Source organism: Rissa tridactyla, unplaced genomic scaffold (genome assembly GCF_028500815.1).
Source record: "Rissa tridactyla isolate bRisTri1 unplaced genomic scaffold, bRisTri1.patW.cur.20221130 scaffold_29, whole genome shotgun sequence".
Classification (NCBI taxonomy): domain Eukaryota; kingdom Metazoa; phylum Chordata; class Aves; order Charadriiformes; family Laridae; genus Rissa; species Rissa tridactyla.
In genome coordinates this window covers 1,442,953-1,512,738 of record NW_026529507.1, presented here as the reverse complement: position 1 = coordinate 1,512,738, position 69,786 = coordinate 1,442,953, and the positions used below count along the sequence as shown (strand labels likewise).

Below are 69,786 nucleotides of genomic sequence, written 5' to 3'. Positions count from 1 at the left end.
CTCACATGTAGACCTGAAAAGACACCAGGCGCTGCTGAGAGCAGAGAAACCCACTGCCGAGAGCTCAGCGTCTCACCTTTTCTCAAGGTCTCAGCACCCCACTTCTCGCCAAGGACACACATGGCTCGTTTCGCAAACCCAGCAGCCTTTCCTTGGTCGTAGCGTCTCTGCGCTTCTCCACTGGGCATTCAGGTAACACCAGGATGCTCCAGGACAGACTGGCATCCTGGAGGGCAGCGCAGTGCTTGGAAGGACACCCCAAGGAGACACCCAAGTGTCCTAGTGATGGTATCTCAGAAGGGGAGAGTCAGCTCATTCCCCAGCCACATAGACTACTTTGCCCACAGCCCCACGGGTTAGAGGAGAGCTTGGACACTTCATTCCCATGGAGACACTTGCTCAGGGGAAGGGGTCTGCATTGGAGGGGATCATACAGAGTTTTCTGAATCCTTCCTCCCACAGCATTTCTGGTTTCTCTTTCCTCTCATTCCCTGATCATAGCTCTGCTGCCGGGAGATTTTCCTCCTGGGAGGTGTTTCCCTGTCCCATGTCTTTTCCCTGCCAGCTCTCACAGACCCCATCCCAACCCCTGTGCGCTCCCCTTGGCCCCACAGAAACCTGCCTGTTTGCCGGGCACTGGCCGGGTTCACGTTCCTGTTTGCAGGTGGAAAAGGGCAGGTCAGAACAACCCCGATGGGTCCAGCAGAGCTGATGCTGGTGCTGCCCATGGGCAGAGGAGTGGCTGAAGGCACTCCAGGAGGTTCCTGGCAGACCTACTGATCACTCAAAGCTACAGCTCAGGAGTCTCACTGACTTCTTCCCACTTGAGAGCTCCCTATACATGTATCCCTTGTTCTACCTCCCCACCCTCTCACTAGGAAAATAAAAACACAAACGCAGGAAAGCTCCTTATCTGTAACGTAATTCCTGCCTTGAGCTTTCCCTCAAACAATCCCCTGGGAAATGTCCTGGGGGTGAACTGCAGCTGAGAGCAGCCCTGCCCCACGCAGCACCCCCTTGACAGCAGGACACTCTCCTGCCAGGAGTTGCCTCTTCCCCCCACAGCTTCTCCCCGCACTGCTGTTGGGAGCTCCTCAGGTAAACGGAGAGCTGATCCTGACAGGAGATAAGTCCCTGCCACGGCACAAAGCACCCTTGGGTGAAGGGACCCTGCTCTGAAGGACAGCCCTGGGCACCCCTGGCTGCACACCCACCTTCACACTGCAGCCATCCCCGGGTGAAGGCAGCTGATGTGCCCTGTCCCTTTGACAGAGCCACAGGGAAGCCCTGCTCCAAAGCAAGTCCTTTTCCTCTACGCTGGAGAAACTGTGAGAGACCTCCTGATAGATCCCAGAGGCTGTGGGATGTGCCAGCTTTGGGAGATCATTCCAGGAACCGCAGCTGCATTGCCCTGCAGCCAGAGACTTACCCTGTTCAGGGCTGTGAAGATCTTTCTCCAAGCGAGCTCTCCTCTCTCCTCCCACCCCAGACTGCCTTTACACTCTCTGCCTCCCTCCTCTGCCCTCGCTGCCTGCAGGCAGTGCCCTCAGCCCTGCTGCGCTTGGCAGAGGAGCTGCTCCTGGGCAGAGCTGTCTCTCTGCAGCGCTGCCCGCTTGCCACGAGCTCCCTCCATGCCAGGAGCCCAGCCCAGCTCAGCAGCAGAGGACCAGCCCAAGGCAGCCCTTTCTCTGCCCCCTCGGGGCTCCCTCCAGGTGTCCCTGGGGCTCCAGGGGAACCTGCTGGGAAACAGGATGAAGTCACCACTGATGTCCCCTCCCTCAGCTGGGCAGAGACACTTCTTTCCAGAACTTTTAATTCTCCTCTCAAAGTTACATCGAAATATCACCTTTTTTGCTCTTATTATTAGATAACCGCAAGCTCTGCTGGAGCCGTTCATAGAGACAGGGCATCGTCTCAGGGATCCTGAATGAGCCTGGTGGGAAAGCCCTTTGGCCAAGCGAAATGGCAGCATCCTCCAGATCCAGCAGTGGTGCATATCAAAACTCAACTGAAACTCAAATAGGAATTCCAGGGCACCGAGATGAGCTTTAGGTAATTCAGGAACAGTTAAACGAAGAAAAGGGAATAATGTAGGACCGCTGTCGAATTCAGTAGGAGTAGGACTAGACCTGAGATATTCAATGTCCTCTTTGCCTCAGTTACCAGCAGCGAGGTCTCCCAGGCCTTGGTGCTTTGAGGCAGGACTCTGGAAGAGAACAACCAGCAGTGGATGGGGATCAAGTCAAGGGTTACTGGAGCAAACTACACCCTTACCAGTCCACGGGTCCAGAGGTTTGCATCCAGGGGTGCTGAGAGAGTGATTTTTCACTAGGAAGTGTTGGTCTGTTATGATCCCAGTAAGAAAGGCACTCCGACTTCATAATGTATGTTTTGAAACGCTGTTCATGTGGTCTAGCACTGTACGGAGAGTATCCCAGGGGCAATCCTATGTCTTTTTAGATGGTGGGAACTCCAGGATGTGTGCATTAAATGGGCCTTTGAACTAAGACCCCACACAGGTCACGTGCACGAGGTCCCGAACCCCACCTTGGCAGACCTCCACTCAGCACTCTCTAGTTCATCACTACTTCTCAGAAATGGGGAGCGACACACTGGGACACAGCCACATGTGTGGGGCCACACCGGTGCTGAGTTGAGGGGGATGAGAACTCAGGTTCTCTGGGTGGCCCACGCTCCTCCTAATGCAGCCCCATATGCAGCTGGCCTTGTTCATAGTGTCCCTACTCTACGGGCTCGTAGGGCATCCCTCGTAGTGCCCAGGCCCTTCTCCTCAGAGTCTCTGCTCAGCCCGTCAGGTCCCAGCCTGTGCTGATGTATGGGCTTATTCTCCCCCTTCGCCCCTGGCACCCACCAAGGCAGGACTGACCACTTCTCCCTGTAAAACTTCAAGTGACTTCCACTGTCCGAATCCCAGAGTTTCTCAAGGTCCCGGTGGACTGAAGCACCATTTACTCAGCTTTTAATGTTTGCACGCAGCTGGCTCATCTTGACTGGGGTGTCTCTCACAAGAGAACAGCATGAGGAGTTGCAGGGCACTACAAATACTCCTTCCTAGAGAAACTGTGGGTCTGGTACTGGTCAAGCCATAGGTCTGGACCCAGAGGGGAAGTTGCCCTTTCTGGGAGAGAGCAGCAGGAACACGTGGGGCTCTGCCTGGGGGGAGGTGATGAGTCAACTGAGAGCTGAAGGGCCAGCACGAGAGGGCAGGACATGGGCACCGCTGTGGTGGGTGGATGTCTGCTATGGATCCCCTGACCAGGAAGAGGAAGCAGATGAGGCCTTCTTCAGACACCTGGAAGAAACCTCATGTTTGCAGGCCCTGGTCCTCATGGCCGACCTAAACTATCCCAGCATTTGCTGAAGGGGCAAGAGAGTGAGGTGCAAACCACCCAGGAGGGGTTTGGAGCTCATTGGGGATGTCTTCCTTACAAGGGTGACTGTGATGCCATGAGGTGAAGTGCCCTGTGGGACTTCCTCCTTACAAACAGGGAAGAGCTGGTCAGGGCTGTAACAGTCAGGGACGGGAAGGTAAAGGTGAGGCTCCTGAAAGAAGCAAGCCCATAGCTTTTCCCTTTTGGTCCTTCCCCTCTTTTGTGTTGCTTCTTAAATCTTCTTTTGTTTTTCCCCCTCACAGCCAGAATGATTTACCAAAACTGGTTTTCAGCGAGAAAGTGGTCAGTGACTGAGGACCTTTCCCTCCTCCCTGTCTTGCTTACCTTTACTTCCCACGTCTCCTCATTTGTCACTCTCTCCATGCCACTTTCTCCACTTTCTGAGGTGTTTTCTCTTCCAATAGAATTCCTTTTAGCGTATCCTAAATGATGTATTTAAATAAGACTAGAGGAAGAACTAGAGGAAAAAGACTAGCTTGAGAAACACCAATTGTGGTCTCCATTTACTGTAAAGAGACTCTTGGGTAAAGAGCGCATGTGCAATAACTTACCTACTGTTTCTAGTGAAGTCCTACTCTCACTCCCTTAATAACTTTGTTCTTTGTACATCAAAGGATGTCTTCTTGCTTTCAGATGATTCTCCTCTCCATTCTGTTTTCCTTCCAGCCTGTGCCCGAATGTCCCCATGAACCTCTTTTCTCGTCCTTCTACACTCTTTCGCTCTGTCTCATCTTCTTTTAACCTCCTGAAGCATTGTTTCCTCCACTGACCATCTGCCCTTGAACACTGCAGCTTGGATGCAAACTATTGAACCATACCAGTGTCACAGAGTTCCTTCTTTTGGGCTTCCCCTCCCTCCACCATCAGGAGGTGCCTAATGGCAATAACTCTCTGGGCTTCGGACCTGGTTATCTTAGTTTGCCCTTTTGAGAGGCCTGGTTGACAGAGTCCCCTGGGAGGCAGTCCTGAAGGGCAAAAGAAGTCCAGGAAGGCAGGACGTTTTTCAAGAAGGAACTTTTAAAGGCGCAGGATCAGGCCATCCCCATGTGCCTAAACACAAGCTGGTGGGGAAGAAGACTGGCCTGGCCGAACAGAGAGCTTTGTCTCAAACTCAGGGGAAAAAAGGAGATTATGACATTTTGAAGAAGGGGGAGGCAACTCAGGAGGAGTACAAGGATGTTGTGAGGTTATGCAGGGAAAAAATTAGAAAGGCCAATGCCCAACTAGGTCTTTACCTGGCTAATGTCATAACAGACACTAAAACATGTTTCTATGATTACATTAGAAACACAAAGAGAGCTAAGGAGAATCCCCATCCTTTATTGGATATGGCGGAAAACATAGTGAAAATGGATGAGGAAGAGGCTGAGGTACTTCATACCTTCTTTGCCTCCGTCTTTAGTAGTAAGACCAGCAGTTCTCTGGGTACTCAGCCCCTGAGCGGGAAGACAGGGATGGGGAGCAGCATGAAGCCCCCATAATCCAAAGGGAATAGTGAGGGACCTGCTACAGCACTTAGACATACACAAATCTATGGGGCCAGATGGGTTCCACCCACAGGTAGTGAGGGAGCTGTCGGAGATGCTCACCAAGCCGCTTTCCATCATTTTTCAGCAGTCCTGGCAAAGCGGGGAGGTGCCAGTTAAGTGGAGGTTAGTAAAGGTGACACCCATCAACATAAACGGCCAGAAGGAGGATCCTGGGAACTACCGCCCTGTCAGTCTGACCTCGGTGTGGGGAAGATCATGGAACAGATCATCCTGAGTGCCATCATGTGGCACATGAGGACAACCAGGTGATCAGGCCCAGTCAGCATGGGTTCATGAAAGTCAGGTCCTGCTTGACAAACCTGATCTCCTTCTATGAGAAGGTGACCCACTTAGTGGATGAGGGAAAGGCTGTGGATGTTCTTTACCTGGACTTTAGAAACGCCTTTGACAGCATTTCCCAAAGCATTCTCCCTGAGAAACTGGCTGCCCGTGGCTTGGACGGGAGTACTCTATGCCAGGTGAAAACCTGGCTGGATGGCTGAGCCAAAGAGTGGCCAAAGTGGTGGTGAACAAAGTTTAATGCAGGTGGCAGCTGGTCACAAGTGGTTTTCCCCAGGGCCTACAACTGGGGCCAGTTCCTTTTAATGTCTTTATCAATGATCTGGATGAGGGGATCGAGTGCACCCTCAATAAGGTTGCAGACGACGCCAAGTTGGTTGGCAGTGTCGACCTGCTTGAGGGTAGAAAGGCTTTGCAGAGGGATCTGGACAGGCTGGATCGATGGGCAGAGGCCAGTGGCCTGAGGTTCAACACAGCCAAGTGCCGGGTCCTACACTTGGGTCACGAAAAACCAATGCAGCACTACAGGCTTGGAAGTGGCGAGGTGGCTGTTGGTGTCTTCTCCCAAGTAACGAGTTACATGACAAGAGGAAATGGCCAGGAGTTGTGCCAGGGAAGATTTAGATTGGATAGTAGGAAAAACATTTCTTCACTGAAAGGTTTGTCAAGCACTGGAATACTTTTATTTTCAGCCAAATCAAAGGGATTTGGTTGGTATCAGACAGCCAAGTTTAAACGCATGGGGGATGCAGGGCCCTGGGGACAGCCCAGTCCAAAAATCCAACCCCAACAAATCTAGCCCAAAAAGAAAAACCCAACCCAAACACCCCCAACCCAAAAAAACCCAACCAAAACCACCCCAAAATCCACTCCAAACAACTAAAAATCCCAGGGTTCAAAAAGCCCAACCCCAAAAATCGAGTCCCCAAAACCCAAAATCTAATCAAAAAACCATAAACCGAACCCCCAAAAACCCAATCCCAAAAAACCCAAACAAAAAAACCCAACCCAAAATTCAACCCAAACAACCCGAAAAATCCAACCCGAAAAATCCAACCTGAAAAACCAAACCCCAAAAATCCAACCCCAAAAATCCAACCTGAAAAACCCAAAATGCAACCCAAAATATCACTCAAAAAACATAAAATCCACCCCAAAAAATCCAAGCCCAAAAAATCCAAGCCAAAAAAGGTAGAGCCCAAAAATTCCAAAATCCAAGCCAAAATCCAACCATTAAAAAAAACCCCACTCCAACTTCAAACCCAACCGACCCAAAATCCCAGTGCTCAAGGCCAGCTTGGATGGCATTGGAGGAACCTGACCTGCTTGAACATGTCCCTTCTGATGGCAGCCCCACCACTGCGGGCAGCACATCAGTGGTTGCCATGCCACCACCGCCAGACAATCAGCGCTGGCCCTGTCACTGTCATGTCACAATGGCTGCCTGACACGCCCACGCAAAGGCAAAAATCAAGGCCAAAAACTAAATCCAAAAAAACCAACCCAAAATCCAACCCCAAAAACTGAACCCAAAAAAATCCAAAAGCCAACTCCAAAAAACCCAATCCCAAAATATCCGACCCAAAATTCAACCCAACCAAACCGAAACACCCAACCCCAACAAACCCAACCTCAAAAAACCCAACCCAAAATTCAACGCAATAACACAAAAAATCTAACTTTATAAATCCAATGCGAAAAACCCAAAATCTGATCCAAAATCCAACCAAAAAAAAAAAAAAACCTACAAAAAATCCAATCCAAACAATCCAATCCCAGAAATACAACCCCAAAAAGCCCAAAAACACAACCGAAAAACTCAGCCAAAAAATCCAAACCCAGAAAATCCAACCCTAAAAAAGCAACTAAAACCAACCCAAATCCAACCCAACCGACCCAAAATCCCAGGGCTCAAGGCCAGCTTGGATGGCATTGGAGGAACCTGACCTGCTTGAACATGTCCCTGCCGATGGCAGCCCCACCACTGCGGGCAGCACATCAGCGGTTGCCATGCCACCACCGCCAGACACTCAGCGCTGGCCTGCCGCCCTCATGTCACAATGGCTGCCTGACACGCCCGTGCAGGGGTAAAAATCAAACCCCAAAATTCCAACCGACCAACCCATAATTAAACCCAAAATCCAACCCCAAAACGTGAACCCCAAAAAACAACTTAAATAAATAAAAAAAACAACCCCAAAAATCCAACAGGAAATGTCCAACAAAAAGAATCCAGTCCAGGAAACTCAACATCCAATCCAAAAGCCAAATCAAAAAACCCCAAATCCACCCCAAACTCCAACCCAACAAACCCAGAATCCCGGGACGCAAGGCCAGGTTGGACTAACAGCGTTCTGACCTGTATCAGGAACAGTGTGGCCAGCAGGACTAGAGAAGTGACCGTCCCCCTGTACTGGGCACTGGTGAGGCCCCACCTCGAGTGCTGTGTCCAGTTTTGCGCCCCTCACCACAACAAAGACACTGAGGGGCTGGAGCAGGTCCAGAGAAGAGCAATGAAGCTGGTGAGGAGTCTGGAGAACAAGTCTGATGAGGAGCAGCTGAGGGAGCTGGGGCTGTTTAGCCTGGAGAAAAGGAGGCTGAGGGGAGACCTTCTCGCTCTCTGCAACTCCCTGAAAGGAGGGTGTACAGAGGTGGGGGTCGGTCTGGGGGCCGCCTCCGCTGTGCGCTAGTGCCTTGGTACCCGGGCCTTGGGAGAGGGTGCTGCCACACACACAGATGCAGCTCCTCGGGGCTTGTGAGCCGTGCTTGGTTGCTGAGGAAGTGGTGCCTGGCTGGTGTGTGTCCTGTTGTCGTTTGAAGGTGGCTGTCAGAGACCAAGAAGTGGGCGCTTTCCTTCCCGTGTATCTCGGGCAGGAGGCACTAGCCCCTTCTGACACAAAAGTGTGCCTGGGCACTCTCAGTGGCCACTTCTGCGCGTGGACTCGCACATTTAGCACGAACCTGTGAGCTGCACTAAATGGCCGCATGGTTCATGGTGCTGGTTTCGCGTCTGGTTGAAAACCTCTGGTTTTCATCCAAAGACTTCTGCATCCAAAGATGCAGCGTCCCTGAACCTGACAGTGCCGGTGCTTGGCCATTCGTGGGTTGGTTTTCTCTTCAAGGCGGTCTTTGATTAGCCCAGTTCTCATTAGCAGGGGGCCCATTAAATGCTGCCGGCCTTCCATCCCCTGCAACAACCTGCAACATTCTAGTCTCCAAAGTGTGCCGAAGAAGAAGACCGAAGAAGAGGTGCCTAAAAGCATCCAGCCTACGCTGCTGCAGGCTACGCTGGACGAAGACCAGGAGGTTAAAGAGAAGGCCAAGACCATGGTCGAGGAAGTGCTGGAGCAGGTGAAGGCGCTGGACCAGTCCGTCCACGTCTTAAGGAGGGCTCCCGATGAGGTCAGCGGAAGCTCGGTTGCCAGTGCCAGAGGGGCAGATCCTTTGGACACTTCTTCTTCTTGGGCAAAGCTGCTCATCTTGCAGCCACTGCAAAAGGCTGTTGATATCTCCCGAGTGAGTCGTGAGACTGCCAAGGAGAGCACGCAAAAAGCCATCTCCAGAATTCAGCAGCTGGGTGCAGAATCGGTCGGGTATGCCAAAACCATTGACCCTGAAGTTGTGGAAACCTTGAAGAAGAAGTCAGAGGAAGAAAGGATGTCAGAGCAGAATTCAGAGAAGCTTCAACCAAGGAAGGTCTTGCTACCTCTCAGCCTCCCTCCAACAGTCCCACCTGCAGAGGAAGCAGGAGAAATCAAAGAGCAGATCTCACAGACTCTCCTCCCAGCCCTCCCCTGAGGCGCTGAGCGAGATGCTCGCTGGCCAACAGAAGGCCTTCAGCAGTCCCGGCATTACACCTCTGGAGTCACAGAAGCAACTAACTACTTTAATAAAATATGAATAATAAAATAAAAAGAAACTATTGAAATCTATACGATATGCACAAAACTGTATCAGACTCCCAGGATGACGATCACGTCACCGGCAGGCACTGGGAAAGTCCCAGACTGGACTCAGTGATGGACGGGAGCTGGATTCCCGATCTGGGTTTGGGAATGCACGGTTCAGGATTAAAGTCAGGTGAACTGACAGAGTCCTCCTGGGACGTCGGCCGTCGAAAGAAGAGACTGCCCCATGTGATCCCTCAGCTTTTATACTGAGCGTGGGGCAGGTGGGATGGAATGCCCCGTGGGTCAGTTTGGGATCCCCCGTCCTGTCCCCTCCTCCCCGCAGGTTCCGCCTCTCTACGCTTCTCCGCTTCCCCCCCTCCAACGGGGCAAATAACACAGTGAGCTGAGCTTGGCTGTGACAGCAATAAGGATGAGCAGGAGCCTCTCTGCACACCGTTCCTTGGCATAAATTAGAAACAACCAGGTCTTATCACTCTGGGAGCGAACAGCGTCTGGACAATACGCTGTTAATGTCAGAGAGTTCAGTTGGTTCGAAGAGGCTTAGCTGCAGAGTAAAATTACTGAACACAAAATTGTTTCTGCTTTACCTCAAACCAGGACGCTCCCAAGGGCTTGCCTGTACCTACAGGAGTCACGCCAGGCCACACCGTGTCTGGGCATTTTCCCTGCAACGTTTTCCCTCGTCTTCCTCCCTCCTACAGCCCTGGTCAGGCTAAGACCCAGTTTTACAGGGAATGTGAAGTAGGGAAGAGAAAAGCAGCCAAGGTTTTAGCCTTGTGTAGGAAGCTTTGCGGCTGGGCTCTCTGAGGGGCTGGTCCAGCCCTGCAAAGCTCTACTCATGCCGTAGGCGAGTCCCATCTGCAGGTGCTGCTGAAGGCTGCGCCTTCTTCTGTGCCTTTATCCTCTGGTCCCCTCAAGAGCCCTGATGGGCCTTTGGGTTCCCACCCAGGGCCCTCGCTGGGCCTTTTGGTGTCCTGCCAATGGATGGGCTTCAGCTTGTTGTCTTTGCCACGGGACCCCTCCTCTTGTCTTCTCAAGGCCTGTTTCCTTCCCCTGTCCCCCCGGGACCAGTGTGTGGGCCTTTCGGGGCAGCTGAGGGGCCACCAAATGGCCTTTGGCTGCCTCCCAAGGACCTCCATTTCTCTTTGCGTGCTTCCTAAGGCCCTCTGCTTGCCCCTTGGTGCGGCCCTGGGCTCTAGATGTGCCCTTTGCTGCAGCCCAGAGCCCTCTGGCTGCCTCTCGATGCCCACCCCGAGCCCTTGGCGTGCCTCTGGGTACCCACCATGGCCGTGAGCCCTTGGGTGCCACCCAGAGCCCTCCCGCTGCCTTTCTCTATGCCCGGGGAACTCCTTTTATCCTCTTGTCCCCTCCAGCCTGGCTGGAGCCCTGCCAGAGCAAAAGGAGCAGGGGAGAGGGTTTAGGCTCCAAAGCTACACTTACAGTGTCCAAAGCCTCATTTTTGTTTTCCAAAGTCTTCGTTTGGGCTTCCAAAGCCTCATGGTAGGCTCTAAAGCACCATTTTCATGGTCCAAAGGCTCCGTTTCAGTTTGCAAAAGCTCCTTTTCAGAGTCCAAAGCTGCATCTTAAGTGTCCAAAGCCTCATTTTCAGGCTCCAAAGCATGGTCTTGACGATCCAGCCAGTCGTTTTTAGGGTCCAGGTTGCACTGTAAGTGTCTAAACCCTCATCTTTATGGGCCACAACCCTCCCTTAAAGATCAAAGCCACACTTTTTAGGCTCAAAAGCCTCATTTTTAGAGTCCAACACCTTCATTCTAGGCCTGAAAGGTTCCTTTTTTGGGTCCAAACCCTCCCTTTTAGGGTCCAAGACCTCATTTATACTTTCCAAGCCCCACTTTTAGGTCCAATGACTCATATGAAGGGCCGAGAGCACCATTTTTAAGGCTCAAAGTCTGATTTTGGAGGGCCAAAGCCTCATTTTCAGAATCCAAATTTCATTTCCAGGACCAAATCCTCATTTTTAGCTTCCAATACCTCATTTTCAGGGAGGAAAGCTCCCTTTTTAGGATTCAGTCCACAATTTGGAAGGCCGAAAACCTCATTATGAGCCTCCCAAGCCCCATTTTTAGGGTGTAAAGCCTCAGGTTTTGGTAGAAAAACGTCATTTGAGGGCACAAAACCTGATTTCAGGGTTCAAAGCTTCCATTTCATTTCCAACGCCCCATGTTTAAGGCTGAAATCCTCAGTTTTGGGACTCAAAACCATCTTTTCCGACACAGAACATTTCGTCAGGGCCCACAGTTCCAACCTGAAGGTCTGAACCCAAAGGCGCAGCTTGTCGCCTGGCAACGTCCGCCCTCCCCTCTGTGTCCCGCCTATCTGCCCCAAAGAGCCAATCGCCTTTGAGGAGGCGGGAGCAAGGCACAAGATTGATGTGTAAACAACCAATCAATCTTCAAGGCGTGCAGGGAAGGTGGCAGGAGTCAAAAACAACCCTTGGCACCATGTGGGGGCGGGGCATGTGGGCTCCACCAATCACAGCTGGAGTTCGAGCAGCACACAGATGATTGATAAGCGTCTGACCCATCAGTTGATGGGAGGAGCAAGGCAGAAGTAGAGCCAATGAAAGAAAAGATCCTGGGCAGAGTGACAGCCCAGACAGCCAATCAGAGAGCACATCACCTCAGGTGACCTGCGCCTGGGCAGCCTGACCACCTGGGAGCCAATCAGGAGCCGCCTCCAGGCAGGGCAGGCCCCAACCCAGGGCAGAGTGACAGCCGAGGGGACCAATCGGAGGCAGCATCACCTCAGGGGAAGGGCGGGTGCTGCTGCTGTGCAGCCTGAGCACCCAGGAGGAGGGCGGTGGGCTGGGCCGGGATGGGGGAGGGGGATGCTGGCTGTGGGGCCGCCCGCCATCACCTCACCCACTCCCCTCCCGCCAGCCTAAGCGACACCTCAGTAGCCTGAAGGCTTGTGAGGAGGGGGGGACACGTCCCCGAGACGGTGCGTTGAGCAGGGGGAGATGGCGGTGCTGGGCCCTCCCCCTCAAAGCCGGGGGTGCCCAGGGTTGATGCTCTCCGCCCCCCTCTCCCCACAGCTGCTGCTCATCATCTCCTTCCTGACGCTGCCCGACCTGCTGAGCCTGGACCCGACGTGCCGCTGCCTCCCCTCCGCACCCCTCTCCCCAGCCAGTGCCTGGCCCTGCAAGAGGGCCGCCATCCTCAACTGGGAGTCGGCCGTTGCCACGGGGGCGTGGGGGTGGTGGCCCTTTGTCCCACAGCCAGTAACAACGTCCCGGCGTCCCCCCCCTCCAGACACCAAGGGGCCGTACCTGCAGAGCCTGGGCCGCGGCTGGCAGCGAGCACTGATGGCCTCCATCCTGTCTCCCCCCTCTCATGGCTACCACAAGCTGGCGCTTGCCCAGCAGCACCTCTTCCTCCTGGGTTACAGCAGGACCCACCTCTTGCTCCGTGACTCTGGCCGTCACGCCTGCTCCTGCCAGGCCCTCTCCCACGGCGTCAGGGATGTATGCCGACCCCTCACTCCCCCTTCCCCCCCTGCCACCGCCATGCTGGGTGACCGTCCCCTCCTCCCCACAGTGACAGTGGATCCCCGTGGGGAGCCCCCCCACGCCTGCATGCTGACGGAGCAGAAGCAGAGCGACACCCTGGAGGTGTTCGACCCAGCCGACGTCCAGCACATCTTCTGCATCAGCTTCCCCTCCTCCATCCGCGTCAAACAGGCGGTCGTCACCAGCACGGAGGTGACGTGGACCCTTCTGCTGCTCACAGGTTTGGGGGGGACACTGAGGAGATGGGGAGAGCACCTTGGGGTGTGGGGACACTGCGGGGAGGGGGACACACATGCCAGATTCAGCCCCCTGACTTCCCCGTGTGGGAGCGCAGAGGAGGGGCAGGTGTACAACCTGCAGCTGACCCTATCCCTGACCCCAGTGTCATCCCTGTAGGTGCCATGTCCCCATCGCTGTCCCCACAGGTGTCCTGGCCACACCACTGTCCCCAGCCCTGTCTCTGTCCCTCCAGGTCTCTTGTCCCCCTCCCTGTCCCCACAGGTGCCCTATGCCCAGGGCTGTGGGGACAGCGGCCGCCTGCTGGGCTGGTTCCATGGCAGCATCAGTTTTGTCCACCTCCGTGTCACAGTGAGACCAGGGGACACTAGCAATCCCACTGGGGGCTGGAGAGGGGCCCCCAGGCTCAGTTGTGTTTTGTAAAGTCTCCTTTCAAGAGCACAAAAACGCATTTTTTGTTTCCAAAGCTTCTATTTCAGGCTCCAAAAAGGCATTTTTAAGATTAAGCCAGTCAGTTTTAGGGTCCAAGATGCATCTTGGATGTCAAAACCCTAATTTTTATGGTCAAAATCCCTCTTTTAGGGACCAAATCATCATGCATTTGAACCCAAAGCTTCATTTTTAGGTACAAACCCTCATTTACAAGTTCCAAAGCCCATTTTAAGATTCAAAGACCCATTGTCAAGCTCTAAACAAGCATTTTTAGGATCCAGCCAGTCATTTTTAGAGTCCAAGCCACATCTTGACTGTCCAAAGCGAGAGCGAGTGGCCCACACGCGTGTCCAGATGGGCCTCCAGGTGGGCCCCGGGGTGTCTGGGCAGCAGCCGGGCAGCGGCGTGGCAACATGACGATGTGCAGTGCGGTGTCGTGGCAACGTGACGATGCAACAATGTGCGTCTGCTCTCTAGAGCCGCTTGCTGGGAGACTGGCTGTGGTGGCCGCAGCTGGGTGCCTCTGGAGCGAGAGGTGCCATCACTCTGTCTACCCGTCTTTTAATTACCTCCAGGGATGGTGCCTCAGCCACTTCCCTGTGCAGCCTGTTCCAATGCTTGAAAAACCTTTCAGGGGAAAGATTGTTCCTAATATCCAGTCTAAACCTCTGCTGGGGCAACTGGCGGCCGTTTCCTCTTCTCCTGTTGCTTGTTTCTTGGGAGAAGAGACCGACCCCCACCTCTGTACACCCTCCTTTCAGGGAGTTGTAGAGAGCGAGAAGGTCTCCCCTCAGCCTCCTTTTCTCCAGGCTAAACAGCCCCAGCTCCCTCAGCTGCTCCTCATCAGACTTGTTCTCCAGACTCCTCACCAGCTTCATTGCTCTTCTCTGGACCTGCTCCAGCCCCTCAGTGTCTTTTTTGTGGTGAGGGGCGCAAAACTGGACACAGCACTCGAGGTGGGGCCTCACCAGTGCCCAGTACAGGGGGACGGTCACTTCTCTAGTCCTGCTGGCCACACTGTTCCTGAGACAGGTCAGAACGCTGTTAGTCCAACCTGGCCTTGCGTCCCGGGATTCTGGGTTTGTTGGGTTGGAGTTTGGGGTGGATTTTGGGTTTTTTGATTTGGCTTTTGGATTGGATGTTGAGTTTCCTGGACTGGATTCTTTTTGTTGGACATTTCCTGTTGGGTTTTTGGGGTTGTTTTTTTTATTTATTTAAGTTGTTTTTTGGGGTTCACGTTTTGGGGTTGGATTTTGGGTTTAATTATGGGTTGGTCGGTTGGAATTTTGGGGTTTGATTTTTACCCCTGCACGGGCGTGTCAGGCAGCCATTGTGACATGAGGGCGGCAGGGCCAGCGCTGAGTGTCTGGCGGTGGTGGCATGGCAACCGCTGATGTGCTGCCCGCAGTGGTGGGGCTGCCATCGGCAGGGACATGTTCAAGCAGGTCAGGTTCCTCCAATGCCATCCAAGCTGGCCTTGAGCCCTGGGATTTTGGGTCGTTTAGGTTGGATTTGGCGTTTTTTGCGGTTTTTTTTAGGGTTGGATTTTTTATGTTGGATTTTTTGGTTGAGTTTTCCATTGAGTATTTGGGTCTTTTGGGGTTGGATTTTTTAGATTGGATTTTGTATGGTTTTTTTGTTGTTGTTGTTGTATTTGGGGTTGGATTTGGGGTTTTTCGGGTTGGATTTTTAAGGTTAGATTTTTTCTGTTAACCGAGCTGAATTTCGGGTTGGATTTTGGGTTGGGTTTTTAATTTTTTTCGGGTTGGATTTTTCGGGTTAGAAATTTTGGGTTGGATTTTTTCGGATTGGATTTTTTGGGGTGGATTGTTGTTTTTTTTCAGTTAGATGTTGGGTCATATTTTGGGTTTTTTGGGTTTGATTTTTCGGGTTAGAAATTTCAAGTGGGTTGGGTTGAATTTCATGTTGGGTTTTTTGGGGTTGGATTTTTCTGGGTTCAGGTTTTGGATTTTTTTGGGTTTGAATTTTTGCGTTGGATTTTGGGTTGGATTTTTGGGGTTAGATTTTCACCCCTGCACGGGCGTGTCAGGCAGCCATTGTGACACGAGGGCGGCAGGGCCAGTGCTGAGTGTCTGGCGGTGGTGGCATGGCAACCGCTGATGTGCTGCCCGCAGTGGTGGGGCTGCCATCGGCAGGGACATGTTCAACCAGGTCAGGTTCCTCCAACGCCGTCCAAGCTGGCCTTGAGCCCTGGGATTTTGGGTGGGTTGGGTTGGATGTTGGGGTGGATTTTGTTTTGTTGGGTTGGATTTTGGATTGGATTTTGGATTTTTTTGGGTTGGATGTTTGGGCTTGGGTTTTTTGGGCTTGGATTTTTTGGGGTGGATTTGGGGTATTTTTCAGTTAGATTTTGGGTTGGATTTTGGGTTTAGGGGTTGGATTTTTGGGGTTGGACTTTTTGGATTGGATTTTTGCAGTTGGTTGGGTTGAATTTTGGGTTGGGTTTTTTGGGGATTGGGTTGTTTGGAGTTGGGTTTTGGACTTTTTTGGGTTTGATTTTTTGGGTTGGATTTTGGGGTTGGGTTTTTTGGGTTTGATTTTTACCCCTGCATGGGTGTGTCAGGCAGCCATTGTGACATGACAGTGACAGGGCCAGCGCTGATTGTCTGGCGGGGGTGGCATGGCAACCGCTGATGTGCTGCCCGCAGTGGTGGGTCTGCCATCAGAAGGGACATGTTCAAGCAGGTCAGGTTCCTCCAACGCCGTCCAAGCTGGCCTTGAGCCCTGGGATTTTGGGTCGGTTGGGTTGGATTTGGGTTGGTTTTAGTTGCTTTTTTAGGGTTGGATTTTTTGGGTTTGGATTTTTTGGCTGAGTTTTTCGGTTGTGTTTTTGGGCTTTTTGGGGTTGTATTTCTGGGATTGGATTGTTTGGATTGGATTTTTTGTAGGTTTTTTTTTTTTTTTTGGTTGGATTTTGGATCAGATTTTGGGTTTTTCGCATTGGATTTATAAAGTTAGATTTTTTGTGTTGATTGGGTTGAATTTTGGGTTGGGTTTTTTGAGGTTGGGTTTGTTGGGGTTGGGTGTTTCGGTTTGGTTGGGTTGAATTTTGGGTCGGATATTTTGGGATTGGGTTTTTTGGAGTTGGCTATTGGATTTTTTTGGGTTCAGTTTTTGGGGTTCGATTTTGTGGTGGTTTTTTTGGATTTAGTTCTTGGCCTTGATTTTTGCCTTTGCGTGGGCGTGTCAGGCAGCCATTGTGACATGACAGTGACAGGGCCAGCGCTGATTGTCTGGCGGTGGTGGCATGGCAACCGCTGATGTGCTGCCCGCAGTGGTGGGGCTGCCATCAGAAGGGACATGTTCAAGCAGGTCAGGTTCCTCCAACGCCGTCCAAGCTGGCCTTGAGCCCTGGGATTTTGGGTCGGTTGGGTTTGAAGTTGGAGTGGGGTTTTTTTTAATGGTTGGATTTTGGCTTGGATTTTGGAATTTTTGGGCTTTACCTTTTTTCGCTTGGATTTTTTGGGCTTGGATTTTTTGGGGTGGATTTCATGTTTTTTGAGTGATATTTTGGGTTGCATTTTGGGTTTTTCAGGTTGGATTTTTGGGGTTGGATTTTGGGGTTTGGTTTTTCAGGTTGGATTTTTCGGGTTGGATTTTTCAGGTTGTTTGGGTTGAATTTTGGGTTGGGTTTTTTTGTTTGGGTTTTTTGGGATTGGGTTTTTGGGGGTTCGGTTTATGGTTTTTTGATTAGATTTTGGGTTTTGGGGACTCGATTTTTGGGGTTGGGCTTTTTGAACCCTGGGATTTTTAGTTGTTTGGAGTGGATTTTGGGGTGGGTTTGGTTGGGTTTTTTTGGGGTGGGGGTGTTTGGGTTGGGTTTTTCTTTTTGGGCTAGATTTGTTGGGGTTGGATTTTTGGACTGGGCTGTCCCCAGGGCCCTCCATCCCCCATGCGTTTAAACTTGGCTGTCTGATACCAACCAAATCCCTTTGATTTGGCTGAAAATAAAAGTATTCCAGTGCTTGACAAACCTTTCAGTGAAGAAATGTTTTTCCTACTATCCAATCTAAATCTTCCCTGGCACAACTCCTGGCCATTTCCTCTTGTCATGTAACTCGTTACTTGGGAGAAGACACCAGCAGCCACCTCGCCACTTCCAAGCCTGTAGTGCTGCATTGGGTTTTCGTGACCCAAGTGTAGGACCCGGCACTTGGCTGTGTTGAACCTCAGGCCACTGGCCTCTGCCCATCGATCCAGCCTGTCCAGATCCCTCTGCAAAGCCTTTCTACCCTCAAGCAGGTCGACACTGCCAACCAACTTGGTGTCGTCTGCAACCTTATTGAGGGTGCACTCGATCCCCTCATCCAGATCATTGATAAAGACATTAAAAGGAACTGGCCCCAGTTGTAGGCCCTGGGGAAAACCACTTGTGACCAGCTGCCACCTGCATTAAACTTTGTTCACCACCACTTTGGCCACTCTTTGGCTCAGCCATCCAGCCAGGTTTTCACCTGGCATAGAGTACTCCCGTCCAAGCCACGGGCAGCCAGTTTCTCAGGGAGAATGCTTTGGGAAATGCTGTCAAAGGCGTTTCTAAAGTCCAGGTAAAGAACATCCACAGCCTTTCCCTCATCCACTAAGTGGGTCACCGTCTCATAGAAGGAGATCAGGTTTGTCAAGCAGGACCTGACTTTCATGAACCCATGCTGACTGGGCCTGATCACCTGGTTGCCCTCATGTGCCACATGATGGCACTCAGGATGATCTGTTCCATGATCTTCCCCACACCGAGGTCAGACTGACAGGGCGGTAGTTCCCAGGATCCTCCTTCTGGCCGTTTATGTTGATGGGTGTCACCTTTACTAACCTCCACTTAACTGGCACCTCCCCGCTTTGCCAGGACTGCTGAAAAATGATGGAAAGCGGCTTGGTGAGCATCTCCGACAGCTCCCTCAGTACCTGTGGGTGGAACCCATCTGGCCCCATAGATTTGTGTATGTCTAAGTGCTGTAGCAGGTCCCTCACTATTCCCTTTGGATTATGGGGGCTTCATGCTGCTCCCCATCCCTGTCTTCCCGCTCAGGGGCTGAGTACCCAGAGAACTGCTGGTCTTACTACTAAAGACGGAGGCAAAGAAGGTATTAAGTACCTCAGCCTCTTCCTCATCCATTTTCACTATGTTTTCCGCCATATCCAATAAAGGATGGGGATTCTCCTTAGCTCTCTTTGTGTTTCTAATGTAATCATAGAAACATGTTTTAGTGTCTGTTATGACATTAGCCAGGTAAAGACCTAGCTGGGCATTGGCCTTTCTAATTTTTTCCCTGCATAACCTCACAACATCCTTGTACTCCTCCTGAGTTGCCTCCCCCTTCTTCAAAATGTCATAATCTCCTTTTTTCCCCTGAGTTTGAGACAAAGCTCTCTGTTTGACCAGGCCAGTCTTCTTCCCCAGCTTGGTTTTAGGCACATGGGGATGGCCTGATCCTGCGCCTTTTAAAATTCCTTCTTGAAAAACGTCCTGCCTTCCTGGACTTCTTTTGCCCTTCAGGACTGCCTCCCAGGGGACTCTGTCAACCAGGCCTCTCAAAAGGGCAAACTAAGATAACCAGGTCCGAAGCCCAGAGAGTTATTGCCATTAGGCACCTCCTGATGGTGGAGGGAGGGGAAGCCCAAAAGAAGGAACTCCGTGACACTGGTATGGTTCAATAGTTTGCATCCAAGCTGCAGTGTTCAAGGGCAGATGGTCAGTGGAGGAAACAATGCTTCAGGAGGTTAAAAGAAGATGAGACAGAGCGAAAGAACGTAGAAGGACGAGAAAAGAGGTTCATGGGGACATTCGGGCACAGGCTGGAAGGAAAACAGAATGGAGAGGAGAATCATCTGAGAGCAAGAAGACATCCTTTGATCTACAAAGAACAAAGTTATTAGGGGAGTGAGAGTAGGACTTCACTAGAAACAGTAGGTAAGTTATTGCACATGCGCTCTTTACCCAAGAGTCTCTTTACAGTAAATGGAGACCACAATTGGTGTTTCTCAAGCTAGTCTTTTTCCTCTAGTTCTTCCTCTAGTCTTATTTAAATACATCATTTAGGATACGCTAAAAGGAATTCTATTGGAAGAGAAAACACCTCAGAAAGTGGAGAAAGTGGCATGGAGAGAGTGACAAATGAGGAGATGTGGGAAGTAAAGGTAAGCAAGACAGGGAGGAGGGAAAGGTCCTCAGTCACTGACCACTTTCTCGCTGAAAACCAGTTTTGGTAAATCATTCTGGCTGTGAGGGGGAAAAACAAAAGAAGATTTAAAAAGCAACACAAAAGAGGGGAAGGACCAAAAGGGAAAAGCTATGGGCTTGCTTCTTTCAGGAGCGTCACCTTTACCTTCCCGTCCCTGACTGTTACAGCCCTGACCAGCTCTTCCCTGTTTGTAAGGAGGAAGTCCCACAGGGCACTTCACCTCATGGCATCACAGTCACCCTTGTAAGGAAGACATCCCCAATGAGCTCCAAACCCCTCCTGGGTGGTTTGCACCTCACTCTCTTGCCCCTTCAGCAAATGCTGGGATAGTTTAGGTCGGCCATGAGGACCAGGGCCTGCAAACATGAGGTTTCTTCCAGGTGTCTGAAGAAGGCCTCATCTGCTTCCTCTTCCTGGTCAGGGGATCCATAGCAGACATCCACCCACCACAGCGGTGCCCATGTCCTGCCCTCTCGTGCTGGCCCTTCAGCTCTCAGTTGACTCATCACCTCCCCCCAGGCAGAGCCCCACGTGTTCCTGCTGCTCTCTCCCAGAAAGGGCAACTTCCCCTCTGGGTCCAGACCTATGGCTTGACCAGTACCAGACCCACAGTTTCTCTAGGAAGGAGTATTTGTAGTGCCCTGCAACTCCTCATGCTGTTCTCTTGTGAGAGACACCCCAGTCAAGATGAGCCAGCTGCGTGCAAACATTAAAAGCTGAGTAAATGGTGCTTCAGTCCACCGGGACCTTGAGAAACTCTGGGATTCGGACAGTGGAAGTCACTTGAAGTTTTACAGGGAGAAGTGGTCAGTCCTGCCTTGGTGGGTGCTGGGGGGGAAGGGGGAGAATAAGCCCATACATCAGCACAGGCTGGGACCTGACGGGCTGAGCAGAGACTCTGAGGAGAAGGGCCTGGGCACTACGAGGGATGCCCTACGAGCCCGTAGAGTAGGGACACTATGAACAAGGCCAGCTGCATATGGGGCTGCATTAGGAGGAGCGTGGGCCACCCAGAGAACCTGAGTTCTCATCCCCCTCAACTCAGCACCGGTGTGGCCCCACACACATGGCTGTGTCCCAGTGTGTCGCTCCCCATTTCTGAGAAGTAGTGATGAACTAGAGAGTGCTGAGTGGAGGTCTGCCAAGGTGGGGTTCGGGACCTCGTGCACGTGACCTGTGTGGGGTGGCTGAGGGATGTGCAGTTCCTTGGCCCAGCACTGTGGGGGCTCCAGGCAGTATTGCAGTAACCTGAGAGCGCTTGAAGGCTGCTTTCAGAGATGATGGGCCTTTCCTTTCTCGTAAGGTACAGCATGAGAAAGAAATAACGATGCAACGTGCAGCTGGGGAGGTCCAGACTGCACATGAGGAAGAAGAAATGTCACTCCAAGGGCAGTGCTGTGGTGTAACAAGTCACCCAGAGGGAGACGGGATCAGCCCATGGCTTTGTGTTTCAAGGAACAGCCAGGGAGGACGGAGAGACATCAGTAAAGGAAGGAAGATGCTGAGGTGAGAGCAAGGTGTGGTGGCAGGGTGGAGGTCTACAGCCTGCAGAGAAAGAGGTGCAGGTGTGGGACACTGTAGGACAGCCTGTGGTGGAGCTGATAGAGGGATGAAGAAAGCCTGAAACGCACCAACAGGGATGAGCTCTTTCTGCCCTCGGCTATGGCTGTTGTCTCTGCCACCGATGCCTGTGAGGAAGCACTTTATCCTGACAGCATTAGTGTCTCATTGCCTCCCCTTCCCCACCCAAGAGCCTGGGAGCTGTTGTTGCATAGTCCTACCGTTGAGCATCCCCACATCTCACTGCCCCAGGAAGAGCCCTGAGTTACTTTTGAGGGACAGGATCTCCCTTTCCAAGGGCTGGGGGTCACGGCTTCACCCTTTGGCTGAATGGAACCCATCCAGGTTTACTCCGAATGTGTTCCACCTGGACATTCCCTTTGCCTATCTGTCATCTCTGCCTCCAGTTGACTGCTCTAACCAGCCACTGGGGAGGCTTTGTCAGTAATGGTCCTCAGTGGGACCCATTGACGCTCCAGGGAACTTTGGGTTTTGAATCTGACATTAAAAGGCCTTTGGCTGGTCCTCTGCGTCTGAGCTGGGCTGGGCTCCTGGCATGGAGGGAGCTGATGGCAAGCGGGCAGCGCTGCAGAGAGACAGCTCTGCCCAGGAGCAGCTCCTCTGCCAAGCGCAGCAGGGCTGAGGGCACTGCCTGCAGGCAGCGAGGGCAGAGGAGGGAGGCAGAAAAAGGTTTAAAGGCAGTCAGGAGTGGGAGGATGCTGAGTGCTCAAGAGAGGAGAAATCTTTGCGGTCCTTGACACAGTAAGTCTCTGGGTGCAGGGCAATGCAGCTGCAGTTCGTGAAGGGATCTCCTAAAGCTGGCATAACCCACAGCCTGTGGGCTCTCTCTCTTCTACAGAGGAGGAGGACGTGCTCCAGAGCAGGGCTTCCCTGCTGCACCATCAGAGGGACAGGGCAGGACAGGGACAGGGGCGGCTGCAGGGGTGTGAAGGTGGGTGTGCAGCCAGGGGTGGCCACGGTTGTCCCTCAGAGCAGGGTCCCTGTGCTGCAGGGATCTGTTTGCCGGGGCAGGGACTCTGCCGCCTGCCAGGGTCAGCTCTCAGCCTGCCTGGGGAGCTCCCCATGGCACTGCGGGGAGAAGCTGTGGGTAAGAGGAGTGACCTCTGCCAGGGCAGGGTCCTTCTTTTGTGAGAAGGTGCTGCATGGGCCAGGGCAGCTCACAGCTCCACATCACACCAGGACATTGGCAGAGGCAGCATTTCAAGAGCAATGGTCAAGGCAGTGCCTATCCTAGAGCTGAAGATCTTTCCAGGATTTGTGATCTCAGCTTGCTTCTAAGGGAAAGGAGAAAGGGGCTCTAAAGGTTAAGACTGAGCCTCCTGACCTGTTGCACTGAGGGATCAGCAGATCTGCCAAAAGCCTCGTAAGTGCCTTCCCCCACTCCTCTACCTACAGACAGCACCGGCATCACCTTTGCTTGCGGCATCAGTGCTTATCTGAACTACTCCTTAGGACCTGCTGACAGGGAGGTGCCTCTGAGCAGTGCCCTTCTGCCAGGAGGTGCCTGCAGGGCAGAGCTGAGCACAGAGCGGGTGGGATGGGGTCTGTGAGCACTGGCAGGGAGGAGACTTGGAGACAGAGAAACAGCTCCCAGCAGGGACAACTCCAGGCAGCAGAGAGCCAGGCCACCCCTCTGCATCACTCTCTGCTCAGCTGCACAGGGAGAGAGGGAAGAGTTTGGAGAAATGGACTTTGAAACTGGACTCTTCTGAGCTCAGGAAAATCCCGTTTCTTCTTCAAGAAGGTTTCTAGTGAGAACATCCTCTAACAGAGAGACGTGTAAGCAGAGGGCACCTGTGTGGTGACCAGCAGGTCACTCATGGGCAGACCGGCTCTCCTGACTCTGCATTAGGGCACAGGGAGCCCATTTGTCGCTCAGGGCTCACCAGTGGTCAGGCTGAGAGCAATGGGAAAGATGAGGATTTCTGTCCCTTCAGAGCAAGTGCCCTCACTCAGCAGCAAAAACCTGAGCTCACAAAAAAGATGAGTGGAGCTCCCTCAAAGAGAAGTAATTCTGAGGGGGTGTTGGGGGAACTAGCTTAGGATTGACTCAAGAAGTCAGCTGTAACTTGTCAATGTCTTCTCCTCTTTCAATGGTCAGCCATGCCCAGAGGCACCAAATGTCCAACAGCAGCTCCATCACCCAGTTCTTCCTCCTGGCATTTGCAGACACATGGGAGTTGCAGCTCTTGCACTTCAGGCTCTTCCTGGGCATCTACCTGGCTGCCCTCCTGGCCAACGGCCTCATCATCACCACCATCGCCTGTGACCACCGCCTCCACACCCCCATGTACTTCTTCCTCTTCAACCTCGCCCTCCTCGACCTGGGCTCCATCTCCACCACTGTACCCAAAGCCATGGCCAATTCTCTCTCGGACACCAGGGCCATCTCCTATGCTGGATGTGCTGCACAGGTTTTTCTCTTGCCTTTTCTGATGGTAGCAGAGTATTGTCTTCTCACCATTATGGCCTACGACCGCTACGTTGCCATCTGCAAACCCCTGCACTACGGGACCCTCCTGGGCAGCAGAGCTTGTGTCCACATGGCAGCAGCTGCCTGGGGCAGTGGGTTTCTCTATGCTCTCCTGCACACGGCCAATACATTTTCCCTGCCCCTCTGCCAGGGCAATGCCCTGGACCAGTTCTTCTGTGAAATCCCCCAGATCCTCAAGCTCTCCTGCTCACACTCCTACCTCAGGGAAGCTGGGCTTCTTGTGGTCAGTGCCTGTTTAGGCTTCGGGTGCTTTGTTTTCATCGTGCTGTCCTACGTGCAGATCTTCAGGGCCGTGCTGAGGATCCCCTCTGAGCAGGGACGGCACAAAGCCTTTTCCACGTGCCTCCCTCACCTGGCCGTCGTCTCCCTGCTTGTCAGCACTGCAGTGTTTGCCCACCTGAAGCCCCCCTCCATCTCCTCCCCAGTTCTCGACCTGGTGGTGGCTGAGCTGTACTCAGTGTTGCCTCCAGCACTGAACCCCCTCATCTACAGCATGAGGAACCAGGAGCTCAAGGAGGCCATTAGGTATCTGATTTCATGGATTTTTTTCAAGAGGGAGAAATGTTCCACCTCTCTCCACAAATGACTCCCGCACTATTTGATTCCATCTGCTTTTTTGTGTGTTTTGTTATTGGCTTTGTGTTTTTAATGATTACATTTCTCATCATTGCTGTTGATATTGTCATTTATGGTTTTTATGCTCCTACACAAAGGTTTCACTTGTGTCACTACACCTGAGACATTTACGTCTTAGTTTCACCTGGTTCCCTTCTAAAAATGTATTTCACAGTGGCTCAGAGCTGGCCTCTTTCACAGAGTCTCTGTTAACAAAGCAAGATCTCCCTGGTGCAGTGCTTTAATGCTGGGGTCTTTCTCCAAACATGCCTGAGGAAATTCACCCCTGAAGGTCTTCTTCCTCCTCCATGTGTCCAGGAATAAAAAGCTGACTGTCCGTTTGTAACATTTTAGAGATATTGGACTGGATTTAGGAGTCACCAGTCGGTGTCTGGTGAGAGGTAAGATCGTGGGTTTAACTGAGGGACGTACCCCAGCCCTTCACACAGATGACATAAAGGCCACCCATCCTGTGGGAGGGGAATCTGGAGCTGTCTGGAGAGGCTGGTGTTTCTCCAGGGACAGCATGTTCCTGGGGTTGTGCTGGGATGGCAGAGGTCAGAAGGATGGGGTCTGGGGCCTCAAGCAGAGGCCATGTGCAGACCTCCTCTGGGCACTCTCCCGTTCCTCCCCACCTGTCTACAGCAGGAATTCCCACAGAGGGACAGACACGTCCAGGTGTGGCCACACCACGGCTCACTGAAAGGGCATGAAAAGTCAAGCTGTCTGGGTAGCCCTCTCCTCCTAATCCATCCCTGTGTGCAGCTGGCCTCGTTCATGGTCAGCATGCGCCACTGCCTCATGTGGTGTCCCTCATAATGCGTGGGCCCTTCTCCTCAAGGTCACTGCTCATCCTGTCACGTCCCACCTGGCACTGTAATACGGTGTTTTTCTTCCCCCTGATGCAGGACTGGCCACTTCTCTTTGTAAAACTTCAGCAGTTTCTTCTGGCTGACTCCCAGAATTTCCCAAGGTCCCCCTGGACTGAAGATCCATTTTGTTCGTTCTTCATGTTTGCGTGCAGACAGCTCACCATGGTTGTGGTGATGCATCAGCACAAGATAACAGCACGAGGAGTTGCAGGGCACTACAGGGAATTAAAGACATTCCTAATTTTGTACTGTCCAGCAGAGGAATTGTCACAACAGCTATGTCAGAAACATCTTTGTGCCCCGTAGAGAGGGCACAAAGCAAGCAAATGTAGGGCCTGTGGGGAAAGAGAAGCTGGGCTGTTTGTAGAGGAATCTACGACAATGGTTAAAGAAAAGAACTTGGGAAGGGGAAAGAGGAAAAAGGAAAACCAAAAGTTCAACTCCAGCACAGAACCACGGAACCCTGGAGGCTGGAAGGCAGCCAGCTTCCACCTTCTCTGTGCTTCCTCTTCAGGCTTGATGTTACTCAGAGCTCTTTTCTCATGCATGCCAGCCTCCTGCCACCTTGGCATGACTTCCTGCATGTTGGCATGGACCATTCTGGATGACGAAGAGGTGATCCTTGACCACCAAAAAGCTCTCTGCAGGACCCACCTGGCCACAGACATCCTCTGATCCAAGGGTATCAAAATCTACCTCCCTAACTGTTATGCCCATCAGTCTTTATCGTATGAGAATGAATTAACTTTCTTAAGATATATAGCTAGCTAGCTCCCATTGTGTACTGATTTATCGTTCTTGGGTAAGTGAGTTAAAGGAGGTCAGCTCATCACAAGGAGCAGAAGAACAGCCCTGCCCTCAAAATAAGGACTTCTCAGAATCATTCAGCTGTCCATGAAGGATAAAAGATACCCCTGGAGAACCGAGATAATGCCAGTATCCTCGTCCCTCTTACACACCTTTGAAACTCTCCCAGTGTCCAGCATCACAGACAAGTAATTAGCAATAGACCAACTCCGGGGACGTCTGGATCAATAGACAAGCCGCGAGAAGGCTGATGGCTGATGGAGCTGCAGAGATATAGCTACTTTGTGCAGTTTTACTGTGATTAGGAATTGGTACTCCGTGTGTGTGTTAGTTAGCCATTAGTCAAATAATAAGGTACCTGAATGCTTGAATGGCATAAGAACCCTGTGTTTAACCACATTTGAGGTACCCCAATTGAGCTCGGACACCTCATGCGCATGACTAAATATTTACACTTGCACCTCTGTACTTTGTGTCCTAGCCTCTCTGCTCGGTCAGCACGGGCCACTTGCAAATTTTCATAACACAAGTGACTGATTGCCACTGCAGTGGGGCAAGGTCTCTCCCTTCTCCATGCAGTAGATGTGAGGCAGTTTAGAACACAAGACACGTCACACCAGGGTCTCCACTCATGTGTTGCACTCTCAAACTGCTGTTTTTTCTCTTGCCCAACATTTACTCGCCCTCTTCATAATACAGTCAAGGAACAGGCCAAAAAATCTCGTGGGAGACCTGTCAGCAGCACCTTGTCATTCATGGAGATCACCTTCACCTTTGTCAAAGGCCCTTGAGGGCTGCAGAGACACCACTGACAAAAACCCTCTTTCTTGCCAGGGCCACCCTTCCCAGCCCTGTTTCTCTCTGTTCTTGCAGACAGCAGGCTTTGCTCACCATCAACATCCAATTTCAGCTTTAAGCTTCCAGGTGCCGTCCACTTGACCGTGTCTCTGCCGTGAAGCAAAGCCTTTGCACACAGAAGGTCTTCAATGCTTGGTACCAGGTTTCCTTTAAGAGACGTCCGAGCTTGGCCTGGAGCTACACCTGAGGTGCCACAGCCCAGATGTGCACCAAAACTCTCAGCCAGGGGAAGAGACAAGTTGAGAGAGCCTGTGCTTTTTGACTTTGACAGAGGAACTGCCAAGGCGTGGTGGGACAAGTCACACAGCTTGGGGTGCTGCAATGGATGGCTACAGGCTTTTCAGGAGAGACAGGCTGGAAGGATCAGGAGTGGGGTTTCCTGAAAGTGAAGCCGTTAACTGGATGTATGGCACAACTCCTTGGGGCAGGTGAAGAGTTTGGTGAGCCTTTGTGGGGGACGGTGAGAGGAGAGGCCAGTAGAAGTGTCCTGTCATGGTGGGAGATAAGGAACCCACAGTCAGGATGAGGAAGAGGGTATAGTCTTTCTGAAGGATCCCAGGGAAGCGTCTGGCTGTACGAGCCTGGGTCTCGCTGGGGACTGCCATGATACTGGCAGCTTCTGAAAGAGGAGCACAGCAGCATGTACAGTCCAGGTGGTTTCTGGAGTGTCTTAGGACAACGTCTTAGCACAGCTGCCAGATGGGCCAACAAAAATAATGCCAACCTTGATGTGATACCTGCAATGCAGGAAGAGCTGGTCAGAGACGTGAAGACTGGCTGTCGTGACCCTGAAGTAGTGGGGTCCCAGCACTCCAGGGCAGTGAGGAAGCAGAACAGAAGACTGCAGACGCTGGACCTCAGAGGTCCTTTTGCCTTTGGCCTACGCTGAGGAGTTTTCGTGGGGATCCAATGGTCAGGAGCACTGAAGGTGGCGCAAAGCTCTGTACAGCTGGTTTTCAAGGACAGCATCCTCCAAGGAGAACATTGGCCTGTATCAAAACTCAGTTTGAAACCTGAAAGTAAATTCAGGGGAATCATAACGAGATTTCCGACTTCAGGAATTCTTACAGAAGAAAACAAAGATATTAGTTGGACACGGCTGTATTGAGTTAGAGTAGGGAGAGAGAGTTCCGAGATACTCTATGCCTTTTTTGCCTCAGACTTCCCCAGCAAGGTCTCTCAGGGCTTTGTGCCTCGAGGCAAGACTCTGGACAAGAACAGCCAATGGCGGATAGGAATGAAATCAGGATCTACTGGAGCAAACTCAACCACTACCAGTACATGGGAATGGACGGGGTACATCCAGAGGTGCTGGAAAGTAAGAGAATGTCACAGTGAGACCACTCTCCATCATCTTGGAAAGGTCCTGGAGGCTGGCGGGACTCCCTGACATCTGGCAAAAAGTAAATGCTGCATGCATCTTTCAAAAGGGGCCAGAGAAGGAGGTGGGGAGCTAAAGGCTGCTTAGCTTCCCTTTAGATGAGGAACATGTCCCAAAGCATGTTCTCTCGCACTGCATTTCTGGGTGCCTGAAGGAGACGGTGCCTGGATGAACTCAGGGAACATGTACACCGGTTACGGTTTGGCACTTGGAGGGCCATGGTGTTATGCCATTGTACGCCCCATAAAGATTTGGCCATCTCAAAAAAAGGGACGATAGGAGGGAAGTGCTAGCAGGTGGGACCATTGCTTGACTGCAAAGAGATAAAGGCAGGATCTATCCAACGTATCCAACCTTCATTGCGCCCAGCCTCTTTTAGATAGGAGATATAGATGTGAAATATATTAAAATAAACATGTCCTCGGAACACAGTCTGGGATCTGTGCTTGACAGGAAAATGTGTTTTCTATTGATCTACGGCCATCCAGAATGGAAAGTGAACTTCAGGGCAGGGAATGGGGACGTGACATACAGCTGAGGAATGTCTTCTCTGTATTGAACTCTGCCTGCCTTTGATTTCCTTTGTTGGCAATTAGGAAACACCATTCTGTGTCAGCTCGTTTTCAAGGTAAAGCAGGTGGGAACCGGTGCCAAGGAGTGGAAACACGCAGCTACGGACTGGAGTGGAGAAAGCTCAGGTTTGAACAGGCTGCTGTAAGTCCTGGTTGCCAGGTGAGAGACATGGTGAGATTGAGACAAAGCCTGTCCACAGAGTGTTTGCAATAAAGGGTCTTGCCTTAAAGGGTCTTGAGGCTCCATTAGCAGAAATTCAGGACCAATATGAACTGGAGACTGCTGGCATCATTTCATGTGTAAGAAGAAAAAATAAAGAAAAAAATAAGAAGGAAGCAATCCTTTCTTATGGTTGTTTAGTATTGAAATGTATTCATCTGAGAACTCTCTAATTAAGCACAGAAGAACTGAGGAATCCAGGAAGACTATGCACAGAGACTTGGCTGGTTATGGCATTTTGTATGGAAATGAGTCCTCTCTGGCCAAGATCCTGTAGACCCTCAAACACTGGGCAAGCCTCTAGAGAAGTAAAACTCAGCAGCAAACCCCAAGATGGTGAGGGTGTTACCAGGCCCCACTGATGCCCATCACTGGAGACACCATGGAGGGAACGACCGGACAAGATTCCTGTCCCTGGGGACCGGTGAAGCAGAAAGTCAGAAGCACTGGTTATAGGTGGAAAATCAAATGTGGAGGTAGCTCTGAAAACCTTTGATGCATTTCATCAATGGAGATAGCTACGCCCTGTCCCCTGTCCCTTGGGGATTTGCCAGAGCCTGTGAGATTCCAACAGTTCACCCACCTTCTTCCAAAGTCCTGATAATGTTCCCCTCGCACAGAAGATGCCTTAGCCCCCTGACTTGCTTGAACCTTCTGGTGGAAGTTCCAATATGAACTGGTGCCAAAGGCAGCCAAGTGGTGTGCTACATCTGACATTGCCAATGCATTCTTCTTTTTCAATCCCTTTGGCAGCAGGGTGCAGGCCACAGTTTGCTTTCACGTGGTGTCCAATGCACCTGGAATGCCCCCAGTGACAGGACAAGAGGTACTTGAACATAAGAAGTTCCATCCAAACATGAGGAGGAACTTCTTGACTTTGAGGGTGGCAGAGCACTGGAACAGGCTGCCCAGAGACGTGGTGGACTCTCCTTCTCTGGAGACTTTCAAAACCCGCCTGGACGCATTCCTGTGCAACGTGCTCTAGATGAACCTGCTCCGGCAGGGGGGTTGAACTACGTGATCTCCAGAGGTCCCTTCCAACCCCTACCATTCTGTGATTCTGTAATCGACTATCCTACAGTTTGCCATGGACTAATCCAAACTGCACTGGAACAGCGTGATAGCCCTGAACATGTACAATACATCCATGATCTCATCATGTGGGGCAACAAAGCAGAAGTGTTTGAAAAGGGGAAAAGAGCAATTGAGATTCTTCTGAAAGCTGGTTTTGCCATAAAAGAAGCAAGGTCAAGGGACTTGCAGAGAAGATTCAGTTCTTGGGAATAAAACGGCAGGATGGATGCCGTCATGTCCCTATGGATGCGGTCAACAAGATTGCAACTATGTCTCCACCAGCTAAGAAGAAGGAAGCACAAGCTTTCTTAGGCCTTGTGGGATGCTGGAGAATGCATATTCCAGGTTGTAATCAGCTTGTGAGCCCTCTCTATGGAGTAACCTGAAAGAAGATCTATTCTGAGTGCGGCCTTGAGCAACAGCAACCCTTTGAGCACATCAAACAGGAGATAGCTCGTGTGGTAGCTCTTGGGTCTGTCCAGACAGGACCAGCCGTGCGTAATGGTCTCTACAGTGCAGCTGGGGCACGTGGTCTCACCTGGAGCCTCTGGCAGAAATCATCGGGAGAAACCTGAGGTCAACCTCTAGGCTTTGGAGATGAGGGTATTGAGGATCGGAAGCCCTCAGCACCCCAACCGAAAAAGAGATCCTGACAGCGTATGAGGGGGTTTGAGCCACTTCAGAAGTTGTTGATGGGCAAGCACGGCTCCTCCTGGCACAGCAGTTGCCTGTGCTACACTGGATATCCCCTCCACACATCACGCGACTGACGCTACATGGACTAAGCGGGTAGTGCTGATCACACAGTGAGCTCGACCAGGGAAACCAAACCTCCAGGAACCCTTGAAGAGATTACGGACTTTCCAGAGGTCATAGATTTTGGAGCAACTCATGAGGAGGTGGCTCATGCCCCGGTGGCACCCTCATACAATGAGTTGTCATCTAGTGATGAAAGGTGTGAAAGGCAGGGCCAGAAGGCTGGATGCCTCTCCCAAAGCTGGTATCAGGAGCACACCCAAGGAACTGTTCCATGAAAAGTCCTCATGGTGTTCTGGGGTTCTCCACAGACTCAGGGGGACAGGGTCAGAGTTGCAGGGGGATCTGTTAGGGACCAAGGGCTGGACGAAGAGAGTTCCCTTCTTGGTGGCACATGTCCAAGCAGAGTGCACATGGTCTTCGATTATTCTTCCTGGTACTGTCCCGCTTGTGGTATGGGTGATGGCCACTGCTATCCTGGAGAGGAACTTGGAGTTGCCAGGAGAGCTCATGGGATCTCCCGGAAAAGTATGTGAGTCTGGGTGAGCAGTGAGTGGCACCTCATCAAATGAGTGACCATCCAAGGTGGAGTGTCCTTGAAGGAAAGGTGAACCTAAAGAGCCCATGGGCTAACAAGGCCCCTGCAATGCCAGGAGCCAGCAGGCCAAAGGGACAAAAGACTAGACAATGGTTCAGCCCACTGTCCTGGAGACCCTGTGGGACCGATCTAGGGCAGCCCTTCCCTGCCCTTTGTGACACTAAAGACACCCCATTGTCCTGCCAAGCCCTGTCCTTGTCTACTGAGCAATCAGGGAAGATGGAAGGGGACTCAGCAGCGGTGATCCCTTTCTGGCTGGGGCTGCTCCCCACCTTGACCAGCATGGCGAGTGCAGGGTCACCCCATGGCCCCAGGGCACCGCAGCCCCCTCCCTCTGCAGAGCAGCACCGCCAGCTCAGGTCCCTGCAGGAAGCATGGGGTGGGAACCAGGAATGTCCAGCCAGGCCAGCCTGGACACACTCACCTGGGGAAAGGCTTTCTGGGGAGAAAGGGTGACCAGGGAGAAGAGCAAGGGAGCATTTCTGTGCCTGCAGGGAGGAATCCATGAGAAGGAGAAACCTCTTCCTGCAGGCCCCCACTCTGGGCAGGCTGCTCTGTGCCTGGAGCAGGACTCTTGTGCTGGCCTGGGGAGAGGGGCTGGCACTGAGGGGACACAGACCATCTGTGGCCCAGGCACTGGGGGAGGCCACCAAAACAGGAGGGCTGAGGGGGACAGAGCCCTTAGGGCTGCTGGGGTACTTTGCCAGGGAGATGTCTCCCCACCCTTGAGCACACCTGTCCCATGCGGTTCCAGCACGGTGGGGCCATTGGACCGTTAATGGGGCAGCAGGGCCCGCCTTCCCATTGCTCTCCAGTTTCCCATCCCCTTACTCCTCGCTCAGTCACATCCCTCTAAACTCCCCAGGTGCTGCTTTGAGCTTCAGGCAGTTGGAAGAATGCCCTGGTCTTTCAGCAGGCTGATAATCTCTTCAGCCAAATCCTTCCATGTGTTTATATCTGTCATATCCCATCCATCTCTCTCCCATACTTGGAGTGAGGTTATTCCTTTTGGTTGGTGACCCTCGCTGGAGGAGGTTCACCAGGTTGAAGAAGCCCATGTCCCTCATCGTCCCCACACAGGGCTTATGCGCTAAGCCCCAATCCTCAAAACTAAGAAATTCCAACTGAACTCAAGAAAACAGGTTTTGGCATCAAGAACACACAACCCTGGCCCAGGCTGCCCTGAGAGGCTGTGGAGTGTCCTGTCGTGGAGATACTAAAACCCAGCCTGGACATCTTCTTAAGTGACCTGCTCTGGCTGACTCCCTCTAGGGCAGCAGGAATGAACTAGACGATCTCCAAAGATCCCTTTCAATCTACATGATTCTGTGAGGACATGGCAGTCCAGCAACATCTAGGGTAGATGCTTGTGAGGTCCCTTCTGCCTGAGAACCCAACAGGCCAGCAGCAGGCCAAGGCCTGGCGTGTTGATTGTGAGGTCACCGCTGCTATAACGGCAGGAACCTGGTGGCAGGCCAACCCCCGGCTCAAGGCTGGGTTCGGTGCCTACGAGGTCATTTCTCCATGAGTACCTCACAGGCCAGCAGCAGGCACGTGGTGTGGATGTTGGTTATGAGGTCAGTGCTGCCACAATCTCTGATAGGCCAGAAGCAGGCAGATATTGATTTGGAGGTCACTTCTGCCTGAGTCCTTGATAGCCCCGCAGCAGGCAAATGGCCTGAATGCCAGTTGTGAGGCTGCTGCTGCCTGAGGACCTGAGAGACCATGAGCAAGCTCATGGGTGTTTGAAGCCCTGTGTTCCAGAGCACCCCTTAGGCCAGCAGGTTGAAGACCAGGCTTGGTTCTTGTGAGGCCCCAAGTATGGGACATGCCAGCAGCATGCGTATGAATGCAACACACAGTATGGGACACGCCAGCATGTATGGAACACACCAGCAGCTAGAGGTCGCTTGTGGGATCACTGCTGCTTGGGCACATGATTATCCAGCAGCAGGCTCATGACTGGGGTCTGTGTTTGTGAAGTCATTTCCTTCTGAATACCTTTGTAGGCCAAAATGAGGCTTGTGGCTGTGTTTGGAGCCTGTGTGGTCTCTTCATCTTGGAAACTTTCTGGACTCTAACATAGGTGGTGGGACATCCACACTAATGGTCCCAAGGCTTCTTCCAGCTTTTACTTTCTGAGCAGTGAAATGTCTTGGGATTTCTCTTCCATGGGTTGAGGTTTCTGGGCTCACTGGTAGGGCGTCCAACAAAGCTAAGATGCCTGGGCATGAAGAGTGAAATATTTATTAATATACAAACAGTGATTTAACAAAATTAGTAGTGAACGCGACAGTGTTTTATGGGATGTGATGACAAGGTACACTTGATTCTTTATTGCATAGAGGACAGGGTCGGACAAGCTGTCAGGGAGACCCTCCCGTTGAGTCATGAGGCTCAACTGGCTTTCTAAACTCCTTCTCGGAGAGGAGTCTGCCTGAGGCTGGATCCAATGCTAGTCCCAGCCTTGGTTAACGGTTTATGTCTAAAGGATTATATATGCGCAATCAATCCTTTCTATCACTTAGCTAAGATTTCACAGTTTAACGTTCTATTAATCACCTACCGAGAATCTGTTGTGGCAAGGAATCTCTCGACGTCTAGGAGGAGAACCTTAAGCGAGCATCCCTGCTCAAGGGGAGATCCTGGCGTGCAGCCCACCGCCGTGCAGGAGAGCTCCAAGCACTCTTGGGCTGTCCACTATTTATAGAGTAAGAGAATTGACCTACAGTCATATTCGCATGGGAACAAAATATCTAGGCCCCCACTCCAGACAGTGTGTTGGCTGTGTTGCCAGCCATCCCCCAAAGTCCAGGTGACACTCATCACACCTCCCACTGATGGTTATGGCTTGAGCAGGAGCTGGGGAGGGGCAGAAGCGGGAGAGCGCAGCGCCACAAGATGCGGCACACAGGGACGTGGTTTAGTGGTGGACCTGGCAGGGTTGGGTTTACAGTTGGACACAATGATGTTAAAGATCCTTTCCAACATAGATGATTCCATGAGTCTGTGATTGTTTTGAGCCTCAGGACTCTGTTTCCTCCTCGCCCCTTCTCTGGGAGGCCAGGAGGTGTCACAGAATTTTCCTGCACTTGGCATTGCTCCCCCTCACATCCCTCTGCCCCAGGAAGAGCCCTGGGCCACAAGTGAGGGACAGGATCTGCCTTGCCAGGGCCTGGGGCTGAGGGCTTGGCCTTTCTGCTGCATCAAACCAACCAAGGGTTTCTTCAGCATTACAGCCACCTGCACTCTGCCTTTGCCCACCTGCAATCACAGCCTCCAATTATCTGCTCTAACGAGTCCCTGGGGAGGCTTTGTCAGGAATGGCCCTCAGTGGGGCTCATTAATGCTTCCAGGTACTTGGAGTTTGACTTCTGATTTCTTGAGCACTCTGTTCAACCTTCTCTCAGTATCTGAGGTCTGTGGACTCAGCAGCAAATACCCCATGGGGCTCATTAAAAGACAGAAAGCCTTAACAAGCTTCTCTTTTTGTAATTTTCTTCAAGACTTGTACAGCTAATTGGAGAGGTTTCATAGTGTAATGAAGTAGGAAGATTTCAAAATGCATCTGATAAAAATGATCTTTTCTGTTAAAGGATATATTTTATTACTTTTCACTTTGCAGAAGAGGTGATAGAAGCATTCTCTGATTGATATTGGTGCAGAGTGTTTCCTCAGGAAGTCTGGACACCTAGGTAAAGCAGTCCCTTGATGTCCATCGCTGGATGGACAGCCTTGCTCCTCACCTCCCCAACCTCACCATTTCTGACATTGCCCACCTGGGACTTGCATCACTGCTCCTTGCATCAGACTTCTCCACTGGTCTCTGCAGCTGCAGGTTACAGCTCCATTGCTCCATCTCCCACCTGAGCCCCTTAGAGACCTGGCTGCACCCAGGCACAGGAGAATTTTCCCCATTCTTCAGAAAAGAAAAGTAAAGCACAATCAGTTTTCATAAACAATAAATGATATTCTGTAATCATATGCTAAGTACAAGCTACCACTAATGAGGTTGATTTCTACAAGGGATAAACTTAGGTAGTTAGATAAAAAACGATAGATATAAACATAATTAAAGAGCTGGCTAAGGAGGCAATTAGACTGTTGAGAGGCAGTCAGGCTGTTCAGTCCCTGAAGGTGAAAACAGCAGCGTGGGCGAGAGGTACCTGGATGAACAAAGAGTAAATGGAGAAGAAAAATGAAGAATTACGGAAAGGGCCTTTGCCTAGACAGTCTGGATCTGAAAAGGTGACTTTAGAAATGGTCACTGTATCAGGACAAGTAGACAAAAAATTAGAGAAGCTAACTGCACTGTGTAACAGGGAGAATAGTTGTAATGGCGTCACAGGGAAGATCAATATTTCTTTGGAATATCCTTTCTGAGAGGTTATGGGATTGGCAGAGGTCTCTTGTGAGAGAGGACAAGCAAGTGGTGCACCCATCTTTGGAAGAATCCAACACTGCACCCCAGGGAACCAGAGGCTGCACAGGCTCACATCGGTGAGGAGCGGGCCATCAGCTGGAGTCCTCTTGGGTGACATTTGTGGGCACCAACAGCAGAACGTGTCCAAAACCCATCAGCATGGACTTACCAAGGGTCAATCATGCCTCGCCAACCTGACTGCCTTCACGATGTAGTAACTGCATTTGTGCATGAGGGCACTCTTGCCACGTTTGTCAATAGCAATAAACTCGGAGGATCATTTGTTTACCAATTAATTTACCAATTACTGCCATGGGCAAAACAGACCCAACTTGGGAAAATTCATTAAATGTATTTCCAATTGATTGTAACAGAATAGGACAGTGAGAAATAAAACACAATTCAAAACACCTTCCCCCCTCCCTCCCTCCCTTCTTCCCAGGCTCAACTTCATTCCTAACTCTTCTACCTTTGCCCCGAGTGGCACAGGGGGCTTGTGGAATGGGAGTTGCCGTCAGTTCATAACACTTCGTTTCTGACCTTGCCCAAATGTGGGTCCTTCCCACTGACTGCAGTTCTCCACAAACTGCTCCAGCGTGGATCCTTTCCACAGGGTAGAGTCCTTCAGGCGTGGACTGCTGCAGTGTGGGTCCCCCACAGGCCACAGGTCCTGCTGCAAAACCTGCTCCAGCATGGGCTCCTCTCCTTGGGCAGCAGGTCCTGCCAGGAGCCTGCTCCACTGGGGTCCTCCATGGGCTGCTGGTCTAACTCTCCTAAAGGAAAAAGGCCAGCCCAGCACGGCTTCTCTTCTGGACCAGACCACAAGAAGTCCCGGAGGATGGTTGTTTCCTATGCCCGTGGGACTTGAGAAAACTCAGAAGACTCCAGTGTTTTGGGTATTGCTGAACAGAGTTTGCATGGTGTCAAGGTCTTCTCTGTTTCTTTGTTCTGCTCCCTCCAGTGAGTAGGTGGGAGGTGAGAAAGAAGTTGAGAGGGGACCCAGCCAGGACCGCTGATCCAAACTGACCAGAGGCATATTCCACACCATATGACTTCATGCTCAGGAATAAAAGCTTGAGGCACAGGAGGAAGATGGTGGGGTTTTTTATTGTTTAAGGAGTCTGCTGCTTGGAGACTGGCTGGGCATTAGTCTGCTTGTGGGAGGTGTTGAGTGATGGTCTCCGTTTCACTTGTTGAGGTTTTTTTAATCTCTTCTCTTCACCAGTTAAATTGTTATGTTGACCCCAAACTTTTCACACTTTATTTCTTCCTTGTCCCACTTGTGAAGGGGGAAGAAAGTGTGAGCGACTGTGTGGCTGCTGGGCTATTGGCTATTGGCCATGGTCAACACATCACAGCAAGGAAGATTGTGATAGCTGGGAGCGAGTTCAGCGGTTGGCCACCAAGATGCTTAGGGGCTGAAGGGGAAGGGCCTTCTTTAGCCTGGAGAAGGGAAGGTCTTGGGAAGCTCATAGCAGCCTGTGTGTCCCTATGGGGACATTTTCAGGGCCATGGAGCCAGGCTTGTGACAGTGGTGCTTGGCAGGAGGTTAATAGACAATGGTCAGATGTTGAAATAAGGAAGGTTCAGGACAAAGAAAATGAAAATCTTTTTCTCTGTGGGGGCATCCAAGCATTGCAGGAGGTTTCCCAGTGACATTGTGCCATCTCTGTCCTTGGATGTTTTCCATCTCCTACGGGATAAAGCCTTGAGCAACATTTGACCAGCATTGGTCATGCCTTGAGGCATTTGACCAGCTTCCTGAACAAAGCTATCAGTATGCCATGCCTCCTGAGATTCCTGGGAGCAGCCACTTTCTTGTCTTTCTTGTTCTTCTACAAACTTCTCCACATCTCCAGACCAAGTGGTGATTTAGGCTGTAAAGAGAATGGAAACAAAGCCTCTGGCTTGGTTACTATCAACTTAATTGCTAAAAGAGAGTGAGATGGAGGGATCTCAGAGCTTCCAGATTCCTGTGGAAGGTTGAAGGAATCCAAAAAAGGAGTTGAAAATAAGAGTGTTGAACTAGCCTAGCCTTTACATCACTTCACATGGGATGCTTCTGCTTCCCACTTTCAGTCATTGGCACCCAGAAACCTCACATGCTTTTCTTCCTCTCCTCCCCAAACCTGACCAAGTGACATGAAGAAAGAAAGCAGAAGGGCCCTAGGCCCCTGTGAATCAGCTGGGGTCTGGCACTTGGAGGGCCGCTCAGTGAATGGCAGTTCTTTCGTGGTCCACCCGATAAAGAATCAAGCTGGGAAGTCAGCCTGCAAGAGCAAACCAACAAGGTCCATGGACAGGCAAGGCTGCGTCTGGAGAACCTTTACACCTACAGCGTAGATCAAGCTGGGGCTGAACCTCAGGCCTGGGCTTAAAGGGGATCCTGAGCTGAGGGACAGAGGGGTGGGAGGAGGCCCCAGGTGAAGCTGCTCAGGGCCATGAAGGCCTGTGGATGTTTTCAGGGCCCTGACATGGTTTCCATGGGAGCCCACCTGCCAGTGCCCTCAGTAGGCCTCCTTCCCTACTGTCCAGGGTCTGTGCTCTGCTCCTCTCCTTCCCTGTTCCCCTGGAGATCTGGGAGACCACCATTTGATGGTCACTACAGCCAAGGCTGAGACTGGTCTTCACATCTCTGACCAGCTCTGCCTCTTGGCAGTACCAGCTCCACTTGTGCATCAGTGTGGCCCATTTGGCAGCTGTGCTAAGAACCATCAGCATGGACTTACCATGGGTAAATCAAAGAAAAAGGAAGCCTACAGAAGGTGGAAGCAAGGACAGGTAGCCTGGGAGGAATACAGAGAAATTGTCCAAGCAGCCATGGATCATGTTAGGAGAGCTAAAGCCCAGAGAGAGTCAAATCTGGCCAGAGGCATCAAGGGCAACAAGAAAGCCGAATAAAGAACACGGACTTCACAGTATCCAAGTGCTGTTGTGTAGAGTTCTTTGTTTCAACACTAAGCTGTGTGAAGCAGTTGACAAGCTGGAGGGATGGGATGCGATCCAGAAGGACCTGGACAGGCTTGAGAGATGGGCCTGTGTGGACCTCATGAAGTTCAACCAGGCCAGGTGCAAGGTCCTGCACGTGGGTCGGGGCAATCCCAGGCACAAATACAGGCTGGGTGGAGAATGGCTTGAGAGCAGCCCTGAGGAGAGGGACTTGGGTGTGCTGGTGGATGAGAAGCTCAACGTGAGCCAGCAATGTGCACTCGCAGCCTGCTCCGGTGTGGGTCCCCCACAGGCCACACTTCCTGCCAGAAACCCTGCAGAGGCATGCTGGAGTGGATGGCAGGTGGACACAAAACGATGGATGAGATTCCCACAACGAGAGTAAAAGCTGCAGTCCCCAAGGCCAGAGAGAAACAGGCCTTGGCTGCGCAGCCCTGGCAGGAGAGGGGTTTGCTGTCCCAGGTTACTCTGAAGCACTGTGGGACCTATGGCAGAGGTGGAGCTGATCTGCAGGAAGGACAAGCTGCTGCTGAGAAAGTCCCTGGGGGAGGACACCTTGTGATCTAGGCACACTGTGGGCATCATGCTGGGGGCTGACTGGCTAGATAGTGGCTCTGCAGAGAAGGACCTTGGGGTCCTGGAGGACAAACAGCTGAGCATGAGCCAGCAATGCACCACCATGACAAAGGCCAACAGCCTCCTGGGCTGCATCAGGAAAAGCATTGCTGGCAGATGGAGGGAGGTGACCTTCCCCTCTCCTTGGCACTGGTGAGGCCACACCTGGAGTGCCCACACCCTGCACACTCACACAACTTAGCTCTACACTGACATTTTCCTCTCCCAGGCTTTTACCAGCCCATCCCAGCTGTTCCTCATCTCTCTCCAGAGCCCTTGCCCTCTCCTCTGCCCAGCCAAGCACAGCTGCCCAGTCTGGGCTGGTCCCACAGCAGTGCCCACCACAGTTGCTGCAGAGCTCTCGGCACTCACTCCACAGCCCCAGCTCCTCTGAAGGGCACACAGCCCCTGGGGGGCAGACAAGGAGCTCAGCCTCCCCATCAGCCCCAGGCTAGTGCTGGCCTCAAGGCAATGAGGAAAACAGGCTAGTCACTCTCTGCCTCTCCTGATAGCCTTTTGAGGTGACCCCCAACCCTGAGTGAATTTGCCCCCTCCTCTGCTCACATCAGCCCCGCTCCCCAGGACAGCACGACATTCCTTGGCCCTGAGGGTCCTCTGGCAGCTCCCACACCTCTCCAGCCTCCCTTTCCCACGCCTACCGGATCCACACTGACTTTCTGGGCATTGCAGAGGCCTTGTTTGTTCATACCTCAGTTTAGTGTTTTGCTTGTGGGGGACTTCACCTCTGTGGATGTTTCATCTCCTGTGTCTTCATTCACTCCCAGCTCAGGGCACGTGGTGAGTCCCCATCCTCTCCTCACACGTCCAAATTCATTTCCATAGAGCCTGCTGTATGCCATAAGTCCTGACACATGTGAAGCAGCCTGAGGAGGAAATCGGGAGCTCATGCACCATCTCCACTACCACTGGAGACAAGAAGAGAGCCTTTCAAACCAGAACATTTGGTCCACGGAACCCAATAGTACAGTGAGCTTAACCCCAAACACAGGGAGAACACAGGGAGAACAGACTCTTTGAAAGACCAGTTCGTTGGACGTTTTATTGGCAGCACCTTTGGAGGAAGCACCTAGCATCCAGGCACTGCACCTGGGAGATGCCTTTTTCTTGAAGAGCTGCTATTAGGCAGGTCACCTTTGACACAGTGTTGTGCAAGGCTCAGACACAACTGGAACAAACCTCAAGACAAGCGGTACAAACCCAGAAAATTATACAGAAGCAGGATGACTGCAAGAGAAAAAAGCAGGCTTATTGCCTAACAGAAAGTCTAGAAAACATGCGGAGAAGGGGAGACAATTTATTAATGGTGAAACAACGTCCATTGAGCCAGTTTCCATAGGGCATCCTTGAGCTCCTGGTTCCTCATGCTGTAGATGAGGGGGTTCAGTACTGGAGGCACCAATGAGTACAGGACTGCCACCACCAGGTCGAGAACTGCAGAGGAGATGGAGGGGGGCTTGAGGTGGGCAAACACGGCAGTGCTGAGAAACAGGGAGACCACGGCCAGGTGAGGGAGGCAGGTGGAAAAGGCTTTGTGCCGTCCCTGCTCAGAGGGGATCCTCAGCACGGCCCTGAAGATCTGCACATAGGACAGCACGATGAAAACAAAACAACCAAAGCCTAAACAGACACTAACCACAAGAAGCCCAACTTCCCTGAGGTAGGAGTGTGAGCAGGAGAGCTTGAGGATCTGGGGGATTTCACAGAAGAACTGGTCCAGGGCATTGCCCTGGCAGAGGGGCAGGGAAAATGTATTGGCCGTGTGCAGGAGAGCATGGAGAAACCCACTGCCCCAGGCAGCTGCTGCCATGTGGACACAAGCTCTGCTGCCCAGGAGGGTCCCGTAGTGCAGGGGTTTGCAGATGGCAACGTAGCGGTCATAGGACATGACGGTGAGAAGAAAATACTCAGCTGACATGAAAAAGAAAAAGAATAAGAGCTGGGCCACACATCCTGTGTAGGAGATGTCCCTGGTGCCCCACAGGGAATTGGCCATGGATTTGGGGACAGTGGTGGAGATGGAGCCCAGGTCAAGAACAGAGAGGTTGAGGAGGAAGAAGTACATGGGGGTGTGGAGGCGGTGGTCACAGGCGATGGTGGTGATGATGAGGCCGTTACCCAGGAGGGCAGCCAGGTAGATGCCCAGGAAGAGCCCGAAGTGCAAGAGCTGCAGCTCCTGTGTGTCTGCGAATGCCAGGAGGAGGAACTGGGTGATGGAGCTGTTGTTGGACATTTTTGTCCTCTGCACATGGGGACCTGTTCAAAGAAGAGACCAAAGTCTATTCAGTTTCTCAGAAAAACTTCTGAAAGTTCCTCTCCCCTTTCAAGCAGACCTTTGGCAGGTCCCTTTCATGAGCTGTGGTTGGTGCTGGCTGAGGGTGCCGCTGGGAGCAGGGGGCTCTGCAGGATTCAGTCCTGCCTACAGCAACTGGTCGATAGGAAGACGGGGTGATCTTAGCCTACATCCACTTTTGATATCGAAGAGCTTTTCAGCATTGTCACTCCTAATTCACCCGACGGCAGAGGAAAGTTGAGGGGAATTTGTTACGTGGATTTTGTTCCAGTTGTCACACAAGAGCTGAGGAGTTTTGGAGCATTCCTGCTGCACTCCAAGTGAAATCCTGTGGGTGCTGGCAGGCAAAGGGACTGTCCCTCAGTGAAGAGTGTGGAGAGCTGACCTGTCCCTCAGCCCTGCTCCCAGCTGCCCTGGGCAGGCACCTTTTTGAGCTTGAGGACAGTAACACCCAGGTGTTCCCCCCAGAAGACCAGGACACTGCTGAGAGCAGAGGAATCTCATCTCTCCCCTCCCAGCCAGGGACACAGAGGCCTCATTGCAGCTGCCGACCTACAGCCGTCCCGTGGCATCTCCTTGGCCTTAGCGCTGTGGTGTCTTCTCTGTCGGGTACTTAGAAAACACAGAGATGCCATGGGAGAGTTGTGACCTTCTGGAGGGCAGCCTGCAGCTCAGCAGGGCCCCCTCAGGGAAAGAGCCAAATGTCTTTAAGATGGGGTGTCCTAAAAGGTCTTTTCCAGTCAGGCACACTCTGGTGCCTGGCTCCAAAGTCCGCGAGGGGATTTGGCTGCTTTTCCTCCATGGAAACATCTGCATGGCAGGACCCAAGTGCTTGTGTCTCAGCTGAAGCTGAATCCCCATCTCCCTCTTTGTTGGTTGAGCTGTTGGGAAAGAAAGTGATGGCCGAGTGTTTGTGACGCTGAGAGTGGGGGGCTGCACTGTGTGGGAGAGGAGACCTGGGAGCTGCTGCAGGAAAGGTGCTTGCACTGCAGCGGATGGCAGGGGGGTGCCCGAATCCCCCCTCCCCTCACGTTTCTGGGATCTCCTCCCTCTCCCTCTCTGACAATGTTTCTGCTGCCTGGAGCTGTCTCTGCTGGGAACCGCTTCTCTGTGCCCAGGTCTCCTCCTTTGCAGTGCTCACACAAAGAGAACTCCATCCCACCTGCGATGTGCTCAGCTCTGCCCTGCAAACACCTCCTGGCAGCAGGGAACTGCTCCAGGGCATCTCTGCCTGCAGAGGGGCAAAGGGGCGGCTCAGAGAACTCAAAGGGAGTGGGCGACCCCGTGCCTTCGCAAGAGTGGGAAAATAAAGTCCCATCTCCCACTGTCCACCCAGCCAAACAAGGTGACTCATCTCAAAGCACAGACTCCTTCCCTTTCAGGTAATCCCCACTTTGACCAGCCTCTTGAAAAGTTTCCTTGGAAATGCCCTGGCAGTGATCCCCCGGGGTGCAGGGACCGTCTGCGGAAGGACAGCCCTGGGCTCCTCTGGCTGCACACCCAGTTTGGTACCCCTGCAGTCATCCCAAAGACAAGGAAACCACCGTGCCCCGACCTACTGAAGTGCAGCAGGGAAGCCCTGCTCCAGAGCACGTCCTCCTCCTCTACTTGGGAATCTCTGAGAATCCTCCTGCCAGGTCCTGCAGGCTGCGGGATGAACCAGGTCTAGGATGTCCTCCAAAGAACACCAAACTCAGTACCCTGCAGCCAGAGACTTACCATATAGAGGGCTGTGAAGATTCCTCCCGCAGTGAGAGCTCAGCTATCCCCCCGCTCCTAGAGTGCCTTTAACATCTCTGCCTTGCTCCTCTCCCCTCGGCACCTGCAGGCAGTGCCCTCAGCCCTGCTGCGCTTTGGGCAGAGCTGTCTCTCTGCAGTGCTGTGGAAGGAGTGCTGCCCGCTTGCCATGAGCTCCCTCTGTCCCAGGAGCCCAGCCCAGCTCAGCAGCAGAGGACCAGCCCAAGGCAGCCCTTTCTCTGCCCACTTTGGCCTCCCTTCAGGTGTCCCTGGGGCTTCGGGAGAACCTGCTGGGAAACAGGCTGAAGTCAGCACTGAGGTTCCCTTCCTCAGCTGGGCAGAGACACTTCTTTCCAGCTGTGTCATTTCTATTACCAGAGACAGAGTTAGGCATGAGAATAGCCTTTCCTTGTCTCACCATTAGACAGGACACCCACACAGCTCTTTACCCCTGGTGGGTGCAGTGATGCAGCTGAATCATTTGAGGCATCTCATCCTGGGTTTGAAGTCCTGGGCTAGGAGAGGACTCCCTCTTGTTCCTTCCACAAACCCACAGGAGGTGGGATTCTTCTTGCCTCAGTTCAGGTGTGCACAAACACAGGCAGCTGTATGGGAGCTCCTTGTCTCAGCTCTCAGGCTACTTAATGGAGATTGAGGGTGTTGTTCAGGTGGAAACACCTGGTGACATTGGAGGTGACACCAGAGCTTGTCCAAGACATTTGCAGGTGACTGCAAGCTCTAATGCGGCAATGCTGAGAGACAAGGCAGCATCGGGGGGCACCATCCTGGAGCCTTGTGAGGAATTCCTTTGGCAGATGGAAATGACAGCAGGTGTTTACATTTAAGACAACTAAAAACTTTCCTTTTCCTTATATCTACAGCAGCCTACAGAGGTCATCAGCTGAGCAAATGGACCTAAGTCCCTCTCTTTCTCTTCTCCATCAGCTGTAGTTCCTAGCTCTCCACTGACTGTAATGGCAGTTGTTTCAGGGACATCCCTACATGGCTTAACCCAACTCAGGAAGCTTCTCAATGGCCAAACACAGGCCTGTGGTGCTAAGTGAGATGCCAGCGCTCTCCAGCACAGGCTGGCAGGGACCGCACAGGACCTATGGGAAAGCCATTGGTGTTCAGAGCAGATGCCTGAGGGACACCTCAGAGGGCACTGCAGGCCGATTTGGTTCCTTTGTGCAAGCCTATGTGGCATCTCAGGCACGTTCAGTTTCCGTGGATCAGCGACTGAAACCCACCACTGCAGTGAGGCACGGTCTCACCCATCTCCATTCAGCTGATGCAGAGAAGGTCATGAACAGGAAGCCTATCACACTGGGGCCTCAAATGATTTGGCTGCTCCCAAACTCTCCCAGTTCTTCTTTCAACAATCCTTTCCTGAGGCCCTTGATGAGACAGTCGACACAGGTGAATGATTTTCACAGTGTTCCTGGATCACAGCTTATCCACACGCAAGGACATTTTGAGCAGCACCTTGTCATCCTGGAGATCAGCTTCACCTCCGCCACAGGTCTTCAGCAACACTACAGACAACAAAGCCTGCTTCTTCCAGGGCTACAGAGCCCAGCCTGGCTTTTCTGGTGTTGTAGGGAGCAGCGTTTCCTCGTTTAGTGCCTTCACATTGCCGCCTGCCGTCGCATCCAGTATGTCTCTGGTCTCGAGCACAGCATTAGCAGGTGTGGGGTCTTGGGCACTTGGTACTGGGTTTGCCTGGGACAAGTCCAAGCTTGGCCCCAGTGCTCCAGCTCAGGTGCTGCAGACCAAATGTGCACCAGTGCCCTCAGCCTGGGGCACAGACCGGAGGAGCTGGAGTCCCACGTGCCATCCTAGAGTTTGTACGTTGGTGGAATAAGTGGCAAGGGGTGGTGGGACAGCTCACAGTGGTGCTGCCATGGTGCATAGGGGCTTTTCAGGAGAGACGGGCCAGGAAGATGAGGAGGGAGATGCCCTCCATATGCAGGAGCTTGTTGCATGTATGGTGCTCCTCTATGGGATGCGCAGCAGGTTGCGTGAGCCCTTGTGAGTGAGGGTCAAAGGAGAGGCCTGTTAGTGTGACACCCTCGTGGGAGACAAAGCACCTGCAATCAGGGTAAGGAAGTGGAGAAAGGTTTGCTTAAGCAAGCCATGGAAGTCCTCAGATCCATGACCCCAAGTGCTATTGGAGACTTTAATGACACTCACTGGCAGGTGAGCATGGCAGGATGCATACTGTCCAGCTGGTGTTGGGGTCTCTTTGGACAACTTTGCACAGGCGCAGACCAACAAAGGTGATGCTCACTCCAATCCAGTCCTTGCAAAAGAGGAAGTGCTGATCAGGGATGCGAAAACCAGTGTCAGCTTTGGCTGTAGGGACCATGAAATACTGGGAGAAGATTTTAGCCTCTTCAGGGGACTTTCAGTGGTAGGCCCATGGGCAGCACTATTCAAAGGCAGCAGAGCTCAGTACAGTTGGTCTTTCAGAGAAGCATCTTCCAAGCATAAGAACTGTCGACATCCATAAGCCGGAAAACAACCAGACATTTCAGGAGAGCAGCTTGGCTAAGGAAGGAACGTGGATGCAAGGACTGATGCAGGAATTTAGAAATAGGGATGGCTTTAGAGGAGCCAAAGCTTCCCTAGTGTTGACCCTTGCAAGAGCTTCGAGGACATCAAGAGGATCTCTTAGTACTTCCAGACCAATGCAAGAAAAAACCCAAAGATTATCTGTGGCCACTGCAGAATTTAGTAAGAACAGGTGTAGAGAAATATGAGATACTGTATCCCCCTTGCCTTAGTCTTCCCCAGCAAGGTCTCTCAGCCCTTTGCTCCTCAAGGCAGGAGTCTGGAAGAAAATAACCAGCAGTGAATGCGGATCAATTCAGGTGTCACTTGGGCAAACATAGTCCTTACCAGCCTATGGGGCTGGAGGGGCAGGCTCCCAAGGACCTGAGCGAGCAGGACGGTGTCACCGTGAGGCCCTTCTCCATCATCTTTGAAAGGTCACGGAGTCTGAGGGAACTCCCTGATTACTGTAAGAACCCAAACATTGCATGCACCTTGCAAAAAGGCCCAAAGGATGAGCAGGGTAACAGAAGGCTGTGCCCCCCTGTGACACCCCTTTCTGGGTGTCTGAAAGAGAAGGTGATTTACCCTGGATTTACCCAAGGTAGCTTCTTCCTGGCCATCCTTTTTACGTTTTCTGAAGAAAGGAGAGGATTTCTGGGCAAGGAAGAGCAATGATTGTCTTCTACCTGGAAGTCAGCAAGGCTTTCAGCATCATCCCCCACAATGTTCAATGTCAGCACACTATGGTCTGCATGGATGGATAAATAGATGGGTAAAAACCAGCTGGACAGGAGGGCTGTCGTGGTTTGGGGCAGATTGGCCAATGGTGAGATGACAGATGCTCTCCCCCACCTCTCATTCCAAGGAGACACAGAAAAGAGAGAAAAGATTTATGAGTTTAGAAAAAAATGGTTACTGTAATAAAAAAGTAATAGTTCATTAAAGTAGTTACATTAATGAAATATTAATAATAAAATATAAAGGAAATAATGAAATAGATACAATGTATACCAAACGGTTTCAGGCTCCCAGGGAGATGTCAATGGCAGGCACTGGGGAATTCAGGGACTGGACTCAGCACCAGATAGGAACTGGATATCGGATATAGATTCAGGAACACACAGGTCAGGATCAAAGTTAGAGAAACAGGGTCCTCCTCAGGGATCAGTCACTGAACAAAGAGAGCCATTAAAGAAAAGAGCCGACCTTTTGATTCCTCATCTTTTATACTGAGCATGGGAGATGGGATGGAACACTCAGGAGATGGGATGGAACCATGGTAATGCTGGCCTCCTTTGTGGTATCTCTGCAATAAAAGGGAGTTTCCTCAGTGCCGTGGGTGAAAATAGGCCTTTTCTTCCCAAACTGGAGTGCAGAACACACTCAGGGAACTGAAGGCTGAAAGGCCTTGATGATGTGCTTGGGTGCTGAATGGACGTGGGGGATGGATGGGGGCATCCCTCACGTCTCATCATGATGAGAAGTCATGACATGAGATGTCAAAACTGGCTCATAAGTCATGACTGACTCACCCCAGAATTCCCTCTCGATTGCCGGTACATCACCATTCAGGGACGGAGCACCAGCCACGTCCCTTGCCTTTGGGGATTCACAAAGTCCAAGCCTGATGGTGAAGTCGGCACTCACAGGAGTGATGGGTGGCCCCATTGAGGCCATCGCTGCCATTCAGGAACAGCAGGGAAATCTCTGGATGATGAAGGATGCCAGGACATACTCCAGAAAGAGAAGACCAGTGCTAATCCTGACACCTGAGTGCAAAAAAATAGTTGCACTTCAACAAAATAAATTACAAAAAATGCCAAACTAAACCCAGAGAACAGCATCCGCCACCAGCACCGTTTCAGTGGTAGTTCCAACCACTGCAGAGCTGCAGCTGACGGCCCTGCTGTCCCTGTCGCAGGACTCCAACTGACAGCAGTTACCAAGGCCCTTTGGGAAGACTGCACTGGGTGTCACCTTCTCTGAAGAGGACCTGCTGCTTCCCTCTGGCTGCCATTAGCAGCAGAGCCCTCTGGTTCTCCACCCCACACTTTGCCCCCTTGGACACAGGAGGGACCGGCTTTCAGCCGCTGCCTTAACAGCTGCTTTTGCTGTGCTCCTTTTCTGTCTCTCTTCCTATCGCATCTGTCAGGATGGGCTTCTTCTCGTTCCAGACGGAGCCCAAAGCCTCAGAGTACACTGCCACCCCTACTTACCCACCCTGGGATGTGTTGAAGAAATAACAATTAGCAAATAGGAACTCTACCCACAGTGCGTATCTGGCCAGCCTATAAAGCTGTAACAGCTCATCCTAAAGCTCCGAAGGCATAGACCAGCCATCACTTTGATCCCATATTTACCTCCTGTATGATCTGTCCTGAAGGTCAAATCATCATTACCTTCAGAAGAGGATGGGAGGTGAGGAGAAGAGGGCAGTAAACGATGAATGGTTGGGAAAAAGCAGCCAAGCAAGTGGCAAAGGAAGCAGCAGAGTTGTCCCAAGGCCAGCTCAGCCCAAGGAGCTTTGGCTGGCCCGCTCTTGAGGATGCCAAGCCCTGGCCAGGTGAGCTCACAAGCAGTGGCCAGGTGCCACATCACTGCCCCTTTGTGACAGGGGCCACCCCCACATGCACGGGGACACACTGTGGCCCCTCAGCCACCACAGCTGGGGCACCTCCTGCAGCCACCAGCCGGCAGCTGTTGGGCTGCCCCAGGCGCTGCTGGCCAAGGGCTGCTCATCTGCCCACAGAGCTCCCGCCTCTGCCTGGAGCCGCACCAGCCCCAGGAATAAAAACCTGCCCAGGGCTGTCAGCGAGCCCCTTCACAGCTTTGGCTGGCACAGTCGGGGGGCTGAGGACTTCTTTTCCACTCTTCCCAGGTGCAGGACTGCAGCCACGAGACTCCTGTAGCAAAGCACCTGGTGTCTGACAGGTTTGTTTCCAATGAATTTAATCTACCCCCAAGATACAGCCACAGACTGACTCTGAACTAGTGCTACCAAAGAACCCCCTTGAGCAACTGCGCTGGGTGCACCTTGGGTGGCTGCCAGGCCCCCACCCAGCTGCTCTCCCACCCTCCAGATCCAAAAAACATTTGTGGGTGGCTTTTAAGCATGTGGTTTAACCCCACGACCTGCCTGGAGGGCAATGAGTGTTGCCTCTGCCCCAAGAAGGCAGCTGGTTGTTATCCCTGCCCTCCTTGAGCTCGCCAGTTGGGCCCCTGCACCTCCTGCGTCCTCCAGTTTTCCCCACTCTTGCTCGGGGCAGTGAGTTCCTCCTGCTCAGCTCAGGGCAGGGAGTTTTCCTCCTGCTCCACTTGGGGAGGCTTTCTTCTTTATATCCTTCCCTTGGGGCATCCAGTGTGGCCTCAGCCTTGCTTGGGTGGCTTCTTTTCATCGTGTCCCCCTCAGGACAGCTGGTTTTCCCCTCTCTTTCCTGGGGAGGCTCCTTTTGCCCCTGCCCTACACCAGGTGCTGGATTTACTCCTGCCCTGCTCAAGGTGGCTCTTTGTGCCTCTGCTGAAATCGGGGTGACTCGCTTTGCTCCTGCCCCACTTGGGGCATTTAGTTTTTTCCCTCTCCGGCTCAGGGCATCTCCTTCTGCCCCTGCCCCCGCCCCGCTCGCAGGGGCCATTAATGTCCCGGCCACAGCAGGACCACCGGGGCTCCAGCGCCATTCCCCTGGCACCAGCCCCTGGCCAAGTGCTGCCCTGAATTGTCACATCACAACCACGCTTTTGCTTCCCAGCCTCCTCTAGCACCGCTCCTCCAGCTGGCATCTGACATTGAAAAAAGAGCCTGAGCCCTGTGATCCCTCAGCTTTTATACTGAGCAAGGTGCAGGTCGGATGGAGTACTCTGTTAGTCAGCTTTGGGTCACCTCTCCTGTGCGCTCATTCCCAAAGGTGCCATCCCTCTACGCTTCTCCCTTCCGACCCTCCGTGCCCTGCCATGTTTAACCCACCACAGTCATCCTTCCCAACTCTCCTGCTACCAACAGTGCTAACAGGGTGGGATTCCTCAAGGGCTCCCCCAGCTTGGCATCATCTACAAAGGAGGTGAAAGTGCATTGTCTGCCATCATACGGAGAGATAATAATGTTCCATAGTAGGTGTCAAGGGCTGGTCTTTGATGGATGCCACTAGTAAGTGGGTTCCAGAAGGACTTTGTACCACAGATGATGTCCCTCTGTCATTATTCAGACAGCTTTCCACCAACCACATCGTCCACTTCTTCAGCCCATATGTCAACAACCTGGCTATAAGGAGACTACAGAAGACCATGTTAAAGGCCTTGCTAAAGTCTGGGTACACAACAAACCCTTCTATTCCCTCCCACGTCTTCTGCCATCCCTTTCTTGTCCTTCAAACGCCTGCAGATGGCTGCAGGAGGACTTGTCATATCCCCTTCCCTGGTGAGGCTGGCCAGTCTGTCATTGGCCCAATCCTCCTTCCTGCTTTTTTGAAAACTGGTTTCATTTCTGCTTTTTCCAAGGCTCTCAGATGGCTCTGGCCTTTCCAAGGTGTTGGAGAGAGGTCTCACAATGGCACTGGCCAGCCTTCTCCATCTCCATGACACCAAAAGTCTTCTCACTATGACACGCTGCCAGAGGAGTGCCCAGGACACAATACTCGCTGTCCAGATCCTTGGGGGCCGCTTCAGAAGAAAACCAGAAGTGATTTCTTCCTACAAGCCCATGACTCCAACGGGATCTCTCGGCAGCCGACAGCTTTCCTAAGCTGTTTCTGTCAGTTCCTCCCAACCCCCATCCTTCCTTCTCCTCAGGCTGTAGATGAGAGGATCGAGCAGGGGTGAGGTGCGTGTTGAAACAGGGCTTTGTTAAACTCTCTCAGGAGGGCTGTTCTGGGCATCCCACTGACAGTGGTGGGGGTGCCGCAGAAAGGAGTGGCTCCAGGGAGGGCAGAGGAGCCGGTGGAGAAGGCCTTCTGCCTGCCCATGCTGGGCAGGAGAGCTGCCCCCAAGTGCAGCTCTGCTGCACACACAGGATTCCAGCATGAACAGGAAGGGGAAGATTGGGTCTAAAAAGAGGTTATGAAAACAAAGTCCATGATGAATGTAATGGTTTCACATCAGGAGAGTTTCAGCATTGGTGCAAACAGCCCAGCCCACCTATTTCTGAAGACATTTGCTTCTCTGTCAGGTGCTTAAAAAAATAGTGAAGGACGTTCAGAGAGGTGAAACATGGAGGGTGTGTGCCTCTCACTGCATTCCTACTCCCTAGACGTGCTCTGTGCTCTGTGAGAGGTGAGAAATGCCATCTTCTAGAGGGCAATGCCGCTCACGCGGCAGAACCCTTTCGGACTGCACAGGGGAGATGCTCCACAGAGGTGCTTCTGTCACACCGTGTAATCAAAGGGCGAGGCCATGAAGAGAGGGGAGGGTGAGGTAGCACACAGGTGTTCCTGGAGACACACACGGCACTGTCAGGGCTCTGGCAGGGCTGCTCAGAGACACGAGTCCTTCCCTGGCACGGGCAGAGGCCCTGCAGCAGACTCCATGGCCTCCTGTTGCCACTCCCAGAGGCCGGCAGCACCTCAGCCCCGCGCTGTGTCTCCCTGCTCGGCACCTCTCTGAGATGCCCCACGGCGTCAGGAGTGGACACAGGGACCTGGGGTCAAGGAAGCCCATCCCAGTGCTGCATTCAGGGGGTTTCCCAGGGGACGTTACTCTCCAATGAAGGGACACGGCCTGTCCCACAGCACTTTCGGGCATTTCTAAGAACAGCTGCTGGTGTTTGTGCTCTCTCGGGTTCATGTCCCCACATGCACACGGTGTGCATGCCGAAATCTCCTCTGAACCATGCAAACAGGGACTTCTGACCTCGTTATTCGGTGTCTCTCCACAGGCAGACAAACATCCTCTCTGGGTTTGCGTAGGCGTCCAGTTCTGCAAATGGTGGTTTCAGGTGTCTGTTCTGTGACGATTGCCCTGGGACAGCTTCCCCGGGGTGTCCAGCAAACAAAGGCACAGACCAGACCCCGCTCTGCTGGTCCTTCAGTCCTGTCCCTGGAGGTGTGGCTGTGCAAGGACACTGTTGTGTGTGCCCTCACCCTGCACACGCACACTCTTTACCTCTTTACTGGGCATCCCTCACCAGGGCACGTTTGAAGGAACGCTCTTGACAGCAACTGTGGAAGAAGACCTAATCCTTCCTGCACTGCCCTGAGCAGATCCCCTTTCATGGTGGAAACTCTGTTATGCAGACGAGCTTTTTCTCAGAGGTGCCCATTGCTTCTCCGTGCCTGTGATCACAGAGCTGCTACACAGCAGCACCATGACCAAGCTGCCAGAGCACTCAGGCCTTAGATCAACACAGGGGCTCAGAAGGCGAGTGTGGAAGTGAAAATAGAGCAGCCCCGGAAAGAACAAGTGCTGGTGCTCTGCAAGTACTGGGATTCTTTCCCCTCCTCCTCGGTGCTCAGGCTCTACCCCTGCAGCTCTACCCGTGCAGAAAAGGCCTGAGAAGAAGGATTTTGGGCATGAGTCTGTGAGTCTCAGAAATTTGGATAGATAGGTAGTAAAAAAAAAATCTCAAATAATGACATTTATTTGAGGACAAAAGTATATAATTTAAAAAAAAAAAAAGTAAGAAAAAGCCAAAACCCTCAACCAAACCTAACACACAGTTACCTAACCCCTAACCAAACCTATAGAAGACGGGCTTGGCGTATAATGAATTACATTATGAGTGATTTGCTGCAGAAAATAACCTGGTCATTAATTTCCAGAGGGCATCCTTGAGCTCCTGGTTCCTCATGCTGTAGATGAGGGGGTTCACGGCTGGAGGCACCACGGAGTACAGCACAGCCACCACCACATCCAGGGATGGGGAGGAGATGGAGGGGGGCTTCAGGTAGGCAAACACGGCAGTGCTGACAAACAGGGAGACCACGGCCAGGTGAGGGAGGCACGTGGAAAAGGCTTTGTGCCGTCCCTGCTCAGAGGGGATCCTCAGCACGGCCCTGAAGATCTGCACGTAGGACAGCACGATGAAAACAAAGCACCCGAAGCCAAAACACACACTGACCACAAGAAGCCCAACTTCCCTGAGGTAGGAGTGTGAGCAGGAGAGCTTGAGGATCTGGGGGATTTCACAGAAGAACTGGTCCAGGGCATTGCCCTGGCAGAGGGGTAGGGAAAATGTATTGGCCGTTTGCAGCAGAGCATGGAGAAACCCACTGCCCCAGGCAGCTGCTGCCATGTGGACACAAGCTCTGCTGCCCAGGAGGGTCCCGTAGTGCAGGGGTTTGCAGATGGCAACGTAGCGGTCATAGGCCATAATGGTGAGAAGATAAAACTCTGCTACAGCACAGAAAAAGAAAAAAAAGACCTGTGTAACACATCCCCAGTAGGAAATGGCCCTGGTGTCCCACAGGGAATTGGCCACGGATTTGGGGACAATGTTGGTGATGGAGCCCAGGTCAAGGAGGGCGAGGTTGAGGAGGAAGAAGTACATGGGGGTGTGGAGGCGGCTGTCACAGGCGATGGCGGTGATGATGAGGCCGTTGCCCAGGAGGGCAGCCAGGTAGATGCCCAGGAAGAGCCCGAAGTGCAAGAGCTGCAGCTCCCGTGTGTCTGCGAATGCCAGGAGGAGGAACTGGGTGATGGAGCTGCTGTTGGACATTTGGTGCCTTTTGGTGTGGAGCACTGAACAAGGAGGAAAGCACAGTGACAAGTTAGGGGAGACTTTTCTGAGAAAAATCAACACCAGTTCTCATACCTCACGCTCTGCTCTGCTTTTCCATTTCTGTCAGATCTTCATTCAGCTCTGTGGCTGGAGCTCTGGTTGGTTCTGTCCAGGTGTGCCAGGAGGAGCGGGACCTCTGCCCGCCGGATGCCCAGGAGTCAGCCCTGCTCTGCAGCAGCAGATTCGTGGGAATGGGGTGGGCAGTCCTGGTGTCCCAATTTCTCAGATAAACCTCTCCTCGTGAAAAAAGGGCTTGTCAGTCTCTGCACCCCCATTGCCATGAAACCACAGTTGCAAGAGTGTTGGAGAGAGGTTCTTATACAGCTCTCTCCCGTCTCAGCAGGAGATTCTCTTGGATTTCAGAAACCCTCACCATTTCTGCTGCGTTCAGGGACAGCAAAGGGAGTCCTGCCAGGCCAGGGGATTGTCTGAGGGTTAGTGCAGAGCGAGGGGAGCTGGCCTGTCCCTCTGTCTTGTTCCCAGCTGCCCTCTGCTTGTGCCTTTCTGAGACAGAGGGGAATCACACTCACATGTAGACCTGAAAAGACACCAGGCGCTGCTGAGAGCAGAGAAACCCACTGCCGAGAGCTCAGCGTCTCACCTTTTCTCAAGGTCTCAGCACCCCACTTCTCGCCAAGGACACACATGGCTCGTTTCACAAACCCAGCAGCCTTTCCTTGGTCGTAGCGTCTCTGCGCTTCTCCACTGGGCATTCAGGTAACACCAGGATGCTCCAGGACAGACTGGCATCCTGGAGGGCAGCGCAGTGCTTGGAAGGACACCCCAAGGAGACACCCAAGTGTCCTAGTGATGGTATCTCAGAAGGGGAGAGTCAGCTCATTCCCCAGCCACATAGACTACTTTGCCCACAGCCCCACGGGTTAGAGGAGAGCTTGGACACTTCATTCCCATGGAGACGCTTGCTCAGGGGAAGGGGTCTGCATTGGAGGGGATCATACAGAGTTTTCTGAATCCTTCCTCCCACAGCATTTCTGGTTTCTCTTTCCTCTCATTCCCTGATCATAGCTCTGCTGCCGGGAGATTTTCCTCCTGGGAGGTGTTTCCCTGTCCCATGTCTTTTCCCTGTCAGCTCTCACAGACCCCATCCCAACCCCTGTGCGCTCCCCTTGGCCCCACAGAAACCTGCCTGTTTGCCGGGCACTGGCCGGGTTCACGTTCCTGTTTGCAGGTGGAAAAGGGCAGGTCAGAACAACCCCGATGGGTCCAGCAGAGCTGATGCTGGTGCTGCCCATGGGCAGAGGAGTGGCTGAAGGCACTCCAGGAGGTTCCTGGCAGACCTACTGATCACTCAAAGCTACAGCTCAGGAGTCTCACTGACTTCTTCCCACTTGAGAGCTCCCTATACATGTATCCCTTGTTCTACCTCCCCACCCTCTCACTAGGAAAATAAAAACACAAACGCAGGAAAGCTCCTTATCTGTAACGTAATTCCTGCCTTGAGCTTTCCCTCAAACAATCCCCTGGGAAATGTCCTGGGGGTGAACTGCAGCTGAGAGCAGCCCTGCCCCACGCAGCACCCCCTTGACAGCAGGACACTCTCCTGCCAGGAGTTGCCTCTTCCCCCCACAGCTTCTCCCCACACTGCTGTTGGGAGCTCCTCAGGTAAACGGAGAGCTGATCCTGACAGGAGATAAGTCCCTGCCACGGCACAAAGCACCCTTGGGTGAAGGGACCCTGCTCTGAAGGACAGCCCTGGGCACCCCTGGCTGCACACCCACCTTCACACTGCAGCCATCCCCGGGTGAAGGCAGCTGATGTGCCCTGTCCCTTTGACAGAGCCACAGGGAAGCCCTGCTCCAAAGCAAGTCCTTTTCCTCTACGCTGGAGAAACTGTGAGAGACCTCCTGATAGATCCCAGAGGCTGTGGGATGTGCCAGCTTTGGGAGATCATTCCAGGAACCGCAGCTGCATTGCCCTGCAGCCAGAGACTTACCCTGTTCAGGGCTGTGAAGATCTTTCTCCAAGCGAGCTCTCCTCTCTCCTCCCACCCCAGACTGCCTTTACACTCTCTGCCTCCCTCCTCTGCCCTCGCTGCCTGCAGGCAGTGCCCTCAGCCCTGCTGCGCTTGGCAGAGGAGCTGCTCCTGGGCAGAGCTGTCTCTCTGCAGCGCTGCCCGCTTGCCATCAGCTCCCTCCATGCCAGGAGCCCAGCCCAGCTCAGCAGCAGAGGACCAGCCCAAGGCAGCCCTTTCTCTGCCCCCTCGGGGCTCCCTCCAGGTGTCCCTGGGGCTCCAGGGGAACCTGCTGGGAAACAGGATGAAGTCACCACTGATGTTCCCTCCCTCAGCTGGGCAGAGACACTTCTTTCCAGAACTTTTAATTCTCCTCTCAAAGTTACATCGAAATATCACCTTTTTTGCTCTTATTATTAGATAACCGCAAGCTCTGCTGGAGCCGTTCATAGAGACAGGGCATCGTCTCAGGGATCATGAATGAGCCTGGTGGGAAAGCCCTTTGGCCAAGTGAAATGGCAGCATCCTCCAGATCCAGCAGTGGTGCATATCAAAACTCAACTGAAACTCAAATAGGAATTCCAGGGCACCGAGATGAGCTTTAGGTAATTCAGGAACAGTTAAACGAAGAAAAGGGAATAATGTAGGACCGCTGTCGAATTCAGTAGGAGTAGGACTAGACCTGAGATATTCAATGTCCTCTTTGCCTCAGTTACCAGCAGCGAGGTCTCCCAGGCCTTGGTGCTTTGAGGCAGGACTCTGATGGGGATCAAGCCAAGGGTTACTTGAGCAAACTACACCCTTATCAGTCCTTGGCTCTGAAGCAATCCCTTATGTTCCCTGCATCAGCTGGGCAGAGACACTTCTTTCCTACAGTTGCATTTCTCAATTAGACAGATATAGGTCCAAGAATACCTTTTTTCTTTCATTTTGTAATAGAACGCCCAGACAATGCTAGGGAAGAATCTCATTTAACTGCTCTGAGAGAAGCGATTCATCTGAGTCAATGGAGGGTCCTCATCCTGGGCTTGTAGTCCTCGGGCGTAAAGGAGGAGTTAGCTCCATCCCATGCACACCACAGACCCCCAGGAGGTAGGATTCCTCTTTCCTCAGTTCAGAAGTGACCGAAATGGGCTCCTGCATGTCAGCTCCTTGCCTCAGCTCCCTTGCTAATGAATGGAGAGGGTGGGCTGGAGATGTTCCGGTATAGTCACGCAGTGATTTTGTGGTGATTTTGGTGCCCGAGGTGACCGAGATTCATACTGATAACTTCAAGCTCTAGCTCTAGTGGAGCAATTCATAGAGACAGAGCAGCGTGTGGGAGCATCTTCTTTGAGGGCAGTGAGGCTTTGGCCCACTCCAGGACAAGTGAACAAGGACATAAGGACTCTTCCTTATGACCAGGGCAGCCTAGAGAGGGATTCAGCTGACCAAATGGAGTCACGTGGCACAGGGAAAATGGAGTCCCTCTCTTTCTGATCTCCATCAGCTGTATTTTCTACATGTCTCACATACCCTTCATTGCCTAATCTAACTCGGGGCAGCTGAATCTTACTTAATTGACCCATTCAGGCCTGTGGTGCTGTGGGAGGTGCCAGGGCTCTCCAGCACAACTGCACGCAGCTGACATGGACAGCACAGGTCCTGTACAGGAGCCCCGTCCCCATCCAGACTAGCTGTGGGACAGGCATCCCCCAGGGCATCTCAGAGAGAGACGCTGCCTTTGGGCCACTGACTGAATCCCACCACTGCAGTGACGCAAGGGCTGTCCCTTCTCTTTACGGTAGATGCCGGGCAGGGCATGAATACCAAGCACATCACACCAGGGTCTCCACACGTGTTCCTTCACTCTCACACTCTGCTGGTTCTTCTCTCCTCCAGAGTTTAACCATCCCCTTGATGATACAGTCATGGATCAGGGAAGTGATTTCCACAGTGGGCCTGAATCAGGGGATGTTCACACTCACGGACATTTTCAACATCATCTCTTCCTTCCTGAGATCAGCTTCCCCCCCAGCACAGGCCCTCAGGGCTGCAGAGACACAACAGAGAGCAAAGCCCTCTCCTGCTCAGACTGACTGCTGAGCTCTGTTTCTCTCTGGCCCTTTGGAAAGCAGGGTTTGATCCCTTTGAGAGGACCTAATTTCTTCTTCACATGACTATCTGCCATCAACTCCAGCCTGGAAGCAAAGCCTTTGCGCACTTGAGGTCTTGGGGGCTTGGAAGCAGGTTTCCCTTTGGCAAATCTACTCTCACCCCAATTGTGCCACAGCTGAGGTGCCGCAGCCCAGACATGGAGAAACAGGAAAGTGATGGGGAAGCTCCATAGACAAAAGGAAACATGCAAGAGGTGGATGCAAGGATTAAAATAAAAAGGAGGAATTCAGAAATACAGTTGGAGTTAGAAAGGCAGAGCTCACGCAGAGCTAGAACACTTGCAAGGGAGTTCAAAGGCACAAGGATGAGCTGTTCCTCCTACAGGAATGGTTGAAGGAGAAACAAAGATATTGTGTCGCCACTGTTGAATTTGCTAAATGTAGATGGGGATAGGTGTGAGGTACTCTTGGCCTCAGTCTTCACCACCAAGGTCTCCCAGTTCCATGTGCCTAAGGGGCAGAACCCCACATGAACTCCAGCAGTAGATGGCGATCAAATCAGGGGCTACCGAGGTAAGGTCAACCTTTAGTAGTCCAATGGCCCAGATGGGATGAATCCAAGGATGTTGAGAGACCAGGCTGATGTAGATGTGGATAGGTGTGAGGTACTCTTGGCCTCAGTCTTCACCACCAAGGTGAAGAACACCATGTGAAATCCAGCAGTGATTGGTCAAACCTTGGTAGCCCATTGGACCTGACAGGATGAAGCCAAGGATGTTGAGAGACCAGGCTGATGTCAGAGCAGGGCTGCTCTGATCCGTTTTAGAAGGCCATCACGACTGGAGGAAGCCACAAGCAAATCTTGCATACATCTCAAAAGAGGCAAGGCCTGAAGGAGAAGTGATTTTCCTGCTCTGCTCAGCGCCTTTTACACCACACCCTGCCCAGTGACAGTGAGACAAGGGCAAACAGGAACCAGCTCACTGGAGGGACACTGAGGTGGTAACGCTTCCATTATCCCTCAAGGGTTTGTGTGAGTTCCCTAAGAATATCAGTTACTACTACAGCAACGGAAACATTCCTCTGCCGAAATATAGATGTCTGCACTGGAGCAGTCCACATCTGTGGTAGCCCCTCCGGCCAACGCCAATGACATGAGTAATTGCAATATAGAGCATGGCACCCAAGTCCACAAGGACCTGAAGTGGTTCAGATGAAGGGTGGTCTTGCAAAGGTCATCCGTTGTGTCCCCAGGTGGCATGGACACTGCTGGTTTCCCTCTCTGGAGAGTGGCAGAGGTTGGATCCCCTTCTCAGGACAGACTCCTCACCAGGAAGCCACAGGCAGGGGGGGAGCTCACCCGGTCCTTACTGACACTTCACTCGGCACCCGTTTGGATATATTTGGTGCTTTTCTGTTACTCCTCTTTCTGCACAGATGGTCATAAAAAGCCAACCATTCCCAAAGAGATGGTCAACAAGGCCCTGTTATGTCCCGGAAAGCTCACCATGCGCTCTGGAGAACGTGAGGAACACCATAAAAAGCACCTGGAAGATCCAAAATGCTCAAGGCCTCTTCTGAAGACTGAGTGGCTGTGAGCAGCAGTGATTGGCCGTGTGGGAGAGAGAATTGGGGGATGTCAGTGAGAAAGAAGGGGATAGCCGATGGCTGTAGCGAATCCTTAAAACCATGCCTAAAACCAGCAATGGAAAAGGGCTGATGTCCGTGTTTGGAGGATGAGGAAGAGGATTGTCCTGGGAAGATGGCAGGGAGGAAGGCCCCTCCTGTGCAAACCAGGGATGAGAACAGCTGTTTCCAGCTTGTGTGCATGCCTCAGCCTGGCAAATGGGGAATGCCCACGGCTTGGGGTAGCCGTGCCCAAGGAGCTGACCTTGCTTGCACAGGGAGAGAGCAGTGTAGGGGCAGCAGTGAGGGACTTAAAGGCAGAAAGAAGAAAGGAAAAATCAGGGGGTGTCATGCAACAGTGAGCTAAGTTGAGTTTTGATCCTGAGGCAGAAGAAGAAGGGGGATGTGCTCTTTGGTGCTGGGATGTGGAGCGACATACGGGATTCCAGGAACTCTGGGGCTTGGAAATCTTGCGCAATAAGTGAGCATTAGCAAGGATTTGGAAGAAACCGAATGGGTTGTGGGGAGCTCACAGGCACTGGCAAATCCTCAGAAACCCACAGCTTGGTGTTGGAAGCAAGGGAGCAGACCCAGGCACAGGAGAGTGTAGCTGTGTTTTGGGGATGGCCAAGGGCCTTGGTGGGGCTTTGACACCCCAAGAGAACGGAGACCCTTGTCTGCTCAGCTGTGGCTTCTGTCTCTTCCACTGAGCTCAATGAGAGGACACCAAGTCCTTACAGCTCCAGCGCCTTGTTGCCTCCTCACCCACCCTCCCCAGAGCCTGGGAGGTTCCTACTGCTGACCTGCACCTGGCACCTCATCACTGCCACATCACCCAAACAGAGCCCAGAGCATCTCAAGAGGCAACGGACATCCCTCCCCAGGGGATGGGAGTCCAGGCTTGGCTGTCCTGTTTGGTGAAGCACATCAAGGCCTTTCACAGTGATTTCCACATTTAAATTTCTTCCCGGCCCATGTGTCTCCGACTTCCTGCTTCACCACACCACAGGGACAGGAACTTTGTCTGCTCCTTCCCTGCATGGTCTCTGCAGTGAGGGACTTCAGCAGGGTCTGATAACACCCTCAGAAAGCTGGAGGTTTGCTGCTTTTACTTCTCAAGAGGACTAGTCAATCTTTCAGGATCTGCACTTCAGGAACTCGGCACCAGAGCGCTCCTTACCACAAAAAACACACGAAGGCGCCAAGTCTGGGCATAAGTTTCCTTTAGTCTTCAGCTCTTCTCTGGCTCATTAGAGAGATTTCAGGAGTGCAGTCAAAATGAAAAGATGTCCAAGCAAAGAGGCCAAGTCAATTTAACGCTTGATTTTGAAGAGCCAGTTCTGCATTAATCCCAACACATTTGGCTTACAGAAATGTCTTCGGGAAGAGTCTGCCCCGTCTAGACCCATGTGGATGGACTGGCACAGCCACCCCCAGCAGGCGGAATCCCCATCTCCTAGGCTGATGCGCAGTCAACATGCAAACCTCTGCAGTGCCCACTTGTTACAGGCCTCCAGGCAGAGTGTGACTCATTCCACATGACCCTCTGAGCCTCTGTCAGCTCATTGTGCTTCCTCCACCCATCCCTGCAACTCTCAAGCCTCTGGGAGCTTTGGCTTTGGCATCCTCCCGACATCCTGGGGCCAGGTTTCTAAATGCCTCCTCTGCAGCTTCCCCGCCTTCCACCTCCTGTGTGCTGCCTTTTTGCCCTGCAGCCCAGTCCGTTTATACCAGCAGCCTCCTGAGATGAGTGTTTCTCTTCATGGTATTCCAAGACATCATTCCTGTGCTTGGAGGAGGCCGTCCTGTAATGCCTATACGATTTCCCGAGCTCCTTCACCCTTCAAAGCTGCTTGCCATGACACCACTTGCATCAGTCCCCCGAGTACGTCAAAGTCTTCTCCTCTGGAGCCACCCACGTGTGTTCCTCTGCTGGCCTTCCTCACTCCTCTTTGGCATCTGGGACCACGCTATTTCCTGGTCACTCCAGCAAGGCTGACACTAATTGTCACATCCCTGACCAGCGCTTCCTTGTTGGCCAGGACCAGGTCTAGGTGAGCATCGCCCTTCCTGGCCCACCAGGCAGCTCTGCTAAGAAGTTGTCTCATGATGCTCCAGGCTGCTGGCACCTTGTTTCTCTGCCTGGCCAGTGAATGCCTGGGCAATTACTGTTCCCCATAGGAATCTCCTCATTTACCTGGAGACTTCTTCGTGTTCCTATTTAAGACTTGTTCTGCCTACTGTGCCTGATCACGTAGTTTATAACTGCCAAGACAGTGTCACGCTTACTGGCTTCTCCTCCCATCCTCACTCACACAAGCTACTCACCCTATTGCCCATCTCACAGAGGAGCTCCATAGGTCTGAGCTGCTCCTTCACACAGGCGGCATCCCCCCATCCTCATCCTCCCTGCCGCTCCTTCCAGCAGAGCCCGTGTCCTTCCATTGCAGCACCACAGCTCAGCAAGCTGTGCCACCACACCTCATTGAATCCAAAATCATCACAGGGCTGGGACAAGACACGGGGATCCTCCTGGAAGGGCACAATTGGGCGGCAGCAGCTCAGCTGTGGCACCAGGGTGGAGCGCAGACTCCTCACAGGGAAACCTGAGCACCGATCCTGACCAGAACAACCATTGTCCATCGAGCAGTTTGTGCTGGGCTGGGCTGTGCTGCACGTACAGCGTGGCCTTCACACCCGTGCTGTGCTGCACAGGTCCCTTGGCTGCAGGACAACCTCAGCAGCATGTTGTCACACAGGAGCCTGCAGACAGGTCCCACTCTCTGCCGGACATTACGCCTCCTGCGAGGCCTTGCCTGTATGCGACCCTGCAGCAGGAGCTTCTCATGGAAACTTCCTTTCTGTTTGAGTGTAGAGATGGTGAATAGTGTTGTTCCCTGTAAGAAAATCCTACAGTAGCTTGAAAGAGAAAAACAGGAGACTGTCTTCTATGGATGGGGTCTGCATGGTGTCCTGCACTCAGTTCAAAGCCCATTTAATGCACACATCCTGGAGTCCCCACAATCTAAAATGTCATAGGATTGCCCCTGGGATACTCTCCGTACAGTGCTAGACCACATGAACAGCGTTTCAAAACATACATTATGAAGTCGGAGTGCCTTTCTTACTGGGATCATAACAGACCAACACTTCCTAGTGAAAAATCACTCTCTCAGCACCCCTGGATGCAAACCTCTGGACCCACGGACTGGTAAGGGTGTAGTTTGCTCCAGTAACCCTTGACTTGATCCCCATCCACTGCTGGTTGCTCTCCTCCAGAGTCCTGCCTCAAAGCACCAAGGCCTGGGAGACCTCGCTGCTGGTAACTGAGGCAAAGAGGACATTGAATATCTCAGGTCTAGTCCTACTCCTACTGAATTCGACAGTGCTCCTACATTATTCCCTTTTCTTCGTTTAACTGTTCCTGAATTACATAAAGCTCATCTCGGTGCCCTGGAATTCCTATTTGAGTTTCAGTTGAGTTTTGATATGCACCACTGCTGGATCTGGAGGATGCTGCCCTGGAGGACAAGATGTATCCAGGCACACTGTGAAATCTATTGGTCTTTTCATTGATTGTATCATCAGGGCAGTGAGTAAAGATCCCCGTGTGACGTGCTCCGTGTCCATGCAATGCCTGCAGCTGTTGTGTGGAGAAGGGACAGCCCTCGCCTCTCTGATGACACCTGATGACTGATGCCTCTGACTGAAGGCACCAGTCAAGGGAACAGACACCCAGCTGCACTCTCTGCGATGCCATTAGAGGCACTGGAGATCTGGTAAATTGAGCTGATGGAAAAGAGAGAGACCAAGCTCTCCCTATGGCCCAGGACGGCAGTTGTACTTATGAATTCCTCTAAAAACTGCCATGAACACAAAGAGGAGAAGATTCTTACGGCCCTTGTTTAGGCATCAGCTGTCATTTCACTTGGCCAAAGGGCTTTCCCACCAGGCTCATTCAGGATCCCTGAGATGATGCCCTGTCTCTATGAACGGCTCCAGCAGAGCTTGCGGTTATCTAATAACAACACCAAAAAAGGTGATATTTCGATGTAACTTTGAGAGGAGAATTAAAAGTTCTGGAAAGAAGTGTCTCTGCCCAGCTGAGGGAGGGAACATCAGTGGTGACTTCATCCTGTTTCCCAGCAGGTTCCCCTGGAGCCCCAGGGACACCTGGAGGGAGCCCCGAGGGGGCAGAGAAAGGGCTGCCTTGGGCTGGTCCTCTGCTGCTGAGCTGGGCTGGGCTCCTGGCATGGAGGGAGCTGATGGCAAGCGGGCAGCGCTGCAGAGAGACAGCTCTGCCCAGGAGCAGCTCCTCTGCCAAGCGCAGCAGGGCTGAGGGCACTGCCTGCAGGCACCCGAGAGGAGCCAGGCACAGAGAGGATAAAGGCAGCTGGGAGTGGGAGGAGAGTTCTGAGCTCGTTCTCTCCTGGCTTCTCTGGTGTGGAGAAGGAGGCCGTGCTTCCGAGCAGGGATGCCCTGCTGCACCATGGCAGCGACAATGAAGGAGGGCTGCCTTCTGCGAGGGACTGTGGCAGGGTTTTGAAGACAGGTGGGTGTGCAGGCAGGGGTGCCCAGGGCTGTCCTTGAGAGCAGGGTCCCTGCAGCCCAGGGCTCTGTGTGCCGGGGCAGGGACTCTGCTGCTTGCCAGGGTCAGCTCTCAGCCTGCCCAAGGAGTTCCCCCCCGAGCGTCTGTGGGGAGAAGCTGTGGGGAAAAGGAGAGACTCCCCTCAGGGCAGGGTCCTTTGGCTCTTTTTCGAGTGTGTGCTGTGTGGGTCAGGGCTGCCCACAGCTGCAGATCTCCCCCAGAGCACTGGCAGAGGCAGCATTTACAGAGGAAAGACAAGGCAGGGGCTGCCTGGAAGATGAAGACATTGCAGGGTCTGTGCTCTCAGCTGTCTCCTGAGGGAAAGGAGCTGTCACTGTTCCACTGAGGGATCAGCAGATCTGCCAGAAAGCTCACAAAGTGCCTTCAGCCCCTCCTCTCCCTACACACAGCACCAGCAGCACCTTTGCTTCCAGCATCAGGCTTTCTCTCCTCTCCTCCTGAGGAGCCCCAAAGAGGGAGATGGCCCTGGGCAGTGCCCTGCTGCCAGGAGGGGTCTGCAGGGCAGAGCTGAGCCCCCAGCGGGTGGGATGGGCTGTGGGAGCAGGGACAGGGAGGAGACGTGGGCACAGAGCAGCAGCTCCTGGCAGGGGCAGCTCCAGGCAGCAGAGAGCCACTCCACCCGGCTGCATCCCTCTCTGCTCCGCTGCACAGGGACAGAGAAACCAGACGGGAGAAACCGACTTTGAAACTGGAGGTTACGGTTGGACTCGGTGATCTTGAAGGTCCCTTCCAACCTAAATGATTCTATGAGTCTATGACTCTTTAAACCTTCCACACTCACAAAAGGCGAATTTCATCTTCAAGTATGTTGTCAGGGAGACCATTCTTACAGGGAGAGCAGTGCAAGCACAGGACACCTGGGTGGTGCCCAGCAGGTCACTGGTGAGCAGAGCAGCTCTCCTGACTCTGCACTAGGGCACAGAGAGCCCTTTTGTCCCTCAGGGCTCAGCAGTGTTCAGGCTAAAGGCAATGGGAAAGAGAAGGATTTGTGCTCCTGCAAAGAAAGTGCCCTCAGCAGCACAAGCCTGATCTCACAAAAAGGAACTGAATGAAATTATTCCAAAGGAAGAGAAGTCATTTTGCAGGGATTTTTTGGGAAAGAGAATAGGATTGGCTCAACGAAGCCTTCCTTATCTTGTCAACTGCTCTTTCTTCTCATGCTCAGAGTGAACAAATGTCCAACAGCAGCTCCATCACCCAGTTCCTCCTCCTGGCATTCGCAGACACACGGGAGCTGCAGCTCTTGCACTTCGGGCTCTTCCTGGGCATCTACCTGGCTGCCCTCCTGGCCAACGGCCTCATCATCACCACCATCGCCTGTGACCACCGCCTCCACACCCCCATGTACTTCTTCCTCCTCAACCTCTCCCTCCTCGACCTGGGCTCCATCTCCACCACTGTCCCCAAATCCATGGCCAATTCCCTGTGGGGCACCAGGGACATCTCCTACGCAGGATGTGCTGCTCAGCTCTTCTTTTATATCTTCTTTGTCACAGCAGAGTTCTGTCTTCTCACCATTATGGCCTATGACCGCTACGTTGCCATCTGCAAACCCCTGCACTACGGGACCCTCCTGGGCAGCAGAGCTTGTGTCCACATGGCAGCAGCTGCCTGGGGCAGTGGGTTTCTCTATGCTCTCCTGCACACGGCCAATACATTTTCCCTACCCCTCTGCCAGGGCAATGCCCTGGACCAGTTCTTCTGTGAAATCCCCCAGATCCTCAAGCTCTCCTGCTCACACTCCTACCTCAGGGAAGTTGGGCTTCTTGTGGTCAGTGCCTGTTTAGGCTTTGGTTGTTTTGTTTTCATCGTGCTGTCCTACGTGCAGATCTTCAGGGCCGTGCTGGGGATCCCCTCTGAGCAGGGACGGCACAAAGCCTTTTCCACGTGCCTCCCTCACCTGGCCGTCGTCTCCCTGTTTCTCAGCACTGCCATGTTTGCCCACCTCAAGCCCCCCTCCATCTCCTCTGCAGTTCTAGATCTGGTGGTGGCTGTTCTGTACTCGGTCATACCTCCAGTAGTGAACCCCCTCATCTACAGCATGAGGAACCAGGAGCTCAAGGATGCCCTGTGGAAATTGATGACCAGATGATTTTCAGAAGCAATAAACAGTCATCTTCTGCAAATCTCTCATCATGTTTCTCATTGCCAGCAAAGCCCATCTCAGCTTGGCAAGCAAAGTTATTGTAATATTCGGTTTTGATTTGTGGTTTGGGTTTTGGTGGTTTTGTTATGGTTTTTTTTTTCTTTTCTTTGTTTGCTTTGTATAATGTTGTCTACAAAGAAATATTGTCATTTGTGCTGCTTCTAATTATGCATCTTTGTAAATTTGTGAGTCCCACAGTCTCTGTAAATGAGGCCCCGCGCTCTCTGTGTATTTAAAAAAAGAAAGAAAGCACCTTCCAGCGACTTGTTTGCTCAAGATCCTTTGTTTGAAGCCCTCTCTGGAGCTTCAGGGCATGCCTGTGTGCAGAGGTGGAGGGGAAAGAACAGGACAGAGGAGAGGGAAGAAGAGGAGGGAGAACCAGCCTTGGTCTTCTCACAGCTGCTCTCTTCCCATTTCCACATTCTCCATTCTGATCCCTTGCGCTGTTGGAAGGCCTGATTGCTCTGGCAGCTCTCTCCTACTGCTGTGGTGTGGCAGCCCTGTGACCACAGGCAGGGGCAGGGACGGGTCAGTTCTCTGACAGAGCTGGCCTCCCTAACAGCACCTCCATCACAGCAGGGAATGTCCTCAGGGCAGTGCCTGAAGGCCTTCAGGCAAAAACACCTTTGGAAGGTCGTCTCCCAATGTTGCTGTCAAGAACATGCCCAGGAAAGTTCCCCACAAATGGCACCACCAGTGTAGAACTTAATTGTGTAAAGTGTGCAGGGGGGGACAAGCAGCAGGTCCCTCGCTCAGCCAGGGCTCCTGGGAAAGACATGAAGGACCAGCAGAGCAGGTTCTTGTCAGGTCCTGTGTGTGCAGGACACCCCAGGGAAGCTGCCACAGGGCAATGGTCACACACCTGGGTAGTAACAACCACAGGCGTGAGCATAATGTGCGTGTGGTGAGATTAACCTGAGTGAGAACAAACACCATCCGCTGTTCCTGGGGGTTCCATTAAGGGCTGTGGGACAGACAGTGTCTGGAGGTGACTTCACTTGGAGAGTAACGTCCCCTGGGAAACTCCCTGAATGCAGCACTGGGATGGGCTTCCTTGACCCCAGGTCCCTGTGTCCATTCCTCACGCCGTGGGGCATCTCAGAGAGGTGCCGAGCAGGGAGACACAGCGCGGGGCTGAGGTGCTGCCGGCCTCTGGGAGTGGCAACAGGAGGCCATGGAGTCTGCTGCAGGGCCTCTGCCCGTGCCAGGGAAGGACTCGTGTCTCTGAGCAGCCCTGCCAGAGCCCTGACAGTGCCGTGTGTGTCTCCAGGAACACCTGTGTGCTACCTCACCCTCCCCTCTCTTCATGGCCTGTCCCTTTGATTACACGGTGTGACAGAAGCACCTCTGTGGAGCATCTCCCCTGTGCAGTCCGAAAGGGTTCTGCAGGCGTGAGCGGCATTGCCCTCTAGAAGATGGCATTTCTCACCTCTCACAGAGCACAGAGCACGTCTAGGGAGTAGGAATGCAGTGAGAGGCACACACCCTCCATGTTTCACCTCTCTGAACGTCCTTCACTATTTTTTTAAGCACCTGACAGAGAAGCAAATGTCTTCAGAAATAGGTGGGCTGGGCTGTTTGCACCAATGCCGAAACTCTCCTGATGTGAAACCGTTACATTCATCATGGACTTTGTTTTCATAACCTCTTTTTAGACCCATTCTTCCCCTTCCTGTTCATGCTGGAATCCTGTGTGTGCAGCAGAGCTGCACTTGGGGGCAGCTCTCCTGCCCAGCATGGGCAGGCAGAAGGCCTTCTCCACCGGCTCCTCTGCCCTCCCTGGAGCCACTCCTTTCTGCGGCACCCCCACCACTGTCAGTGGGATGCCCAGAACAGCCCTCCTGAGAGAGTTTAACAAAGCCCTGTTTCAACACGCACCTCACCCCTGCTCGATCCTCTCATCTACAGCCTGAGGAGAAGGAAGGATGGGGGTTGGGAGGAACTGACAGAAACAGCTTAGGAAAGCTGTCGGCTGCCGAGAGATCCCGTTGGAGTCGTGGGCTTGTAGGAAGAAATCACTTCTGGTTTTCTTCTGAAGCGGCCCCCAAGGATCTGGACAGCAAGTATTGTGTCCTGGGCACTCCTCTGGCAGCGTGTCATAGTGAGAAGACTTTTGGTGTCATGGAGATGGAGAAGGCTGGCCAGTGCCATTGTGAGACCTCTCTCCAACACCTTGGAAAGGCCAGAGCCATCTGAGAGCCTTGGAAAAAGCAGAAATGAAACCAGTTTTCAAAAAAGCAGGAAGGAGGATTGGGCCAATGACAGACTGGTCAGCCTCACCAGGGAAGGGATATGACAAGTCCTCCTGCAGCCATCTGCAGGCGTTTGAAGGACAAGAAAGGGATGGCAGAAGACATGTGGGAGGGAAAAGAAGGGGTTGTTGTGTACCCAGACTTTAGCAAGGCCTTTAACATGGTCTTCTGTAGTCTACTTATAGCCAGGTTGTTGACAGCCGGGCTGAAGAAGTGGACGATGTGGTTGGTGGAAAGCTGCCTGAGTAATGACAGAGGGACATCATCTGTGGTACAAAGTCCTTCTGGAACCCACTTACTAGTAGCATCCATCAAAGACCAGCCCTTGACACCTACTATGGAACATTATTATCTCTCCGTATGATGGCAGACAATGCACTTTCACCTCCTTTGTAGATGATGCCAAGCTGGGGGAGCCCTTGAGGAATGTCACCCTGTTAGCACTGTTGGTAGCAGGAGAGTTGGGAAGGATGACTGTGGTGGGTTACACATGGCAGGGCACGGAGGGTCGGAAGGGAGAAGCGTAGAGGGATGGCACCTTTGGGAATGAGCGCACAGGAGAGGTGACCCAAAGCTGACTAACAGAGTACTCCATCCCACCTGCATCTTGCTCAGTATAAAAGCTGAGGGATCACAGGGCTCAGGCTCTTTTTTCAATGTCAGATGCCAGCTGGAGGAGCGGTGCTAGAGGAGGCTGGGAAGCAAAAGCGTGGTTGTGATGTGACAATTCAGGGCAGCACTTGGCCAGGGGCTGGTGCCAGGGGAATGGCGCTGGAGCCCCGGTGGTCCTGCTGTGGCCGGGACATTAATGGCCCCTGCGAGCGGGGCAGGGGCAGGGGCAGAAGGAGATGCCCTGAGCCGGAGAGGGAAAAAATTAAATGGCCCAAGTGGGGCAGGAGCAAAGCGAGTCACCCCGATTTCAGCAGAGGCACAAAGAGCCACCTTGAGCAGGGCAGGAGTAAATCCAGGCACCTGGTGTAGGGCAGGGGCAAAAGGAGCCTCCCCAGGCAAGAGAGGGGAAAACCAGCTGTCCTGAGGGGGACACGATGAAAAGAAGCCACCCAAGCAAGGCTGAGGCCACATTGGATGCCCCAAGGGAAGGATATAAAGAAGAAAGCCTCCCCAAGTGGAGCAGGAGGCAAACTCCCTGCCCTGAGCTGAGCAGGAGGAACTCACTGCCCCGAGCAAGAGTGGGGAAAACTGGAGGACGCAGGAGGTGCAGGGGCCCAACTGGTGAGCTCAAGGAGGGCAGGGATAACAACCAGCTGCCTTCTTGGGGCAGAGGCAACACTCATTGCCCTCCAGGCAGGTCGTGGGGTTAAACCAGATGCTAAAAAGCCACCCACAAATGTTTTTTGGATCTGGAGGGTGGGAGAGCAGCTGGGTGGGGGCCTGGCAGCCACCCAAGGT

General features: G+C 52.6%; 3 protein-coding genes across 3 annotated transcripts; 1 reads left to right on the top strand and 2 right to left on the bottom strand.

Annotated features, from left to right (window-relative positions):
* Positions 1-22,289: 22,289 nt before the first annotated feature.
* LOC128903246 (olfactory receptor 14A16-like) lies at positions 22,290-41,617 on the bottom strand. The gene is made up of 2 exons (XM_054187258.1): positions 40,727-41,617; positions 22,290-22,406 (listed from the first exon to the last, which is right to left on the bottom strand). Exons 1-2 carry the CDS (start codon positions 41,615-41,617, stop codon positions 22,290-22,292), a joined length of 1,008 nt encoding a protein of 335 aa, XP_054043233.1.
* A 3,795-nt stretch (positions 41,618-45,412) lies between these two features.
* LOC128903245 (olfactory receptor 14J1-like) lies at positions 45,413-53,231 on the bottom strand (the record flags this gene model as incomplete). The annotated part of the gene is made up of 2 exons (XM_054187257.1): positions 45,413-45,442; positions 52,770-53,231. Coding segments are annotated over 2 exons (492 nt in total), but the record flags the coding sequence as incomplete, so codon positions are not given.
* An 11,921-nt stretch (positions 53,232-65,152) lies between these two features.
* Positions 65,153-66,055, top strand: LOC128903346 (olfactory receptor 14C36-like; the record flags this gene model as incomplete). The annotated part of the gene is made up of 1 exon (XM_054187364.1): positions 65,153-66,055. A coding segment is annotated over exon 1 (903 nt), but the record flags the coding sequence as incomplete, so codon positions are not given.
* Positions 66,056-69,786: the final 3,731 nt, after the last annotated feature.

Excerpts from the sequence above, each read along its gene's own strand:
- LOC128903246 (XM_054187258.1), bottom strand. The coding sequence starts at position 41,617 with ATGTCCAACAACAGCTCCATCACCCAGTTCCTCCTCCTGGCATTCGCA. Across the intron at positions 22,407-40,726 it reads GGAACCAGGAGCTCAAGGAT|AAGCAAGCTGAGATCACAAA; the intron begins GCCCTATGGAAA and ends CCTTTCCCTTAG.